Source organism: Simochromis diagramma, unplaced genomic scaffold, assembly GCF_900408965.1.
Source record: "Simochromis diagramma unplaced genomic scaffold, fSimDia1.1 OVJJ01000343.1, whole genome shotgun sequence".
NCBI lineage: Eukaryota > Metazoa > Chordata > Actinopteri > Cichliformes > Cichlidae > Simochromis > Simochromis diagramma.
In genome coordinates this window covers 6,535,419-6,605,427 of record NW_024386831.1, presented here as the reverse complement: position 1 = coordinate 6,605,427, position 70,009 = coordinate 6,535,419, and the positions used below count along the sequence as shown (strand labels likewise).

The following is a 70,009-nucleotide window of genomic DNA, read 5'->3' as shown; positions in this document are numbered from 1 at the left end:
CATTTGTCGGGCCATGGACGGGAAACCTCGGGGGGGGGGGTCTCTAGCAATTTTTTGAGTTTGAGGTACATCTATTGCTGAAATGAGCATTAAAAGTTAATGTCAGTGATATGTGAAAGTTTTCTCTTGTTATTTGTCTTTGATACAGATCACAAAAGCTTTCATTTTTTAACTTAGATATGTAACTGCAGGACAGTGAAACGTCACGAATGAAGTGCGAGTGGCTGACCTGCTGCAGGTGGAAGAGAAAGATCAGATTTGTGTAACCCTTTCAAGAAGACAGATCTAAGTCTGATTTCTTGCAAAAAACATTTTAATGCACGTAAATACTTAACAGGTGCAGGTTTTGAATGAAGACATGAATGCTTCCCGAATGCCCGATTCATTTCTGTCACCTGCAATTATTCACGATTGCAGATGAGCATGGAAATGTGAAAGAGAGCTACTGTGAAGAATTTCAAGTAAACACACTGAGAGCAAAGGTGCTTCCTATAACTGTGAATAGCTTTTCTCTGCATGATGTTTCTCATAACTGTAGTGAAGAGCTTCATTTATTCCTTTTAATTCTGTAATTAAAAATTACTCTGTAGCTTTCATTTACAGTACGAGACTAATTATACTAATGATCAAACTAACAGTTTTTCTGCCCTGCAAAATGAACTGTATGTGTAAAAAAGCCTGAATGGATGCTGGTATCACTATCTGACATCTAAAGTCCAACTTATTTCCTTGACTTTCTGTGAACCTTGTCATCAAACTGGGGAAAATATTAGACACCTCCTCTTGAGTGACTTCAGCAGCCCATTTCATTTCCTCACAGAAACCTTATTTCTACTTCAGGATGCTTGACGAGCTATAGGGGTACAATAGGAGGATGCTGTTAGGCGCCAAGTGGGACTTCTGCGCCTGCTGAAACTAATTAACAAGAAAACTATGCTTGAAACCTCATTGTCATCATCACAGAAGGTAACAAACAGGAAAATATCCATTGGTGTATTTATAAAAACATCCTGCCAAGTCAGACAGACGTGGCCTTTATAAAGACGTGTGAATTTGGTGAAAGCTCACCTTTTCGGGGTCCTGGAAAGCAATTGGTTCATTAATGCATGTCAAATGTGGGCGATCGTGGCTCAAAGAGTTGGCAGTTCGTCTTGTAATCGGAAGGTTACCAGTTCGAGCCCCGGCTCGGACAGTCTCGGTCGTTGTGTCCTTGGGCAAGACACTTCACCTACCGCCTACTGGTGATGACAAGAGGGGCCGATGGCGCGATATGGCAGCTTCGCTTCTGTCAGTCTGCCCCAGGGCAGCTGTGGCTACAACTGTAGCTGCCTCCACCAGTGTGTGAATGTGAGAGTGAATGAATAGTGGAATTGTAAAGCGCTTTGAGGGTCTCGAAAAGCGCTGTATAAATGCAATCCATTATTATTATTATTAAAAGAGATAAAAGTTTAAGTTTAGAGAGCTGCCTCAGCTAAATAAAAAAAGACGTTTCTCACCACATTTGTTTTTTTGTTCATGTTAGAGCTTTATCAGTTTTCACACCAAGCACAGAAGAGGACCCAAGTCAGGAGAAGTCAGGAGGTGGAACAGCTGGATCAATCCAGACTGCGATACAGCACAGCAGCTTTGGGATGTGGAGAAACAACATTCCCATCACGGATGAAAAATCTGCAGCAACTGCGTGAATCTGTCACGTCTGAGGATTACTGCAGTACTCAGTTAAGCGTAAGAAGCTCTAAGATTGTTGTGACAGTGCGTGAAGGCGGACCCAAATACAGTCACGAAAGAGGATACATTAAAAAAGGAGAAAGTAATTTATTACACTACTTATTACATCACACTCACACACACAAAGCCCTGTCCTAATGAGGACACACATACAAGCTTTCTTTTAGTACTTACGTATGAACAAAAGTTGACAGACGTTAAAACAATTGCCACGGCGATTCTACTCTTCGTGTTTCTACTAAGTTATGTTTCTGTCCTGGACACAGTTGACTTTACTGTTACGCTCTGGTAAAAATAAAAGTAGACGCCGGTCTCTCCGCTGGAGACCGCTCCACCATTTTTCTTCTAGCTGATTGTGGTGGAACTCCCTAAGAAAAAAAAACGTGTTTGTTTGATGCTTTTTTCCTTTTATCCATCTGGTGTTTGAAGAACTAAGGACAACTGAAGCTATTTAAGCTTCAGTTGTCAGAAACACCAAACACGAGGAACCGGCGACACAAACAAGGCAGAGAAAGTAAAACTACTGACTAGACTTGAGTATGAATGTAATCAAGTACACTTGAATTCAACTAAGCCAGTGCAATCACATCCAGTGTCTCACAGCTACTGTGGAGGCACAAACAAAACCATCCCCAAACTGGTACCAGTCTACCAAGTTACATGTGGCCATGCAGGTGACCACAGGCAGTGCTAGTTATGAAATACTGTGTCAACAGACATTAAACTTCTCTGTAATCGAACCTGAACTATGGTTTGTTGTGAACATCAGTCAAACAGAGCTTCGAACATTTAAATAATGACACCACAAAGAATCTCTCCATCTTACACAGTTTCATTAGAAACTTTCCTGCAGCCATTCCAGTAAATATCTGTGGGACAGGAAACGAGAAGAAAAAGAGAACCGTGGAGGGGAAATGATGGAAAGAAAAGTATATAAGTGCCTCATGTCAGGAAGTGCTCCAACTCGCCTCCTCCTGATGTCCCCGCATGTTGATAACAGACCACCTAATGTCATTCACAGATGTCTGCTGGAGATGTTAATGCATGTCATTTTCATGGCTCGGAGCTCAGCTCGTCTGTTCCCAAGTGGCTCTGGTGTATTTCCGTCTTGTTCGCAACCTCCCAGTGGAACCTCATACAACGTTTCAGTCTGCCAGCAGGCAGCTTGGGAGATTTGAACCTCACAAAGCACTGCCTAAAAGAAAGAAATTAACTTCTTGGGGTACTGTAGTATAAAATCCGTACATGATGCAATTACTCCATCTGGAATGTGCTGTGAAAAACGTGAAAAAACGAAACAGTAAATGCGCGTTCTCGGTGTAGGGGTCTTGATGTGTACATCTGCAAGTCGTGCGTTGCCAATTTGTCTTCTCATAAGATTAAGTAGTTTCATCAGACCAGTCTCACGCTCCGCTCTCTGAAGCCTTACACTGTTCTGTCTCTAGAGATGCAGGAGACAGCAAGGCGGATGTAGAGCACAGGAAAAATGGTGGGAGAGAGGAAGTGAAACAGGATGTATATGTATATATAAGTATTGAGCCACCCTTTATTTGGTATGACTACCTTTATTCTTCAGCCTTCTTAGAGTTAAAGGCTACAGAAAGCTGCCCAAGTATCTTCAGGAATAGTTCATGAAGTTAAAGTCAAAGTTTTCTTTGGATGTTTCTGCATTTTGCTTCAGTAATGCTGCTGCTCTGGGGAGGCCAGTCCATCACTGGTATTCTTCCACTGCGTGTTTTTCTATCCAGTTATGCTTTTAATGCATTAGCAGTGATTGGCATCATTGTCGTGCTGTAAAATGAAGCCGTTGCCAATCAGATGCTTTCCAGATGGTGTTGCATGGTAGATCGAAATCTGCTTTTTGTGTTTGTAATTCCATTAATTCTGATAAAATTCCCAAACCACCACAGAGCTTCCCAGTGTGTTTTACAGATGACGATAGACACTCACTGTTGTACCTCTCCGCCTCCAAATATTGACAATTTCAACCAGAAACCAGACATTTGTATTCATCACTGCATCAAATCTGTTGCCACTGACTTCCAGTCCAGTTCTTGTGTCATTTTTGTACACCAAGCCTTTTCTCCCTGTTTCCTTTCCTTAATAATGGCTTCTTGTGAGTCACTCCTCCGCACACCATTTCTGATCAGAATCAGTAAACAGCAGCATTTATCAACTGCTGCAGATCGTTTTTTAGGCCTGCTAGTTTTATTGTCCTCCAGGTTCCTCAAAACTTATTAATGACACGCTGTGCAAAGATACATCATGTTTCATACTCTTTTTTTCCTGTCAAACTGTTATTTTTGGCATTTCTTATGTAAATTCAAGACATGATTTCAAACTAGTTCTTGTCTAAGTTGTCTCTTATGTGTAGACATAACAGTGGTTCATCATTTAGGCTCCTTTTTTATGCTTCAGTGATTCAGACGTCAGTTAACATTCCTCTGTCAGGGGCAAGGACTGGACAGAAAATGAGGATAAAAAGGAAAACTTCAGCAAGCCTGGAGAACTATATCACTTAAAAAATGAATTTTAAATTAAGAAGAACACATTTATAACATTTCAGTCATTAGCACCAAATCTTTCTGTGGGTGAGGCAGTGCTAACACCAGGGATTGCTTGAGCGTCACTGTCCCCCTCACCACTCGTCTGCGCTCATGCTGCCCTTAACGATCTACGCTCCAACATCTCAGTTCCTCTCTCGTGTTTACCCTTTCTATGTTTTAAACACTGGTTTGAAAAGCGCTCTTGCAGAGCAAAGGTTTCACGATTTCATGCATTTTGTGGCTTATTTGGGGCAAACATCACACTAGTCACACAAACTGGGCTTTGGGGGTGAAAAGGGGGTGCAGACTGGCCAGTGTGAGTACACCTTAAGACACATTAATTTTTATCTGGCATCCTCTAAAGTTCCCCCCTAATTTCTATTTTAGGTTCATTCTCTATGATGAGGTTGAATTAACTGCAAAAACTGAAGCAGGGAAATAAAATGTAGTAGAGAACAGAATTAATAAGTCTAACGTCTTAGCATCCATTTATTTTCTCCAGTCTGCATGAACACCTGCATTTACAGAAACCTGCTGAGGCAACTTTGTGCCTTTTGAAACTAATTAGCAGCCAAACATTACAGGAAAATTCAGAAAATGCTTGAGGTCAGTGGTGTAGGATGCCACTTGCAAGAAAAGTCTTGGCAGAAATATTTCAGTCTTTGACAATTTGCATAACAGCGAAGAGTGGGAGGTTTTTCAGTTTATCCACATTATGTTTACTGAGGCAAAACACTGTTTTACAGAGAGTCCAGAAAATACAGGAGCAGTTTTTTATGCTTCCTTATATTAAAGCTGACAATATAATAACAGTTCACTGAGCCCTGCACAGTCAAATTAATGGTATAATTATATGTATATGTAAAGAAAGAAATGTGTTCTCACTTGAGACACCGTCATAACGCCATTTTCTGTCCTCACATTTACGTTGCTTGATAGGAACTGCTGTGCTCACGCAATTATGAGCACATGCTTGATTCCTGTAATTCCAGCACACGTCAGTGACAGACAGCCTTTAAAGTTTAGATTATACTCCCTCGATATCCCGGCATTAGAAAGACATTGCATTCAAGCTGCAGATACAGGCGATGTGGCATGATTCATTTTGTTTTTGTGACTGGAGCTTTTGTGTTTGGATTTATTTAAATGACAGCTGAAAGTCATTTTTCCTACAAGAGATAAGCTCAGTCGGTGCACATCACGCTGCAGCATGTGTGCAGTGTGGTTTGGCTCGATCCTAATGATGTTGTGGGTGATCATTATACTTTGTTAGAGATGTAAAATCCTGCACAGTGCTCACTGAAGTTAATGATTCAGTGTCGGAAAAAAACACACATATGGGTATAAACACACGTGCAGCTTGTGGGTGCTGTTGCACGGATTTGTTTTGTTGGCACATACTTTTTGATCTTCTCCCACTGCACAAAACACTTTGATGTGCATTTGTGTGACAGCATTTCATGAACCTGTACTAAGTGGATCAGTTTTGCAGGTTTTTATGACTTAAGCATCTGCATGATCAGGAAATCACTGTAAAGCTGCAGTTAAGCGCTAATGTGAAAAGTACATGCTCATCTGACATTAATGTTGTCCCGATTCAGCAAAGCAGCAGAGATATAGCGCTTTATTTAATTACAGTGATGTGTTCATTGTTTCTGTTTAAATTGGCATGGCTGTATGTATTACTCTTTGCAGTCTGCCAAGCTAATCTCACAGCACAATGAAATGCCTCCCACAGCTGGAGCAAGTGTGTGGGCAGCTTTTGAAACAGAACAAAAGGAAATAGAGAGGCACTTACTCTTAGACACACTGTGAAGCACACATAGACACGTGTGACTCCATATGCATCTGCTCATTCACACACACACACACACACCTGGACGTGCATAATTACATTCAAAATAGATGCAGTTCTTTCATGACGTTTCTCAGACACTGAAAACTGCTCTGTGTAACAAAGGTGTCTAAAATGTGTGCCATTCACACATTTTAGACACAAATGTGTGAATGTGCAGCAACAACAATTTGCCCTGTGACTGCAACTCTACAATCAAGAGAAGCTCAAGTTCCTTCATGTATAATCTGATCTATAATCAGAATCAGTCATGTTGATTGGACGCTTATTTAGGTTCAAGTTTATTCTGTGAAATGTTGTTTTCTGCTGATTTTTTGCCCGTCAGATTACATGCAGAAGCAAGATTAATGCATTAGTGGGTTATGCTGAGATTAAAATCAGAGTTGTCAGCAACACAAAGGGGAATCTCCAGGAAAAATCTGTGTACTCTGGCCAGTTGGCGAGTGGTTGCTGGAAGTTGCCGGCATTTTCCAGATGCAATCGACTGCACCAAAATCCTCTTTGTGATTGCTTTGGTTGCTAGCAGATTTCTGTAGCTGCCCACAGTTTGCATTAAAAACACTCGCTGTTTACTCTTTAAAGTATAGTGAAAGTTAAAAAAGTGTGACACAAACTTGAAATGGAGAACATCACTATCAAATCAAAGTTACCGCTGCAAACAGCACGTTTCCAAAGCTGCAACTTTTACATTGAAGGTTCTTTGTTTCCAGTTCACGTTGTATCTTTCAGAGTCCCAGTACTGCTTGATGAGTAGTTTGCATTTGCGGATAAGTTGATTTCTTCAATGCAACCTACTGGTGACCATGGCAACCTGCTAACAAAGCAAGCTGCCAGCAACCTCCAGAAACCCCTCCCCTGCTCTCCTGCCACTTGTGGAATAAAAACGCTTTTCCCTTGCAAACAGTGGTTACCGGGGTAACTGACCAGACTTTATGCTTCAGCAACTGATTTTACAGCAAACCACCAGCATCCACTTGCAAGTTGGTCACCGAATACGACAGTGGTTTCCAAATGGTTGCCAACCGGTTTTTAGACCTGTGTGTGACTGGGACCAAAATCACCATGGTAACAACTGCTGAGCACATAACCTACTCCAGAGCTCAGGTTTAGGTTTTAAATGGGCTGTTTTATTTACAATTAGCTTATATTAAATACATTTTCTGCTTAAGATGTTCTATGTCCTGTTCTGTTTGTATTTGTGTTTTTTTTTCTGCTGTTACAACCAAATTTCCCCCTGTTTGACAATTAAAGGATTATTCTATTCTATTCTATTCTATTATACATTCAACTTCACATCATACTAAAATCAGTGCATGAAAGGCAGCTGAAAAACTGTAGCAGCACAACCTGACTGCATTGTGTTATCACTGGAATTTAAATGTATGCAGGTAGAAATACAGAAAATGTTTTTCTCACTTGCTGGGACTGCCGCTGATAGATCGCAGATTGGAAAACCGATCAGTTACATTTGTAAGCTATATATCATTCATACACTCGAGCCATCAACAAACAAAAGTGTTTTCCACATCTCCTTCATCAGCCTGTTGGAGAGTGTAAGCAGTGAACACGCTGAAATGTGCCAAAGGTTTCAGAGCCCTGATGTTCAGCTGTCACGTTTGAATAAACAGCAGCGCAGAGCGGTAAAAGAAATATAGCATCCTTCTTTTCAGCTCATTTCACTTATAATGATTATGAATTCACAGGATTAACAGTTCTTTCATGCAACATCCCTGTTCTGTTTTACTGTTATATTTCTTTAATATTCTTTATCTAGGCCCCTCATCACCTGTTCATCTGATCGGTCTGTGATGGGAGTAGGCAGCTCTCCATTGATCCATTTTGCATGAAAGAAGAGCCAAAAAGTCCTTTTTATGAGAGCACGCTGCTCAGTTGCTGCTTGTTACAGCCTGGTCTAGGGGTACAGGAGCGCCTGGGTGAAACAATCCAAACAGCCACCTTGATCCAAATTATGGCCAGGGCCGTAACACTGCTAATGGTGGCCCAATCGGTTATTAGGTTTAGGGGGCAATCACCTTTTCAGGGCCATGTAGGTTTGGATTTTTTCCCCTTAATCATAAACACTTTCATTTAGAAACTGCATTTTGAGTTTACTTGTGTTATCTTTGTCTCATATTTAACTTTGTTTGATGATCTGAAACATGTAAGTGTGACAAACATACAAAAATATAGGAAATCAGAAAGGGGGCAAACACTTTCTCACACCATCTCTGATGGGTTTTAGGTTTTGTAAGACAGATCACACAAAAAGAGGCTGGCTATGTTGAACTTGATAACAAAATGTACTAGCGTGCCTAATAAAGCCATGCATTTTTTTGACAGTGACTCTATATCTACACTTTAATTAGATTTGCATGGTATGTTATTTGCTAGACTGAAAAACATACTAATGCAACATATATTAATATGCGGTATTATCTGCATGTCGTTTCGCAGAGAACATCATTCCTCCGACTTATAAAACCGAGCTCAGCTCAAACTGAGACAGGAGTTACAGAAACATGTGTGACTTAAGAAAAGCGGAAATTCCTGATCTAAAAAAGGAAAAGTAGGAAAGAAAATGCAGACAAAAAGACCTCAGCTCAAACACTACATGAGAGCCTAACTAATATTCAGACTGGGATTATGCATTTGCTCACACAGGACCTCCATCACAAACACAGTCTGTCATGTTAACTTCTCAACCCAAAGATGGAAGTCGAAAGTAAAACCTCTGCAACTTTCAGTTTTTCTCTCATTACCAGCTGTGATAAACAGTTGTTGTTTTCATGTGTGAAAAACTAAGCACACCCTTACTGTTTCTATATTAAGGAGGAGGGAAAGTAACAGCCAGATGACTGATTAACTGATCGTTGGTAAGTGTTAAAGTGACAGTTTGCTGATCTAAAGTTCATAACACGACTCACCTGAAATGCTGTGGTGGGACTTTAAGGAAGGGTTTCCATAAACAAGTCAACCAGAAAATCACTTCAGGTTATTATTACTAAAGCTATAATAATCGCTGGAATGTGAAATTCACAGAGAAACTCCCAGATCCTTCCACTGACCGCTGCGACACACCTGCACTAGGGCAAACCTCCGCCTGCCCCACTCCTGCTAAACAGGTGAAAACAGAGCAACAGGACCGCTGAGTCTTTGATTTTATTTATTTTCTGCTCTGTTTTACTTGCATCTATTTGAAAGAGTGAGTGTAAACACAAAAAACTATTTTTATTTTATGTGCTGGAATATGAAGAAAATAGGTTTAAATGTTAAACAAATTTCTTCCAGTCAGAGAATGTTGCATATAATTTAATTTTTGCTTCATGCATAAAGTTAAAAGATTAAAACTAATAAAACAAGTTTTAAAAAGAGACTTTTCCATTTGATTACATTTTATATGATGGATTATGCAGAAAAAGTAAAATTGGGCTGAAAGATTTATTGCTTTATCACCTATTCAGGTTGTAAATCATGTTTTAAAAAGTAACTAAGTAACGAATTACTTTTGAAAATAAGTTGTCAGTAAAGTAACGGGATTACTTTTCCGGGAAGTAATCAGTAATTAGCTACTGATTACTTTTTTCAAGTAACTTGACCAACACTGCTAATAAGTCACATAGGGTGTTAATAGGTGTGGAGGATCACGGCCGTGTCTGTGCCACAGAGACTTTTTACTTGAGTTTTCCTCACAGTGCTCCAGCCCAGCGCTGCAATTTTGTTCAGAACCAGTGAGCGGTAAATAGCTGAAGAAATGAGATACAGCTTGGAAACAGCTAGAAGCAGCGAGCGTGGCCGACGAGCGGAAGTTTGCACGCAGCTGAGTGATGGAAAGACAGAGAAGCAGCAGAGAAATAAGCAGCTGCCCACCAGGGCACCAACACAAACGCACAAATAGACAGATGGGCAGAGAAAACAAACACGCACAACACTCACATTTACAGAGAATTAAGAAACAAAGAAAATTGCACAACTCTCCGACATCGGTCTTAATCTCCAGCGTCGGTGCTGACTGACATTTCCAATAACCTGCAATTTTCTCCCCGCACTCTATACGAGTGTGTCCGCACTGACCTGCCTTCCATATTTAGACAAAACTTTTACTCTGCTGCACGTAATGTGCTGCAGATGCTGCAGACAGCCAGAAAAATGAGAAGGTAAAAAAAAACAAAAAGTAAAAAAAATAATGGTACTGCCACTGAAAGGGGAGAAACATGATATTTTGTTCTGTAACAGCCACCATAAGATAACCTGATGTGCATGTCAGCAGGAAGTGAGAGCGCGCATACTGTAGGTAGATAATGATCCTGTTCAGACTGTTCTTCAGTGAGTGCCTAAAAATAAAAACCACTGTTGCTCTGATGTAACCCCTGAACCTCCCGTGCCCTTCAGCGAATGCACACACAGGAAACTCACACTGGATGCTGATGGGCGCAAATACAATTTACATCCTCTGATTATCTTGTCTGCTACACTGGTTTCACTGCACATCTCGGGATCGGATCGCTGCATCTGTTGTTGTTGTTTGGAAGAGGGGGAAAAGAGGAGAGATGGGAAGTAATTGTGTGTGTGGGTGAGAGATGCCGGAAGATGAGGAGGAAAAGAGAGGGTATCAAACTGAAGCTCTGACAGGATTTTCAGTTTAGATAAACATGAGCACTCGTGGCTTTACGCGTGAATTACTTCAGACACACAAGGGTGAGGAACGCTTGGTTTAACTGCTGATCATCCGACAAAGTTTTTTTTTTTCTTTTTAATTCTTCAGTGCTGATTTTAACTATAAATGGAGCAGTTGTTAGGTAATATGTAATGCCCTTAAAACTACAGTTGCTGCTCAGGTAGTGAGGTTCAATTACATAACATGCAACAGCATCACTCAGCTGAAAAGCCACAGGGTAAAAAACAAATAATTTCAAAGGTATCTAAAATGATTTAACGCTCCAATGTACCACAGAGACATTGATGATAATTATAAATTATCTGGATCTGGAGTGAACGCATGCAGTTTAATCCTTTAAGTTATCTCTAATCTTTAAAAGTAGAGTAACTGCACAAATTATTTCTGATTTGGAATTTCATTTCACACGTAGTGTACATTTATATTAATATATATTTTCCTATACGCTGATCAACCGATTTGTTATTGTTTTACGACTCACTTCCTCATAAAACGTTAGGTATTTAAATTTAATTCAACATAATTTTATTTATATAGAACTTAATCACAATATCAGGTAATGTCATCAAGTAAAGACCCTGCAATAATAATAATAATACAGAAAACCGCAGCAATCAGACGACCTCCCTATGAGCAAATACTTGGTGAAAGTGGGAATGAAAAACTCCCATTTAACAGGAATCTCTGGGTTGAAGGGAGGAAGACAGGACAAAAGATACACTGTGGAAGAGATAATGATTGAAACTGAATTATAATTAGTACAGTTAAGTTGTATTACAGGATATTTTAGTCAGACAGTACTTAGTAATACTTTATTTTTGATTTGATGCACATGCTTTACTGCATTTTAGGTACAGTGAACTTATCATGTTAATTAAACCAGTTTGATATGAGTTCACTTTGTGGCTTTATCCTGCAATCAGACATTAGAAGACAGGCACACTGTGGTCATAGAAGGCACACATGATCAGCAGTGATGCTCAGTTGGTACTAAGGACCCCAAAGTGTGCAAATGAAACATTTCCCCATACCACCAGCCTGAACTGTCGACGTAAGACAGGATGGAGCTGTGCTTTTATGGTGTTCTGACCTAACTGTGATCCTGCCATCCGAATGTTGCAGCAAAAATTGGTGAGCCTGTACAAATTGTAGCCTCAGCTTCCTGTTCTTAGCTGACAGGAGCGGCACCCGGTGCGATCCTCTGCTGCTGTTGCCCATCTGTTGAAGGTTTGTTGCACCTTGGTGGTAATGAGCAGTTATTTGAGTTACTGTTGCATTCCTATCAGCTCGAAGCAGGCTGACCATCATCCTCTGACCTCTGGCATCAACAAGGCATTTTCTCCCAGAGAACTGCTGCTCGTGGACTTTACCACCACTGTTAAAGTGTTAAAGTGTCCAGTGAGTGTATTTTGAATAAGAATCAGACCGACCAATCACTGGAGCCCATTAATCTCTTCCCTAACGCAGCAGACAGGTGTGGAGTCCACATGGTTTCAAGTTCCCCATTATGTTTTTATTGCATTAGTATTTATTTATTTACAGCCTGCTTTTAAAGGATATGGAAACATCTGCTTAAAGATAATTGAGTGTGGGTGGAGAGGACTCGATTGGTTAGATTATATTCAGGCTGAACAGTCACTGTAGGTGAGCGGGGCCTGGAATACCCAGGGAACTGGAGAAAAATGATTTATAGCACTCAGCCTTCTCATTATTTGGTTGAGGCTGTCAGCTGTCACTGCACACACAGGAAATCCACGAGGCTGCATAGCCACAGGGCACGGGAACAGTGCGACTGCGCATCCTCCAAAACCCGCCGTAATGACAGGCTGTGGGGATGACTGACAGACGTCAGCACTGTCTGCGTCCCTTTTCCATTCAAGTCAAAGCTTTGAAAGGCTGACGGTTGTGTGCTGAATGTACACTTCGTGTGCACGTATGCACAAATGTGTGAGAAGCAGAAGCACAGAAGGAGAAAAGCAGCAAACACATTTAATATTTTTTGTAAACACTCAAAAAAAATTTGTTACTCCTTTTAATCATTTACTCCACATTTTTATTTAAAGTCATTTAAAGTACCTTTCAATGCTTTAAAAAAAATTGCATATTGGTAAAGTGAAGAATCACTTGTGATACCCGTGTCTCATAATTTCTACTCTCAGCCTGGTTTTAGCTCACCTCAGAGCTTCCTTTATTTCCAGACATGCTCAGTTTGGGTTATAACAGAACTACAACCACAGAATGGGCGCTACACAGAAGCTGTTATGTACATATATAATTACTTTGTTAATGGTCAGCCTCAAGCAGCCACTTAACTAGTGTCGCAGTCAATGGTTGGAGACAGCAGCGCGGCAGCAGACAGTTAAAATAATCATTCTTTGTGAAGCGACACAGACACAGCACACGTCACCGAACGCTCGATCAACACAAGAAACAAGACACGTTAGTTTCATTTATATACTCTTTAATATATCTTAAAAAATGGATATACAATCTGAGAAAGAAAATGTCGAGGATCTGAAGAAGAACAGATTGTTAATCTCGTTCCTCTGGCCCTGGAGTTTAACTGAAGCGAAGACATTTCCAGAGAAACATCCGAAGAAGAGGAGGAAACAAAACAAAATTACCTCCAACACCACAAACTGCCAAACTAAAGGACACCGATAACAAGATCTCCAATAGCAAGCAAAAGTATTATTAAGGCCAAGAAAAAGCACTGAGTGTTGGGCTGAGGTAAAAACTACCGAGACAATTTGTTGCCAATTAATGAAGCGGGTAGCCAGATCTGGGACTGCTGTCACTCTGTTTTTAAACTCCTGGGTCTTTTATTTTGGCAGAGTCGGGTGCTTTGTGTTGTTGTGTTTGCTAAGAAAATAAAAATGATCTGAGCTGATGAATCCAGATTTTAAAAAAGAAAGAGGAAACCAGAGCATGCTAACAAGTCACATCGTCTCCACAAGTCACACTGTAACTGCCCACACACACACACACACACAGACACACTCCAGGAGCACAAACTGTCATTTTTGTTAATCTTACACGCACACTTCCTACACAAAAATTCAATCTTCTGCCTCTGCATTTCCACATCCTCGGTAGACTGCAACACTCGCACACAGACGTTTTCCTCATGCAGACGTGAAAACAAAGCTGAACGGGTGAAAACAGGCGATGCTTACAGACTCAAACCGGAGGCACAGCAATAGCCAGGGCCGGGCAAACGACACACGCTCACACACACACATAAAAACACAATCACTAGCCAAAACCCACAGCAGCAGAGGTTCATGGAGACATTATCTAGTTAGTCCAGAATTCCTAGCGGCCATCCCACAAAGCATAATCTGCTCTAGTCAACCGAGAGGCGCCAATACAGTTTAACTAGTTAACTAGCACTCGAGGTAGCAATTTAATCCAGTGTCAAACATTTCAACTGCCTCAAGAGTGTTTCCCACCAAATCTGTGCAGTTTTTTTAACCTCCCCCTTTTCCCCAGTGTTTGACTGTGACCGAGCCTGCAGAGCTCCACACATTTATTAGACCCCCCCATCCCCCCACCCCCAGGGTAAGGTTTACCCCACTGCTGCCCTAAATTAAAAGTATTAGTAATGACCAAAATCATTGTTTATGTTTCTCTAATGCTTAATCCTGCAGTACACACAAGCTCTTAATCAAAATTGGATTTTTAAATGGTAAAATATAGTTATTGTTATGATCCCTGACATTTTAAATTTCCTGTTTCACAAAAACGCTGAAAAAGTAAATCACAATTATTAGCAATTATTATTATTATTTTTATTAAGATGCCAAATTACATGTTAACTTGCATTACTGAATAGAAAAATTAGTTTTAGCTGTTGAATGTGATGTCTCAGAGAAGTGCTGCGGATCAAATTCACCTATAAAAATGTAAAATCGGTTTGTTTTTGCATAAACAAAGAAAAAAAAACATTTTTGACAGAATTCTCAAATATTTGTGATTCCTGTTTTTATGACAGGCGTTCCAATAGCTTTGTTAAGTACTGCACTTTCATAGATTTCATAGATGTCCAGAATGACGCCTTCCTGCAGTCTCTAACAGATCTAAAGCCACTCACATTAGCTAGCTAGTAATCCTGCTAGCATGTCATCTTGCCATCTGTTTTCATGCAATCTGGAAACCTGCCTTTTAAAGTAGCTGCTTGAACCAGCATTCAAGGCTTCTGGGCTTCTGATGCACCCAGTGGAGATATATTTGGGCCAAGTTTTCATATTCTTTTGGCCAGTTATGACTTACACCTGCATGCAACTACAGCCTGCTCACCGATCAGTTGAACTCTGACTACAAACAATAACAGCAGACTCTGCACGTCTGTATGCAGATATCATTTACAGAGTGGTCTTTATGAACCTCTGCTATTGTTTTCTCCACACACATTCAGATAGTGAAATCATACAGTCTGCTTACAAAGGGGGAGAGACTGAAATAGCGCCATTTTTAGAAAGATACAGTCAGCTCGGAAATCTCCCTAAGGGAGCAGAACGAGGGGGTTTGTGCAGATCAGTCAAAAACCTCAATATCGGTTTGGCTCAGCACTGAACAGTGACTATAAAGTAAAAAAAAAAAAATGACTGAGTTTAAAAGTTGTAAGGCTTTCTTTGCACCTACTGATCTTCATTGGAGACATTTTCACACATGAACTCTGGAGAATGTCAGGACTGTCTGGTGGGATACGATACACTCTGCAGCTACCGGAGCAGGCAGGAGGGAGTGCATGCTGTGAATTCACCTGACAGTCACCTGTTTTTTTCGCAGCTCACTTTAAAGATCATTGAAAGGTGGCTGCACGTCTCTCAATAATCTTTGGAACAGTTCGGAGCTGCAGTGCACGTGGTTGATGACGAAGAACGATCTTGAGTCATTTTAAGTGTTGCCTACGTACATCCAGGAGGTCATTTGGAGTCGTGTTTAAGGTTTCCTCCAACTTTTCTTTCTTTGACAGATTCTTTACCGTGTTTAGCACTTTGTTGCTTAGTGCTGTTAACAGACTCTTATGTCATCACTTCTTTAAAACCAGTCGTTGTTTCGCTTACATGAAGAGCCAGCATGCCAGAAGTTTTGACTGTACCGTTTTAACCTCTCCATCTGCAACACAGAACTTCACATGCGCGCTCACCTGTGCTCTGTGTGTGTGTGTGTGTGCGTGTGTGTAACAGAGACAGATGCAGTAAAAAAGACAAAGAAGTGAAGAGGGCAGTGGTGCAGAGACAAGAGATGAAGCTGAAAAATGAACAGTGCATTTGGCTGTTTTTGTGGCAGTATTTTATGTCACTGGAACTGAAAACACACAGGTGTGTGTGTGTGTGTGTGTGTGTGTGTGTGTGTGTGTGTGTGTGTGTGTGTGTGTGTGTGTGTGTGTGTACACATGCAGAGAGAATGACATTAAAAATGGGTCAGTGTGGTCATTCACATGCTGTCTAATGGGGCTGGGGGCTGCAGGCTTTCCAACTTCCAACCAATGTGTGTTTTTCCATGTGCTCACCTTTTACTGCAGGCTGTGTGTGTGTGTGTGTGTGTGTGTGTGAACTCACATGCATTTTCACTTTAGTGACACAAACATGGCAGGCACTGGAACAGAGAACTGACAGTAACAGATAATCTTTCTCTTGAGTCATCAAATTTAAAAATAGCCAAGCGTGACTTGTTGTCTTCTTCAGTTAAACATCGCATCCAATTCCATCGCCACGTGGCTCGTGTCCGACGGGCTCGTCAGCGGGGTGGCGTCATTCGTGTGTCTTGCCACAACAGACAGACACTGTGGTCACTGTAACCCTCGGCCGATTAACTAAAGCGTTATTTTCTTGTGTATGCAAGTCCTCTCTTCAACGTGTGACTTTTTTTTTTTTTTTTTTATTTCATTCCTGCGATGTGAAGTTTATTGCAATTGGGTGAACAGAAGAGGCGGGGCGTCGCCAGAGCTGTGGTGTCGAGAGGGAGGGGAGTGGTACGAGTCAAAGAGTCAGCTGCTGATTCACACATGTGGGAGGGGAGTTGGCCAAGAGAAGCAGAGGCAAGGTAGAGCAGTTTGGTTAGTTGGTGCAGGCTGCAGCGGGTCACCAATGCTTTTATCATCTGGCGTAATGCTTGATGTAATCTTGAACCTTATTCCGAAAGTCCTCCTGAGGACAGAGAAGGTAAAGAGAAGAAAAGAGTTAGATGGGAAAACTAGAAGTAAAAATGTTGCTGTGTTGCTTTTTCCCCATTTAAAACCAAAAATGGCAAAAAAGCACAAACACAGATCTAACTGAAGATATTTTAACGTACTTTTTAGGTCGCTATGCTAGTTTTGGACATATTAGACGCTGTAAGGCACTTTTTCATTCCACATGTTAACTTCTTGCCAAATAATTGGAAGCAAAACAAACAAAACAAAAAGACAAACAAGTGTAAGAAGTATGCACGAGGACTCGGCTAATCTGAGGCGACACTGCACAAATGTAGATCCAGAAAAATCAAGTGTCATTTGAATTTTACTACACTGAAAATATGCAAATGACCTTCGGCAGATTTGTCAATTAATTTCTTGATGTACAGTGAAGGCACCCTGCTAAAAATGCAACATGTGTAGGGGTACAGTATGATGCATAAACACTGTTAAACAAGCAACAACAACAAGATAAATAACAGCCACTGTTGCAAAACTAGAATATTAATTTCACCAAATATTACATCTCTTTTAACTGTACTATGCACAGTATCAGTCCTATGCAGATGTTACACTGCAAGTAAATGTACGTAAAATCTACAAGCACAAAAACCCAAAACAAAAAGACAAACGTTAAAATTCTTACGTCTGATAGTTTAAAAATGAAATTCTTCAAGTTTTTCTCACTCGGGCCACATCTAGTGCCCCGAGTCCCCCCCCCCTACTTGATCATGCCCCTTCAGGTTATGCTTGACATCGTTCCACCCCCACCCACCATGCACGAGTCCTGTAAACGCCCCTCTGTCGTTACTTCGACTCATATCTCCTGGTGGCATCTGGTCCAACCAAGATGTGTGTGACCTCCACTCTCCATCCTCTTTTTTCCCCTCCTCCGCTACCCGCTAGTTTTAGTCACGGTTTAAGTTTTCCATCCTTTAAAACCATTTGGCTTTTCTTGCCAACATCCTTTTCATCTTAACTTCTTTTTAATCCCATTATTCCTTTAAACACTGTTTCAATTCAGTTTTATTCAGATAGCTTATACTTGCTTTACATTGTAGAGTAAAAACCTTATAATATTACAGAAAGATGTTTCAGCAAGCACTTTGTGACAGTCCAGAGACATTACAAGACTCACACACTCTCTCACACACTCTCTCACACACACACACACACACACACACACACACACACACACACACACACACACACACACACACACACACACACTTTGAGGCTACAGGCTATTAATTTGAGCTGCAGCAGCTTTACTCTGTTGTGAAAAGGTTTCCTTTATTTGGTCTACACTAGAAAATGCAAGGTCAGGCTGTTAGCTACACACATTATAAATCATAGAAAGTGCTGTAACTGAGGGTGCTGCTCACACATAACAACAACACAGGGGACATTTTTTACTAGTATTAATGATGATGCAGGTATGACTCTGCACAGATTGCTAGCATTTCCCAAGTATGCAGACATGGGGTAGAAGTTAGGCCCCCCAAAAAGAGTTGAATCTGACTTAGGCCCTAAATAGCAGGTTAATCCTACTCTGTTTATTTAAATTTCTAATGAGAAACTATGTGCTACAGGCTCACATGGTCTTCTGCTGAATGTATTTTGAGTAAATGATCTTTTCCCCAAAGAACAGCACAAAAATCATTCCAAACAGATGGATTTAATCCATCTGTGCTTTCAACTGGCCATTTTTTTTTTGCTATAAATATTTAGCTAGTTTATTTGTGACTAAATTAACATTTGTGCACCCTTGGTTCCTAAGCATCCTCGTCTGTCGACCCACTTCTTAAGTAATATACCTCTGCTTTTTTCTTTTTTTTTTTTTTAAACCCATCCGCCACCACAGGGTCCTGCCCTTGTCACAGAGCCCCCCCCCTCTTGTCCAACCTTTCACATAAATGTATAAATGTACCTTGCATTGACAACAACGCCCTTATTTATGCGTCAGGTCGAGCGGCCTGTTGGTTACGCACACATTTCTCTGAGGTCGCTGGAGTACGAACAAGAAATGGAGAGCATGAGAAAATAAGGAGTAAATGGGAAAGAGAGAGTCTGTGCACAAACAGGGGAGACGGCATTAATGCTGAAAAGTTGCCAGCAACCATAAAAGAATTGATGACAGCGGTCTGAGAATTGGTCCATGGAGGGATGATGGATCAGCTATTCTCTGTTGAGAGATTACTCCCTTAAGACTTTAATTAATGCTAGAAGAGGAATGAGCGCAGTGTGCTGGAGTCTGGGTACCCAAACTGCTTGTTTCTAAGTGAACCTACTATTTTGGTTTATTATTTATATATATATATATATATATATATATATATATATATATATATATATATATATATATATATATACATATATATACATATATATATATATATAGAGAGAGAGAGAGAGAGAGAGAGAGAGAGAGAGAGAGAGAGAGAGATCAGACCGTACTGACTAACATACTCAGCCAGTCACACTGCTTGGCTTGTGACCTCAGCTTAAAAAAAGCAAAGAGAGCTACTGAGAATGGACAAGACTACAGTAAAAATGGTGAAACTGAAGACATACACCTAGTGATGCACAAATCAATGAGTCAGGGATCAGAATCATCCTTGATTGGTGAACATCCGTTCAGCCTCACGTGTCTGTTTCGTATTTTGCATGAAACGTTGATGTTTTCTTGATTTTTTTGAGTCCTGGTTATTAGAAAAAAAAAACTGGCAAAACACACTGAGCCAAGAGGAAATTAAAATGGGCCAAATATATTTCGAAGCTGCTATTACAAAAGGTGTAACTTGAAGAATTACTGCACAATAATTATAAACAACTTTTTCTCTTCCATTAATTAAATTTGAACAGCTTGATCCAGGCTTCATCAAGTATACCTAATCAACTACTTGCTAAATGCAATTATTTAACCAGTCAGTCCCATTCAGCACATTGAGGCATGTAGACACGGTCAAGACAGCCTGGAGAAGTTAAAACCAAACAGCACCACAGACGTTGAAGGTGACATGGTTGTTGATGCCAAATGGGCTCATCTGAGTATTCCAGAAACTCCTGATCTGCTCGGACTTTCCCACACAGCCATCACTGGTGTTTACAGAGAATGGTCTGAAAAAGGGAAAATATCCAGTTTGCGGCCGTTCACTGGTAGAGATCAGAGGAGAAGCGCTGGACTGTTTCAGGCTAATATGAAGGCAAGAGTAACTCAAAGTAGTACTCATTATAACTAAGGTGTACAACCTGGTGAGTGGAGGTCACAATGAACTCACGATGAGCTGAAATATGGGTACACTGAGGCCATAAATGGGTGGACATGGTCAGTAACAGCACTCGGACGGGCTGTGGTGTTTAAATGTGGTGTTTAAGAGCAGCTCAGACTGCACAGGATGCCAAACCTCGAAGCAGATGGGCCACAACAGCAGAAGACCTCACTGGACAGCACTCTGGTCAGCTAAGAGCAGGAGCTTAGATGATGGGGCCAGAATTTGGTGTAAATAATATGAAAGCATTGATCTATTCTGTTTTACCGTATTTTTCGGACCATAAGGCGCATCGGATTATAAGGCGCATTAAGCAAAACAAAACAGTCAGAGAAGTCAAACTTTACTCAACTCATTCTTCTTGCTTCCTCCATTTACGTAACATTGATTCATTACTGTTGAATTCTCTCACAGCTGCTCTATTTCCATGTTGTTGCAGTATATTAATGACTAACCTCGTATTGTGGATGGATTATCTCAGTTGTTTTCCTGACTGAAGTTTGGTCCGTTTATATGCGATTGCATTTGTCCCTAACCATCGGGAACCCTCACGTTAACGAGTAGAAAAAAGTTAGCGTTCATCCTCCAGCTTCACTGTGTTTGTTATGCTAACATAGCTGCGTCGCTAGCCACCACGTAGCACATCATTATATACCAGCAAGTCCAACTTCAGTAACCCTACAAACGTCACTGCTGTTTAGTTTTCTGTCTTCATTTATGTTGGAAGTGACAGCAGAGCTGTACGTTTGAATTTTTTAACAAATCTCTCAGTCAGAACATGCTATATCATGTTTAGCTAACTAGCGAGCTAACTTCCTGCTAACTTCTAACTCTGTTAAATGTAATAACTTCTGTTTTCATGGATGCCTGGATGTTAAACTTGATTGTTACACCTGGTAAAGCAGCAACGCTGATCATCTTATTAAAGATGAAAGAATTTAGACAGTTTTTAACTCTCAGTGATGCTGCAGTGTTCGTTTGACTTTGGGACCTGAAGTAACCGAGTTTAGGACCCAGATTACTCCACGAGGCTCTTGACTACAGTAACCGTAATTCTCCGACAATCCATAAAGCGGTGCGGCTTCGTAGCTTACCAAAGTCGTACTAAAGCATTTTTTGACAGATTTTTGAGCGCCGTGTACCAAATAAAATCGGTTTGAGGTCTGTATCACAACCAGAATACATAAGGCGCACTGTCGATTTTTGAGAAAATTAAAGGATTTTCAGTGCGCCTCATAGTGCAGAAAATACTTAAACTGTTAGGGCTGGTAGTAGAGGTGAAATCCTGTGGGGGATATTTTATTTACACACGTTGGGCCCCTTAGTACCAGCTGGGCAGCGCCTAAACACCACAGCCTGTCCGAGTGTTGTTACTGACCATGTCCACCCCTTTATGACCTCAGTGTACCCATCTTTCAGGACAAAGCTCATCGTGAGTTCATTGTGACCCCCTCAGTCAACAGATCTAATAGTGCACCTTTGGGATGTGGTGGAATAGAAGGTTTGCATCACTGATGAGCAGCTGACAGCAACTGTGTGTCACCACTGTGTCAATATCATCTCAAAATCTCAGAGGGATGTTTCCAGCATCTTGCTGAATCTGTACCACAAAGAGTTCAGACAGTTCTGAAGGAAAAAGGATGGGGCAAACTCTGTACTGTAAGATATACTTAATGAAGTGGCCAGTGACGTGCGTATAGACATTAGTATGTCAATCTATCCAAGAACTGCTGAGAGAATTCACTAAAGGCTGAAAATTTTAAGCTCACAGTTCATCTTCTGACTACTGTTATAATAAAACCCTGCCTGTGACACTTAGTGGCTCTTCTTCCTCATTTGGTAGATGACGTGACATCACAGAGGGAATTTAAAAAAAAAATTAAAAAAAAAAAGGCAAATATGTGGTGACAAAATGACACATTAACTGTGGAAGTAAACACCAATAGAGTGCACACAGATTTTAAGATAGAAACTCTTTGTCAACTGGGTCCAATTAAGATGTCAACACAGATTAGGAAGTTTCTCAGTGGCAGAATAAGAAAACAAAAAAAACCTTAATTAAGCTATCACACAAATATGAGGAGAAACAGGATAAGAGCAACAACTCTATTAAAGACGACTCACAAAAAATAGTACGGGTACATTTACATACTTTGATCATATACGTTTCTCTTCCTTTGTTCTCGATTTTTCTCTTACAAAAGAAAATTGGCTGAACTGCAAATTACTCTGAGATTCATTAGATTTAATATTGCAAGTGAACTCTGCAGTCGATTAAAAAGTTTGTTGGACTGGAGCTTACTTTTCTTGGCTTCACCTAGAGAAAGCAATTAACTCTGTTCCTCCAGTGATCTGCACAGGTACTCAAAATATGCACCACCATCAGTGGGAGGGGAATGTAAATGAAACCCTGTGGGTTCAAATGGTTGGTTTAAAATCGGCTAAAATATAAAAACTGAGCAACTGAGGGCCTCGGGATATATCAGGTAAGCAGACTATGAAGGGAAAATATGTCGGAGTAAGGAGCGATGTGAACAGGAAAGTAAAGAAAGGACAGCAAACAGAGATGACATCCATCGAATGAGCCAACTGTTCCCAGTCGTCTTTTTAAACATACAAAAAAGACGAAAGAAAAGCAGAATGAAGAACCAGGCACGTGTTAAAATCATGCTCTAAGCTTCTGTAGTCAATCCACTTGTGTCCACTAATCAAGGATTTCAGTACCCTGGATCATTCTTTGCTGCATGTAAATGTGATTTGATATCTCGCTGGTAAAACCTGGAAGTGTGAAATAAACTCCCAGGTATCCCCCCCCCTCTCCTCTCTCTGCACCTACTCAGCTCAGCTGAAACTTAATTAGCACTGCTGCGGGTGAATAGCTCTGCATTAATTGAGTGCATGGAGTGGTATACTGAGGCCACAGCCTTTTGTTTGAAAAACCTATACTGGAGGTGTCACTATGCAAAAGCAACTCTGCTACAGTCTGAAAGGAGGAGGTGGAGGCTCTGGCCGCTCACGATGGATGACATCGTGGCTCATGCAGCACTGAACTCGTCACCACTCTGGATTCCCTCGGCTTTTTCACCTTAAGAAAGGCCAGGCTGCTCATTATACAACTGCTGCTTTGACTTTGAAATTTAGAGCCAAGTTGTGCCTCACTTTATCTTCCAGTGACTGTTTTCTGATTATTTGCACAAATCTTTGCTTCCACTTCAGCTACAGTTCATCAGTGTCTACAGGCAGGGCCTACGCTTTGTCTGGCCACTCGGACGCACCATCTTTTCAGATGACAACAAATGGAGTTAAAGACCTTTATAGACCACTTTACATCACATGCTTGTTAAGTCAGCACTTGGTCTGACTAAACACAGACAGCAGCAGAGAGCAGACATGTCCGATGCTGTTGTCGTTCACTGCCTGGCTGCCACTGCAGAGCTCTGACACTAAACTGATAGAACAGGTACACAACACAATAAGGTGACTGGAGCTGCTGAAGGCTCTGACAGTGTGCTTGTTAACCCGTGTAAGAGCCTGCAGTGTAAATCCAAAGGACAGTCTCCCCTGTAAGACTTTGGGAGTGGACATTAAACCCCCCCCAGTAAACCTCGTCTGTTGTGTACGTCGATGGCACAAAATGAGTGGACTGTTCACTGTTAGAGATTGTTGGGGTATTATTTTGGGATCCTGTTCTACACCACACACTCCCACATGCACTCATATCCCCAACTTCCTGTACTGTGGACTGAAAGACAGTGAGAAATCGTGTCTATGCATGGAACTCACTCCAAGCTAAATCCATCAGTCATTCAGTTCTTTATATGTTGAGACAGTTATTTTATCTTTTTCTGTTTGTGCCGCGGTTTGACAAATTTAGGGAATACCTTATTACATGTCAGATACAGGGGCAATAACATCTGCTGAAGCCTACTGGGATGGTACCGATAATTCAGGACATTTAGTGGGTTACAAAGTAGAAAAATATTAGTATTTTATAAACAAGAAGTGAACACTGCTTCTTTTAAGAGAGACTCAAGAATAAACAACCTTGATACGTGGTCTCCTTTTGTGCTTTAACGAGACCCTGTGGGTCATTCATGGACAGAAAGCTGATGAGGAGAAGAGAAGCCCAATTGAGATGCAGCAAAAGGTGAGAGAGTGTGTGTCTGTACTTGACACGTCTGACTATTGACTGAAGAAGCAAAGCCACTCGAGAGACCCGGGAGTGAGCATCTGGGAGAGTTAGAGAGAGTTAGTCCCTTTAATTGGTCAGTAACAATAAATGGAGGTGCAGAACATTTAGCATTGTATGAATGAACTTTGAACCCTCCAAGGGCTGACTGGTACAAGGTCACTGTGCGCTTTAGGACAGAGAGTCTACTATGTATCCCAAATACACAGGCTCCCGTTTGTATTTCATATCCACCGAAGTACACGTGCTGTAACACAGTCCTCTGAGCCTTCTGCTCGCTCACGGTTCAGCTTGTTGACGTGTTAACAACATTTGATATTTTATGATAGAAGCATGCTCGTGTTAATGGTAAGAGCCAGTGTACACTGTTCACACTGTCCAGAACATTTCCACCACTGCTGTTGAAAAAACTGAATAAGTAAGATGTAGGACAATTTTTAAACAATGTGATGTTTTTACATTTCTTCTATTGAATTAAAGCATTTCAGTAAAAAGAAATGAGATAGAATCCAACTTCTCTTTCTTGTAGGTGCAAACTTAAAGAAACGTCTTATCGCTGTGATCACCAACAAGGATTTCTCCAACAAGTACTAAGCCATGTTTTGCTTGGAAATCAAATACTTTATTAAAAGTTTAATTTATAATTTTTATGTAATGATTTTGATTCCTGGATCTTTGGTTGATACTCTGTAATTAAAAATGTAATTCCTAAAAACTTGTTAAAACCCTTGATTAAAAACTGAAGATTTGCATTTCATCACAAGGTGATGGCTTTATTTAAAATCCAGCGTGGTGGCACACAGAGCTAAAAAATTACAAATGTGTAATTGTGCAGATACTTGTGGACCTGTATGCTTTTCAGTTTGCTAACAGATTCAGAACTGTACTAAATATTCTTAAAGTAACTAATATAGTTGGTGCATCATCGAATGCAACCCAGCCCCATAGCCCTTCCTCAAGTCTTTCCACCATTAAAATTTACTTTTTTCTTCACATGCAAAACCTACTTCGCGTCAGCATGTATTATGTAACTAGGGCACAGAAAATGTTTACACATCAAGAAAAACAGGTAACTGACAACAAGCGCCCAAATCACCCTGTTCTTGGTTTGAAACACAGATCTCAGAAAGATGACAGTCAGTCAGTCTCATCTTTCACACACTTCTTTAAGCTGGAAGGAGCTAATTAGTATTTATAGATCAAGTCTTTGCTGAAGACTTCAAATGTCAGAGACTGTGTGCATTGCAGAGCTCATTATTAATCCACTTCCTTCATAAATCACAGAGAGATTCATACAGAGAAATACAGTTTCTTTTGTTCTGAACATCTGTCATAGGATGATCTCCTTTCTTCAGTGTCAGCTACTCTACCACGCTTTGATCACCTACTACAAATACAGCAGTTTATGTAAAAGAAAAGTTTCAACAATATATATAAATATAATTTTTAAAGAAGTGGACATGTTAACACAATCTCCCTGTCCTATTTAGAGTTATCTCTGAACTGTTTGTTGTACCGCTGTCTACACATGTACACAGACAAAAACCCACTCACAACTAATAATAGCACAATACCATTATAACCAACAACGCACACACACACAGATTTACACACACTCATACTGCATTGCTCATGAGGATGCTTCCTTTTAGCCACTTTAACCAGCTAATGTATTCAGAGAGCAGCCACAGGAGGAGCCCCACTTCAAATGCCTCAACACAAAGTAGCACACGCATCCACATTCACAAGCATATTTGTGTACTGACACTCGCACTCCCACATCTCTATCCACTCGCTGCTGAAGTTGATTACAGCAGGCTTTGACTCAGTGGGAGTGGGTCACGGTTGGATGACTTTTCAGATGTTGTGACTCTGAAAAGCCACAACAGGCGGTAAAGCACCACTAAAACTTACTGAAACACATTTCGAAATGAGAGATTTTTATCATTAATGTATCAAATTAGTAACTTTGTTAACTCAGAACTATAACTGAAAACACTAAATGGATACACTACAAAAACAAATTCTGCCTTTTGGTCAGTCTTATCAATTCAAACTGCTTTTAGTTTCACAACTGATCTGATTATATATCTGTGGTTCAACGACCAAAAGTCTGTTTCAGTATAAATGTGTGTAATCAGTCAAAGTTTAGAAAAAAAACACTGATTTGACTAAAGCCACATTATAAAGCTGAAACGGGTAAAGGTGCTAAATAACAGACTGGGGCAGTAGAATTTAAAATTTAATTTTAAATAAATTTTGTTTATTTGTTTAATTATAAAGCACCGAATCACAAGTCACCTCAAACTGCTTTATACTGTAAGGTCAAGTTTCTAAAGAACACAGAGAAAACCCCAACAGATGGACAACCCCTATCAGCAAGCACTTGGCGACAGTGGGAAGGAAAAACTCCCTTTTAACAGGAAAAATCCTCCAGCAGAAACAGGCTCAGTGAGGAACAGTTGGGGGTGAGCTCATAGGGTTTTCTGTCAGTGTAATTATCATATTCATTCATTGCTGTAAGTGAACAGCAATGAATGAAGTAGCCACAGCCACACGTAGGCGCTTCTGCTATTCTGTCTGTGCCCCACAGGATGCGGTTGTTGAGACAGCAGTACATCAACTACATTAACTACAAGAAACCTTCATATAGAGATTCTGCACCACATACACTGCAACTAGTGTGACTGTTAATTAGCAATTAAACTGACACCTAAATGTTTAAGTGTCACATGTGGTCAGCTGGTCTGGGAAAAATAAGAAGTGCATTTCCAGTAGTAGATTTTCTTACCCATCACAAGCTGGCTAGACTGTGTGGAAATGTGTTCTACATCCCAGCGGCATTAAAATGCATTAAATTACAATGCACAATATATGAGTAACATATGAGAATAGTGCAGAGTGATACAGGATGCAAGAAAATATCATTCTTATTAACCTTTACCTTTGTAACCAGAAATGAATTTTTAATAACTTATAGTTAAACATTTAAAAGGTCATTGCCCAGGTCACAAACACATATTCTGAAAAGAATGACATATAGTTAGTAAACATTTATACCTACAGGAGCTGCTCAGCCATGCAAGCCCATCCCATGAAGCTCCTGGTGCACAGATTTTGTGCTGCTGTTAATGCCAGAGGAGGTCTGGAACTCTGCAGCCATTAAGGCAGCAGAGCATATAATGTTTTTAGAGGGGTATATTGAACGAATTCATCAGCTACATCGTGTTAGATATTTGTCATAGAAAACCGGAAGTTAAGAGACAAAGAAAGAAGGCTTTCATGAACCAGTAAACCACACTCACATGACAGATTAAGTCTATACATGGTTTACAGGCGTTTGTTTCCACCTATTTAGTCAGTTAATAAAGGTCCAGTGGATGCTTGACAAAACACAGCAGTCAATAAATGAACTATTTGCATGCAAATTTACCTGCGACAGCCTAACAGCTGCAACTTCTGCCACAAACACTTTTTAAACCCTCAGCCTTTTAAAACCCCACGCACAGTCAAACCTGCATATCTAATGGGGGCTCACATGGCAACCATCATCACACACTGTTGGATACACTCCAGTGAACACGGGAAACTGTACGTACACAGGGCAGAAGGTCAGTGATGTACTTCAAAATGCTTTCAGCTTGCCCCTACTGAGCCTTATAATTATTTCAACAGTCAGCAGACTCCCTGCAGATGTTGGCCAGAAATCTATGAATTAAACTTATGTGACCAAAATACTCAAATGATCAGTTTTAACAGTTTTGACACTAAATCGCAGGTAACTGATGGCCAAGTTAAACATAGATGGAAGGGAAGTAAGGCGACGCAGCGGGAATAATAATTTAAAGATTAATCAGCCAGGATAAACATATTTTTTCAGGGATCTTGTGTGTGTATATTTATTTATTTATTCTCTACTGGGATTCCACTGTTCTCATGTTAGCTCAAAGCTTACCCAATATGCAAAAAGCCCAGTAAATCCCTGGCACTTACCAATATAAGCTTGACTAAATATATTAAAGTTATAGTCAGAATACATAATTAGCTTACAAACCATCAGGGTAGTGAAGCATATATAAACCCAGACATCCAGTTTGATGGTGTGTTATTTGACTTACAAATGGCAGAGCGTGCTTCAGAGGCAGCGTATTCAGTAGTCTTGCACAAAAACACCATATGCACCTGCTCTGTACAGACAGTTCTGGAGTCATAACGTCACTGTCTGCTCAAAAAGGTTGCCGTGTGCTCTTTGTCTTCAGCCCACCATACCAGATTAAAGCACACCGAGTTACCACATAATCCACCTACAAAAGCAAGCGGTGTGCACAGAGCACCTCTGAAACCTACAGCAGCAGAAATTTTGTTTCTAAATATAGCTTATATGCAGCAGGATATGCAGCAGTAAGAATCTCACTGTAATGATCGCAACGTGTGTATGTTTCTCCTCCAAGACACGTAGATCAATCTAGCGTACTGGGATTATCAACATCTACATATAACAATGCAACTATTATTTTTAGAACACACATCTACGAATTATATGTTATGTGTAGTAGCTGATCTCAAATGAATGGAGACATTGTTCACATTTTGTGTGCATTACGTGCACACTTACATACATTTTCGTTAAACTAAACTGGAATGTGTTGTCGTGCATATCAGTAAATAAGAGTAAATAAGCTTTTTTTTGCCGTCTCATATATACAGAGATATAATGAAGATTTTAAAAAGGCAATGTGATAAATTAAAGTACAAAGTCTGTGTTTTACATATGTGAGCGATAGCCACAGGCTAGTATTATGAGGACTACGAGCACATCTTGGATGCTGCAGATAATTAACAAGTGTGCCGAATTTATACCAGATGACCTGAACGACATGCCTCACCTTGTCTCTCAGATGATGTTCTGCTGCATCAATGTTCAGCGGGTCATCAAAGTTCAAAAGGTCCTGTGGAAGAGGCAAAGGAGGGGGTCATCATCGTTCGATGGATCAAACCACACACATCTTCAAAACTGGCATTTATTTCAGTATCAGCTACACGTGTTAATTCTGTAAACTTTGGTGTGGGAAATACAACCCACATTCACATTACTTCCTTTCTGTATTGACACCCTGAAAGCAGCAACTGTGATAAACAAAGAAAATTGAGCTAAAACAGACGCCTGAGAAGTGGTTTCCTTATAAAGTGGTAGGACTTAGGGCATGGCCGCCGATATTTAAAGATGTTAGATGCTGTTTAGACATGTTCGAAATGTGATGAGGTTATTCAAGCTCACATTAAATGACTGGACTAAATATTCAAAATGCTTTAAACTCCTTAATCTCTTCTTACTATGGCAGTAAATAACTTTTTAAAAGTTATTTTTATTTAATTAAAAAAAACATATCAGACATACTTTTAAAATTCACGTTTAGATTCACAAAATTAAACATTTAACATAATTCTGAAAGGACATTCAGATAACTGTATGTTTTTCCTCAATATAACCCTCAATTCGATTACTTATCAATTTCATTCATTTCCTAAAGAATTTATAATCAATTAGTCCTTATCTTTCCATATAAGACCTGGAACTAGGAGACATCCAGAGCCAGCTGGCCCAGGATCTCGATAAGTAATACGTAATCCAATTTTCTTGCTTTTATTCCCCATCAACTCAAAGCGTTCATCATGAGGAGAAAGATAATTTCTCTACGCTGCAGAAGCGGATAAAAAAACAAGGACCTTGTTTAATTTGATGTGAATTAAGAGTAATGTCATTAGCATAACCTACATACACCGAGCAGCTTCAATAGTGTGAATGTCTTTGTGAAGGTTTACTCTCCAGTTAAGGGATTTAATTCAGGGAGGGCTTTAGGAAGCTCTTTCGTTGGATTCCCCCGATTTAGATGACGAAATTCTCCAATGAAACTGTGCATGTGTTCACGCGTTAGGTCATAAACTAGCAAAAACTTACAGTAAACAAGGAGTTCAATCCCCAGACCACATCCTAGAAGACAAAAACAAATTAAAGAACATTAACAAAAACACTACACTTACTACATTATATGCATACTATGAACATATTTATACTATGTTTTTAAAAACATTCTGATTTTTGACTTCTGATAATGAAGAAAAACATTTTTGTTTATTTATTAAATTCTATAAAAGCGAATGAAAGATGACGTACAAAACGACAGCACAAAAGCATCTTATAAGTCTGGCAAACTTTTTGGCAAGCAGATGTCAGAGACTGATGAACAGCTCAACACAACATGTATAAGATCTATAACACAATGCAAAACTTTTATAAAAAGTCATTTTCTGCTGAAGTGCTCCAAACTAGCAGAGAACGTGAGAATTCCTCAATAGCTGACATCTAACAACACGTTTGTTGAATAAAACACTTAAAGGCCAGCCTTTCTTTGTTTTGGTGTAAGTGTATTTCCCCTATCTGAAAACACGTTATTAAAGATAAACTGTTTCCTTGACCAGAAGGTCAAAAACGGCAAACATTTTTATACATAACCTGTTACTTAAACACATTTTTACACGTCTAGTAATTTCCTCAAAAGCAAAAAGATGTTTTTCAGTGCAGTCTCATGTTGGGATTATGCACAATAAAAAGGTTGAAGGGTGATCTTCACCCACAATAGCTACAGTAAAGAAAAAAAAGACAGTTAGAAATGACAACAAGTACATCAGAAGAAATTGTGAGAGACCAAAAAGACTAAATAACCTTCATTTCATTCACTTGCTAAATACAACTTGCAATACTGATCATTTTAAAGGATTGCTTTGATTTAACTGAATGCTTTCAGAGGTTTCGTTAACCTTCATTCAGGCCATAAGAAAATATTTTGTTAATTTCCATAATTACATGAAGTTCTGAGTAATGATTATTTTAAAAGACAAACAACTAGCTTGTCTTTCAAAGTTCTGAAGGTGTGCGCTGGATGCTTTGTGAGAAAAGTAAACACAAAGCCTTCTCGTTGTACAATGTTCATGATATTAAAACCAAAAGTTTTCTCTTCCAAATCATGGTGAGCTAAAACTAAATCCCTTCCAGCTTTTATTAAAGCTAGTCTAAAGTAAGAGATTATTTTTACTTTGCTTTACTTTTTCTTAAAGCTGTAAGGCACTGCAGCCAGTGATATGCCCTTCTAAGCAGAAGAAAGTTTATGAGCAACAAGAAAAAGAAAGGGAAAAAGAAAAGTCAACACGAGCTCCGAGTGAACTAGAAGTTAGGTAGGTAAAAACCACTTTAGAGAAAACATCCGCAAAACACAGAAGGAAAAAATGTGAGGAAACTGGTTACCTGAAGAAAAACAAAAACAATGTTATTACCACTCCAATCAACCTAGAAGCAAAAATCTACACTCCACTGACTTACTTTACATACTTCACTGCAAGGACACCCCAGCAGCCCAGTGCTCAGAGCCACGAGTGTGAGCAGAAGTCAGCAAAAGTCAGTAAAAGAGAAAGGACGACTTTGAAAAGTGTCACGACGCCTATTTCCAGAATTTTCTAAAAGCTATGGTGCACCTTAAAAACAAACATCGGATTTAAACTGTGAAACAAACATTGTTTTTTTTCTAATCCTTTAACAAAAAGAACCTCTGGCAGCATTTCTGATTAGTCAGCAAATAGTTTTGTTTGAAGTGAATTCATAAAACCACAAAGATGATTCTCAGCACTGGAACTACTGATATAGGACCTGACTATAAAGCACCTATTAGAAACACTTACATAGAATAAGTTGAAAATAAACACATGTAGGCACAATATTTCTGCTGAAATAAACCTTAAAGCAATGAAATATTGAATATGGCATGACTATATACAAATACACACAGCAAAGATATTTCATGTAGCAGTGTGTGGGCTGAAGTACAGAAGAGCGGTGACCAACAATCCTTTTTTTGTGTTTTCTTTTCACTTTTGTGAACCTGATGACACTTGCTGACGCACATCAACCCAAAGTCAACCACTCTCACACATATGATCACACTCACACCTACCTTTAGGTAAACAAACACAGGCCACGTTTTAACTTGAGCTGGGGTCACACAGAGAGACAGGCCAGGAATAGAAAGGGACAGCCACAAAAAACCTTAAACAATATGACTGTGAGCATCACTCGAAGCCTTTTATGTCCTTCATAAATCGTTCCACCAGATAATCAGTGAAAGGCTGTTTAAATGTTGCCATTTTTAATTATAATAGCTGTTCTAGCAACCACTTAGCTTTGGATATGCAAAGTACAATCGTAATTTGGACAGATTTAGAGCCAGTTTAAGGCCAAAGCAGTGTTGGGGGTTATTCATTACAAAGTTATGCATTTTACTATAATCATTTGTACTTTGGTATGTACGCTCTCTCCTCCTTAGCAGCTGGGCCAATCTGAACGAAACTTTGCACAGACATCATCACACATACAGCAATCATTAACATCTATGCTTTTAAATTTATTTTAAATCAGAATTATCTTGATTTTTCTCTATTCTTATTAGTGCTGCCACGATTAGTCGACTAGTCACGATTACGTCGACTATCAAAATCGTCGACGACTGATTTAATAGTCGACGCGTCGTTTGAAGCTTTGTAAGATCACAAAAGACACAGGAATAAGTAGCAGGATTTAAGAGTGTAATAACGGACTGAAACAGAAGATGGCAGCACTGCATGTACAAGGATGCCAGCTGCCGTTAAACACCGAAGAAGAAGAAGCTCTGTCCCAGAATTTATAGCGCAGCCCTGCTCAGTTTCCAACAATGGCGGCAGCTAGTTAGTTTTAATATTACTCTTATTATTCTTTCTGGGTCACAAAATAAATGTTTAACATATTTTCAGGCGAGAATGTAGCTGTGTAAACCTCAAATATCTGCTCAGTTTATCAAGACACCACATACTTTCAAAAGCGCTCCGACATTTTCGGAGACGTCTGTTACCCACTAGCTCGATAGCTAGCCGGGGGCTAGGCTCACTAGAGCCCGTGAGAACACCGGACCCCCGGCAAATCGTTTTCAAACCCACCGCCGTCTTTCACTACTCAGGTTAAACATGATATACAAGTCGCTTAGATAACTTAAAATGTTATTGTTTGGCTTTTTTTTAGTATTTTATTTGTTCCTGAGTAAATCGGTTTGGCTGAGATTAAAGTTATAGTTTTTACACAGCTGAATAAACGTCAAGCAGACAGCTGATTATCAGAAGTGTGAGATGCTCGAGAATTTACTCCGGTGTCCTGTTATATTTTAGATAGCAAGGAGTTTAAACTTCACCGAAACAATCTGCAAATTTCATTAAAATTTAATAAACTATCATCTTGCCTTTATTTTTAGTTAGCACATACCCTAAACACTTAAAGCTGTAAGCTAATGATAGTTATATAAGAGCAGATGCTGCTGGTGCAATAAGCTGTACGTTTTACGTCCAATGGATGATGATCTGATTAGTCGACTAGTCGCAAAAATAATCGGTGACTAGTCGACTATCAAAATAATCGTTTGTGGCAGCCCTAATTCTTATATTATGTTTTTGTCAATAACAAGCACTACTACTTACTGTATAATAGGTCTGACAGCTAAAGCTTGGGCAAAATCAGGAAATTGATCTCGACAATGATCCCAAACACAGCAGCAAACCTCTAACAGAATGGCTGCAAAAGAAAAGAATCGAGGTGTTGCAACAGCCCAGTCAAAGATCAGACCTCAAGTCGAGAGAAACCCTGTGGACTCAAACAATCATCTCAAGTTATGACTCTTAAAGTTCTACAAGTAGTCGAATTGTGGGATGTACTCATTTTTTGCACACACACTTCTACTAAATTTTTGTGAAGCTTTGTGAAGTTTTTCACAGGACTGATTGTGTGAGATTAGCCTCTAATTGTTCTGAACGGAGCCACAGGGCTGTAATCTACCCATACGTATTATGGACTCATTCTAATAACATCTCCTGTCATTCAAAGTAAATTAACAGTCTGAGCAGCAACTATCAAAACCACCTTAGATGCAAATTAAAGTATAATAAATGCAAGTCTGCCACAAACTTTGGTAAATCCCATTTGTATGATTCATTCAAATACTCTTCTCAAAAAAAAGTTACATTGTGTAAGGAATACATATGCAAAAATGTATTTGTCCACGACTTGTTTCTTTTAACATTACGATAAAGAGAAAACCAATTATGTCCTCACACTGGATACAAAGTTGCTTTCTGTGCAGTGCCTTCTTATAATCAAAGTCATGGAAAAGAAAACGACAGAGGAACCGTGGCTGAAGTACTTTATCAAAGAGGTTTCAGAGTAAAGTGTTCTCCATTTCTCAGATTTTCAAGTTTCATTTTATAGAAATAAAAATGCTTTTTTAAAATCAGCACAGATTAGGATTTGTTTTATTTTTTATACATTTCCACTGTGTTCTGGAAACTAGTGCCAACAAGCAACATGAGATTAAAGTAGAATGTAACGTAATTGATTTGAGCTTCGGAGGAGGATTTGTGGGGTTCCATAGAAGTAATCAGAGGAAGGTAAATGAACATAAGACTATGTGTGCATGTCCACTACATCACCTGTGGTTGTACACCAAACCACAACAAGAAAAACTGCTTATAACCACAGCATATACAGGCTGAGCAACTCATGAGCTCTATAACCTTAACAAATTGTGACAACATCTAAAATGTAATCAAAAACTGACTTAGGGATTTGGAAATTATCTCAATTCTACATTTATTAGAAAATAATACAAAAACTACATGCAAATTTAACCTTTTTAGTTTAAGATTTTCTGTGTCTGTGAATTTACCATGGGTGTGTTATTCACCACCTTGTGTTGCTCACAGAGATTACTGTGAAAAAGAGTGTATACACCTGCGCAGCGCTAACATTTACATTTCTTTTTTACAGCAGATGGTTAATCAATTGATTTGATCATGTGATTTACAGCAGGACACAACTTAATGATGTTTTTCTACCACAGGATTACTGAGATATTGTGTGAAGAAAACTGTGGTTACAGGATATATGTTGATGTTGAAATTACACTGTGTTGTTGAGGTAATGTTGGAGAAAATGTGAATGTTACAGGGGAGAAATAAATACAGTTTGAGACATACTGTCCCTATCAGGTGCTGCTGACGACGCCCACAGCAGTGAAGATTGCTGAAAGAAACACTTGGATACATCAAGCGCACTAATAAAAGGTGACACACATCCAGGCCAGCTCGGAGTAAGTGGCAGGAAGACCGGGTACAAAGGGGGGGGGAAGCCTCCAGGGCCCCTCGTCTCAATCCGGTGAAGAAACCAACTGAGCCACAGGTACTCATCAGAATGGCTGGGAATGTGCTGTGCACCTTCTTGAGCCTGTGGACCCTGAGTGGGATGACAGGAGCGCACTGGGACAGAGCAAACCACACCCAGTACCTGCATGGGTTTTCAACCAACTACTGGTGGCAGTTAATGAACACAACCGCTCACATAAACAACGAGACCAATTGTTATGCTTGTGATGCCACTGGCTACACATTCTTCTGGACTGTGGCCATATAGCATCACTGAGAGCGAGACAGTTTGTTTGGTTGCCTTAGCAACACATCCAGGAGTAAACGTACTTGGAACACTGCCAACTTTTCAACTCCTCTGAACCTGAATGGACGGTTGATTCACCAGTAGCCGGGAAGGTGAACTGCTCTGGTGCGACAGACCTGCTGGCCGGACTCCAAGTATCTGACTCGCTGCAGGACATTGAACTGCTAAACAAACTGGAAACAGGCCAATTACTTATGTGTATGAAGGACAATGGATTAATCCAAGTTGGAGATTTATCATGGAATTTGTGCGACATCATCTATTCTTTTGTCTTCTTCAAGAAGGATGTAAACAGAGAAGCCTTTTGTCTACATTTACATCGTGAACACTTGAGGTTTTGAGCCAAGAAGATCAAAACAGCTTGATCCAATTTCCTTTACAAAGCTTTTTCTGCGGTGACAACAGGACAGGAGAAGAGTTGTAAATGCAGATAATTCACCAGTTGACTCTAACCCCCACAGGACGCCTACAGTGAGAAGATTTGGGGGGTTGATAGGAGTCATAAAGAAGGGTGTTGACCAGGCTACAGCTTTGAAGTTAGCTGAGAGCCACATGGACAGACAATAAAGTCAACTGATATGTTTGAATGCCTATGTCTGTATACAGTTGGATTGTAGTGACATATGATTTTTGAGAATGTTGATTCCTCTTGTTTGACTGTTGACATTCAGTTGTTTACTTGCAGAAATGCATGATGAATCGCACGAAAGGAGTAGATGCACCACAAGGCTGGATAGTTTGGTTACTGTCTAATCCTTGGTGGCATCTTCTTTTGAAAATATTAACTCCTGTTTTTGAACTGTTGACATTGATTTGCTTATGTATAGGATGCATTTTACCGTGTATAAGATCAATGCTAAACTAAAATGATTTCTAATACATTTGTTAATTATGTAATTTTACAAGAATATGAAATGACTGAAATGAATGACATGACAGAAGCCTGTGTATAAATGACACCTGCGCTGAAAATGTCAAGCAAGAGGTGCGTGGCTAAGAATATACTACACAGGAATAATTTGGAGCATAAAAATAACAAAACAGGAGGGAAATGTTAGAGTGAATTGTTAAATGTTGTCATTTTTATGCTTACCATTTCTACATTGTTTTAACTCTGTGATGAAAGGAATTCATTCTTTTGTCCCCCTCCCCAGCCTCTCGAGGTTCTGGGGGGGCTGTAGTGTTTTATTGCAGATACATCCTATCTGGAAGATCTGTTTCTTGTGATGTTGCTCCTGCTTTTATGACCCTTTGGTCAGCAGGAGGTCACACACATGCACACATACTCATATGCATACAGATGTTCACACTAGGGCTGCTCAATTAATCGAATTTTAATCTAAATTATGATCTGGGCTTTCAACGATCATTAAAAATGACTGAGCCGATTATTAGCACCTCCCTCGTGCTTTACTCTCGCGCTGCTCCGTGTGGCAAATCGAGCGCACCTCTCTGCATTTCAAACTCGCGTCACAACAATTAAGAGGACCCGATGGAAGCTCGGAAAGCTAAGCAGAAGTTATTTGGAGAGGAGAGTGACTGCCGTTGGTTGAAAAGAGAGGTAAAAAAACTTCAGTGGTGTGGAAACATTACGGGTTCAGTCAGACGTGGATCAAGTAGACACAGTGTGTAAACTTTGCTACGGTGTTGTAGCTGCTCCACAGAGCAACACTGCAAAGTTCACTAAACATAGATGTTTACATTTTTCATTTATTTTTTATATTGCAAACATTTGCACTGTTATCAGTATTTGCACACTATTTTATATTATTTTTTGACAATCTTTAAAGTTATTATTCAATACATTGTTATTGTTAAATAAATATCGTCAAATAATCGAGTGTATGATGTGTATTGTGTGAACTGCTTTCCCAATAAAAGGCAGTGAGAGGAGGCCGTCATTGGGGTCATTTTCGTGGTAGACACCGACGAGGCCTCCCTTGCAAGTAAATCGATCGATCGCTGACTGTCTTGTTTTCTTCATGATGAATAAGTCTCTAAACCAGCGGGGCTTTTGGAAACACAGACCCAACATTTATTTTGTATCAAATGTAGAAAAAAAATACCTGAAACATTTTTTAAAACCAACCACAGGTCATAAGTAACACGGCTGCATATGAAGAGGTAAAGAATGGAAAGTGTTCACTACTTTCTGGAATATTGAATTAGATATTCAAATTGTTAAGCAACATTAAAACTGCAAGTAATTCACTGACTGTGGTACCTAATCTAATCCAAGTTTTAGAAATTCAACAGAAATGCCTGGTTATAAGGGACAAAACCAATGTTGAATAGCCATGATCTCCTGGCCTTCAGGCAGCACGGCATTTACAATAAAGGGGAAAAAAAGAAAAGATCTGGTTGGTGAAATCACTCTGTGCGCTCAGAAACTCTTTTCAGGAATCTTGCTAACTCAACCATTCACGGATTCAAGGTAATAACTCTACAAAGAAACAATGACAAGGATTTATTGGACCCAGCTCATTTAAGATTGTGGGAGTTAAAGATGTCCTGCTGTCCGCAAATCAACATTGGACATTTTTGGATCACAGCAGCGGTGGCCACCAGACTTTTACTGCCATAAAAGCAGCTAAAAAAAAAAAAAAAAAATCAAAAACGCATGTTTTTTTCCAAAGTGTACATTGTTTCGTAGATGTTAAAAGTAGATTTGACACATTCTTTAATTCTTGTACAATCATGTTGTACACGGAAGAATAGTAGATAATTCAGTTCTTTTGTACAGTTATTTTTCTCCAAGTTATAAGCCTACATTTCTATAATTTCCCTTTATGAATCCTTAGTAGAAACCTGATTGCAGACACATAACAGTCATTGGATCCCGTTATACATTTCCCCCCCTAACCGACTGTGACTGAGAGCATGCTAAATAATGTAACATCATTTATTCAATGCTCTGGGGATACTAAACCTGTAATGATGATCACCCAATAAAAGAAAACATAACCAGCCTGAGAGTTTCAACTATGTGAGACATATTGTACAAGGACAAATAGTATGAACAAAGTGTTTGTACAAGAATAAAGGAATGTGTCTTCTTTGAAGGAAGGTAAAGAATAAAAGCAATGTCTGCAAAAAACAAAAACAAAAGGCAAAGGAAGGCAGCTAGTCTGGATTGACACACACACACAAAACCTAAAACAGGAATAAAGGGTAAGACAAATCCTGACAGTAACTTCCGACAAGCGCCTTTGCAGGAAACTCGAGGGTATTCAAAGAGGATTTAGTGAATGACCCTCTAAACTCGGAAATCCTGCACTGGAGGAAGAAAGCCCACCCAGTACTTCAAATGCATACATGCATACATTTGCATATTTCTAAAACTACAAGAGCATACCAGTGCAGTTTGTGACAGCAATTTTTATATACTCTTGAATCTCTGCAGAGAAATCTTATTTAACGTAGAAAGTACAACTACATTATGTTTCAGTCCATAGTTTCTATCAGACATTATTTCAGTCAACCTTGAATTGGGCTAGAGGAGGACGTCCTTGCTCGAGTCTTCAGTAACTCTTTCTTAAGAGCTAAAAAAAAAAAAAAAAAAAATCTAAATTGAGTGAAGGGTGAAGCATGAAAAGTCAAGGCTTTCTTTTACATGCCGCTGAAAAGCTTTTTTATTGTGGAGTTTATCTTCCACGGCCCTGCAACACTTTATTGCGTCCTGAGAGAATGCCAAAGCTCTGAGCTGTATTTTTTCTGCCTCTTTGTTAGTTTAAGAAAGTGAAAGACACCGTGTGTCAAGGAGTGTGATGCTCGTGTCTTTTGTGTTTGAAATCATATACAACCCCAACTCCTGTGTAAAGTAAATAAAAACAGAAAACAATCACTTGCAAAACTCATGAACCCATATTTTACTCCCAATAGAGCACAGAAAACATGTTTATGAAAAGATGGGCAGAGGTTCACCAGTCTGCAAGTCTGTAAAAACACAGCGTCTACAAATAGAAGAACAATTTCAGAATAACGATGCTCCACTTAAATTTGTGATGACTTTGAATATCTTATTATCTGCAGTACGTAACGCCTACAAAAGAAATATCTGCGTGCAAACACGTGGTCTTCAGGCCCTCAGGCAGCACTGCATTAAAAACAGGCTTGATTCTGTCATGGAAATTACTGCCTGGGCTCAGGAACACGTCCAGGACACAGTTTACCGTGCAATCCACAAATGCAGGTTAAAGCTCTATGATACAAAGAAGGAGCCATGTGTGAACGTGATCCAGAAACACTACCATGTTCTCTGGGACAAGGCTTTTTAAAATGAACTGAAGCAAAGTGGAAAACTGTTCTGTGGTCAAACGACTTGAAATTAATTGACGACATCTGGCTTGCAGTTGAAAACTCTTGATCTTTGATGATATAGGGTGACATGGGTTTTAGAGGAACATATGCTCCTATTTATCTAAGCAAAACCTTACATATTCATATTCAGGATAATCAGCAAGAGGAAGCAGAACTGCGCTTTACATCTATTACAACAACACGGCTTCACAGAAGAGTCTGGGCGATGAACTGGCCTGCTTACATTCCAGACATTTTACCTTTTAAAAACGTTTAGCTCGTCATGAAAAAAAAAAAATTGGACAAGGACGACCCGGGACTGCTGAGCAGCAAGAATCCTCGCTCAGACGAGACTGCGTCAACCTCCTTCTCCCCAAAGTCTAGCAGCGCCCCTCCTCAGTTCCCAGATGTTTACAGACTGTTAAATTAAAAAAAGACATGCTGGGTCCGTCCTAATGTTTGACGCACGATTCTCCCATAGAGTTCAAAATGACTTTATTTTTTTCTGAAAATGGGACATTATTTCAGTTTAAACATCTGATGTTTTCTACATTTCACTGCGAGTAAAATATGGGTTTTATGAGATTTGCAAATCACTGTATTTTGCTTTAATTTACATGTTACAGTGTCCACATTTCTTAAAAATTAGCATTGCATCAATATTTCCCTCCAAGGGTTCAGCACGATATAAGTTATATAGTTAGTTGAAATAGTCTTGAAAAAAAATAATAGCATTAAGTTTAATTTTGATTCACATATAAATGAAGATATCTGTGCGCTTCATAGCAGGAACAGAGCAAAACAAAAGCCTTGGGTTTCAAACAAGCTTGGCAGACTATGACCACCACATGTTGGTCTCTGACGGAGAAAATTGACCTGTTATCCAGATAGTTTGTTGAGTTTTGGGTACATTGCAATGGTATCAAAAGCTAAGGAGAGATTCATAAATATTATGACGTAGCAATTAGAAGGGTCCAAACTTTTTTTCATCATAGAGTCCAATTCTAGTAAGACAGGTACTGCCGACATCAGCAAACTGCACCTTTCATCACACCTTTGAGCCACATCTTTGTAACAGGACTTGAATTGAACCCCTAGCCCACAGATAAAACACTGATGATGACCCCAAAGTTCAATTACACAGCAAAAACAAAGAAAAGGAAATTCTACTGAAGAAAAAGTTACACTTTACCTTTAATGTTCTAGTGGGGGCCCAGCCTGTGCCATCAATAGAGTGCTCCCGCAATAAGCTGCAGAAGAAAAAAGAGATACACAGCTAGAGTATCTGCAATACTGTAAATGCTTGCGCTTTATGTAAGATGCTTTGTGTGAGCTTTTTAATGCACAATGGTTGTTTTTTTTTCACTGCAGACTACTAATTTGTTTTGCATTTGCATGCATTGTCAAGGATTCTCAAAGAATGAGGGCTCAGAGAAATTATTTTTCAGTTTTGGTTTTCTATCAATTTCTAGGCTAAATAGAAAATGACAACATGAGATAAAATGTCACGCGCTAGGAAGAAGTAATATTGGGGAAGGGTACACACAATTTACCTCAAACAGATTTCTCCATTCTCCGTGATATTGGGATGCCATATTCTGGTCAGACATCTCACTTTAGGAGGCTGGAAACCAACAAACCAACAATTTAGGAAGAGACACATTTAAGTTATCTGATTATTTTAACATTATGTGATGTTTTAAAAGCAGTCCATTTCTACTTCCTATTAGTCTCCCAAGTTACCTGAGCATCACTTCATACACGCGCTAAACCAACTTAATTAATCAGACTAAATTTCATTAGATGACAGACAAGACTCAGACACAGAGAAATGTCCAAGAAAGAAAACCCTCAACCAGAAAATAAAAACAGAGGAATCATGTTAAATGAGTATTGTTTCTTTATTGAATCGTGTTGTGCAAACAGCAGTTAAAAAGCAGAGCATACAAAACCCAGCAGAGTGTCCAAAAATGGTCTAGTCATCATTTCTGGGCAACGAGGATGCTTCTGAGCCTTTGGTGCACGTGCCTCGTGTCCCACTGTCTCTAGTAAAGCATTATTGACTTTTCTGACCTCTTTTCTTTGCTAGCAAATGTGACATAGGCCACTGTAAAAACAGTAAAATCATGTCATTAGAATTTTATTGTAGCTTTACAGGAATGGTTTCAAAGATGATGTTTGAATTAAGTAAGTAAAAACAAAGAAGACAGTAAGGAAGGTTTCTAGCTTAGAGCTCCCGTTACTGCAGCATGATGAGAAAAAACATAGATAAATCTAATTTCCTGTGACACTATCGTCTACTTTTCAACTTCAGATGCACGTACATATTCAACAAGACATTGTGGTGGTTTTTGTTTACCCTTATGAAAAACGTTAACTGGGCAAAATAGATTTAAATACAGAGGACCTTCATATGAGAACAAGCCACCACCAGCTCTTCAGTCCATAACTGCATTTTAATCTTTCAAAAAACAATAAAAACCAATGTTAATTTCTAATAGTATATGATGTGAATATTTATTATATTAGTAAATTATTGTATGTCACTTATCTGTTTCTCCTGCTAACCTGTTAATGTTATAGGGGAGGTGGCCTTATAAAACCTTATGGTCTTCCTAACCTCTCCTGCACAGTTGTTCTTATTTTTAAACTGTTGTTGGTTGTTGTTGTTAATAATAATAATAATAATTTGTTGCTGTTGATTCTATTTCTGTCCAAAACAAAAACAAACTTTTTGCTAATCAGATTTTTTTTAAACGTGTTTAAGCTTCCCCATTCTGGACTTGATGGCTACTTTCTTTTTCCTATAATGCTATTTGTCTGGAGCCGTTTTGTTATGAAAAAAAAAAGAGTAATATACAGTAGCCCCCAGCAAGTCACAACACCCTATTTTCAAGTACAGCCAAAAAAGAAATGTTTCTTATCGCACTTTTTATGACTAACACCTTATTACAAAGAGATCGCACTCATAAATAGTTGAAAATGAAGAAACGCTGTTGCATGACTCACACTGTTCACTTCACCCCGATAAGTCGGAGTGACTTGAGTGATAATTATAATTATGTCTGCAACAAACCGTGTGTTGTAATGAAAACATCAAACTGACAATAAGCAAGTACACTGATGAAATAAAGACTGTTTTTCTGCATCCTTGCACATATTTGTAGAATCATTCTGATGTCCTGATATCTACAAAACTTTATACCAGCAGCTACGTGATGTGGTTCTGATGAGAATTAAATTATATGGATTTAATTTCTCAAATTACTTGTTTCTATATCATGAAGTTAAGTCTTACACTGATGTCAATCCCATCTTGACATTTTGAGTACCTACATGTGACAACCAACTATTGCATTTGGAGATGACAAAGCTATTAAACATAAACAAGTATTGATACTTCACATCTAACAGGAACTGGATTACAGTAAAGTGAGGGGGTATTTCTGGAACAAATCTAACAGTTATTGAAAATGCTTCTCTTTGCTTGTGTTGTAATACTGTTTAACTGGTCAGTAAGACTAGAAAAGCACATGATTGTGTTTCAGTTAAAGTTTATCAATAGATCAACTAATGTAACATTTTAGGCCATTTGAAATTAGCAGATTATTTTTTACATTTAAAAACCTATAATCAAGAACTTCTTGTTCAACAGCAAGGTGAACATTTGTATCAGCTCAGATTAGAAAGAATTTGTTTTTAAAAAGACGTGAGTGTCAGTCTGATAATGAATAAACCCACTTATTATTCCCCTAACAGCTGACATTTTGAGTCGTAAGGTCGATCTGATTAACTGTTCATGGAAATTATTTTTCTTGGTGATTGTTCAGGAAGGATCTGTCCATGAGCAAGATTTTACAGCTACACAGCTCATAAGAAAGCCTCGCTTCAGGTCAGAGATACATGTCAAAATTAAAAGCAGGTTTTTTTTCATGATTAACAGGTGTTTAGCCCTCAGCCGTAAAAGGCTGACAGAGTATTATAGTCAGCTTGCCGAGCGGGCGATGCGGACATGCAAGTTTGTCAACATGATAACTCAAGAATGAGCAACGTAGAAGTTTTGAAATTTATACTACTGATGTATAAAGATTTTATTTGAGAATTGTAATTTGCTCCATAAACAGCATGTATGAGTGTATTTATGTGTTCATTAATTCCGTCTCTAACCCCCGACTTTATTCTGGCTCTACCATGAGGAGAAAGCCATATTTACAACCTGGAGAGCACAGACTCACAACTAACCTTGCTAAGATACAGCAATTATTAATTTAGTGCATCATATCATTTGTAAAGATAGTTCAGTTTAACTGCTGGAGTCAAGCCAGTAATAAATGTAGGCATTTTTAAAAAAAACAAAAAACAAAAAAAACAAAACAGTTTTGCATCTTAACAGTTGCCTAGTTTACCTCATATCTCTGTTTCCGTTCACAGTTTGTTCAATTACTCACTCACAGATCCCCATCTACTCCACTTAACTCTGGTGTACCCCAGGGCTCTGTCCTGGGTCCTTTACCCTTTATTATCCATCTCCTACCCTTAGGTAATATTTTCAAGAAATATAACATCCAATTTCACTGCTATGCAGACGACACCCAGCTCTAGGGCTGCCACGATTAGTCGACTAGTCATGATTACGTCAATTATTAAAATCGTCGACGACTAATTTAATAGTCGATGCATCGTTTGAAGCTTTGTAAGATCCCAGAAGACGCAGGAATAAGTAGTAGGATTTAAGAGTGTAATAACGGACTGAAACAGAAGATGGCAGCACTGCATGTACAAGGATGCCAGCTGCCGTTAAACCCCGAAGAAGCACGGCCCAGCGCAGTTATCAACAATGGCGGCAGCTAGTTAGTTTTAATATTACTCTTATTATTCTTTTTGGGACACAAAATAAAGTTTAACATATTTTCAGGCGAGAATGTAGCTGTGTAAACCTCAAATATCTGCTCAGTTTATCAAGACACCACATATATTTCAAAAGCGCTCCGACGTTTTCGGAGACGTCTGTTACCCACTAGCTCGATAGCTAGCCGGGGGCATGGCTCACTAGAGCCGTGAGAACACCGGACTCCCGGCATATCGTTTTCAAACTCACCGCCGTCTTTCGCTACTCAGGTTAAACATATATAAGTCACTTAGATAACTTAAAAATGTTATTGTTTGGCTTTTTTTAGTGTTTTATTTGTTCCTGAGTAAATTGGTTTGGCTGAGATTAAAGTTATAGTTTTTACACAGCTGAATAAACGTCAAGCAGACAGCTGATTATCAGAAATGTGAGATGCTCGAGAATATACTCCGGTGTCCTGTTATATTTTAGATAGCAAGGAGTTTATTAAACTTCACCGAAACAATCTGCAAATTTCATTAAAATTTAATAAACTATCATCTTGTCTTTATTTTTAGTTAGCACATACCTTAAACACTTAAAGCTGTAAGCTAATGATAGTTATATAAGAGCAGATGCATGCTGGTGCAATAAGCTGTACGTTGTATGTCCAATGAATGCATGATCTGATTAGTCGACTAATCGCAAAAATAATCGGTGACTAGTCGACTATCAAAATAATTGTTTGTGGCAGCCCTACCCAGCTCTACTTATCTTCCACACCCACAGCTACTCTCCCACCCACATCCATTTCTGATTGTTTAAGAGAAATCTCGATTTGGTTTACTCACAATTTTCTTAAACTTAATGGCAAAAAGCTCCCAGAATTTATTCTAACAGGAACCAAATCAAAACTTATTTTCATCTTCGTATTATTAACCGCCTTCGACCTTCACTCACTCCAAACAGTACTGCCATACTTGCCAATGCTCGTCACATTTTGTTTAGATTACTGTACTTCTCCTCTCTATGGTCTACCTCATAAATCTCTCCTTAAACTGCAGTTAGTTCAAAATACAGCTGCATGTATTATTTTCAGAATTAGACTTAAACAACTCCATTGGCTTCCAATTCACCTCCGTGTCGATTTCAAGATCCTGCTTCTTACTTTCAAAGCGCTTCATAACCTCGCTCCTCCATATCTATCTGATCTTCTCCATACGCACTCACCACTTCGTACACTCCGCTCTTCTTTAGCTTCCCTTCCATCTGTTCCACCTGTTCACCTGACTACCATGGGAGTCAGAGCCTTTAGTTATTCTGCCCTGAGACGTTGGAATGCACTTCCACCAGACCCCCAGACTACAAACTCTCTACTTTTAAATCACGTCTTAAAACCCATCCATTCAAAATTGCATACCCTTCATGATGATTCCGTCTTATTCTCTTTTTACCTTGTTGAGCTTTTATACTTTCATACATTTTTTATTTTTCATTTACCTCATGTTTTTATTTTGTTGCACTAATGTAAGGTGACCTTGAGGGTCTTTAAAGGCGCCTATAAATAAAATGCATTATTATTATTATTACTACTACATTCCTTACATTAAGATCTAAATGATCTAAAATGATTGCTTTTTTATGCAGAAGGATTTGTGAAGCTATTATGAAGTGCTGCATATACTTGTGTGGAGCAAATAATGATTGTGTGAAAAAATGTAGAGCAAAGGGAGAAAAACAACACAGAATAAATACACTTACACAGAAGAGTATCAGAATAAATGCTTGGTAGGAAAAGAATGAGTGAAAGAACAAACAAAAGGAAGAGGTGAGCAGGCTAACACAGAGACACCCACGGGCACAGAAATGTGCTTTTCAAACCAGCCCACAGGAGAGAAACTTGACTACTCACCACCATGTTATAGGCTTCAGGGACATCTATTTCAAATTGAAACCTTCCACTTTGGTAGTAACCCTCATCTGGAAAGAGGATGACAAGAAAGGAGATTTTCAGTCATCTACATGAATACTGATTCTTGGTAAGAGATCACATTCATTCAGTGTTGGTGATCAGGACTTAAAAATAAAACAACAATAGAAGTATTTGAATTCAGAAAGACTTCAGTAAAAATGACCTTGAAAACAAGAACTTTAGCAAACACGTGACAGGAGCTGTGCCACATCACACTGTCCACGATAATAAGAGTATCAGTTTTATGTGACATTTTGTGGCGTCAGTGAACCAGGTTATGAAGGAATGCGAGAACAAGATGCTAACAGCTGGCGATGCGCAACCCAAACATAAACAAAAGACCCCACCGAGCATCACTAGCAGCGCACCATATGCCAGGGAAAGCAGACAGACAGAGAATCCTGATAGAAAAACAAAAAGAAGAGGGCTTTCAGTACCTGTTTAAAAAGATTGACCCAAAATACAACAGCCCAGGTAGAAAATATTTTTCAATTTCCATTTCAATATGTGAGAATATTGTGCAGCAGCTCTTGCAGAGACTAAGATTAAGATACGTAAGGTATTGTTAAGCGATTATTTTATAATTTTACTTCAAATTCCCAGGGATAACACTACCCAGATTACCGTGCTTACACTTGACTGATGCTGTGTCAGTAGTATTGGACTTTAATGTTGCTCCACCTTGATAATGTCATTCTTCACATTAGACTCTGTCATCAGTGACAGGAGTGGAAAAGAAAGATGGAAATGCCCTTCATTCTATCTGCACTAATAAATGCGGCTAAATGCAAGCTGCCATCACTAATAAATCCCTCAGTATTTTTCTCCTAGACCATTAGAAATATTATTATCACAAGTTTCCTTGAAATGGTGAGATATAATTTTGATTCTCTCTCACAGGCCCACACTTAACATGACAATGTTTGCATTAAACAGTTGCATTAAATGGTTGGAGCTAACAGAAAACCATTCTTCCAAAAATACATCCTTTCTTTGGTGTTTTGATGATCTTAAGAATTCTGCCTGACACACCAGCCTAAAATCTCATTAACCTTTAACTGCCAGATTTGAAACATGAAGATATAGCAAACAATCCATGCCATTATCATCAAACCACTGCCTGACCCCTGATGCCCTAGAGATGGGAGAACCATCTTTGTGATAAAAAAAAAAAAGATTTAAAAAAAGGACAGTTATCATTGATGGAAATGTTTCATCATAGGATAAAGGTGATCACCCAGGGCAACTCTGTATCGATTTGCTGTGACCTCTTCTCTCTGAAGAGACAAGTGGAAACTAAAACATGGCAGCAAAATACCATCAGCAGATCCCTGTCACGTGTAGGGGCCAAACATGCTGGACCACAGTGAAGGATGACGTATCTGACCACATCTCCTTTCCCCACATCTCCACTGAGGAGTAAACTCTTACATGTGCATTTATGCATTGCAGCCTTATTAAATATCCTTCTCTATTTAACTTTTGATGGCTAGTTTTGCTGAAGCGTACTGCACTGACCTCAACACATCACACAGACGCAGTGTACATGTGATCACAGTGCCAAACCACAATTTCTGACATCAATTAGGTACGGTCATCAAAAAAAAATAGGAGTTGGTTCACATTTACTGACATCCTTCCTGTAAATCTAAATACAGAGGCCTCTGCGGTCACAGCTGCTAATGGAAAAACTATCCAGCTGAGTAGTTTTTATGACTGAAGCTCATTTAAACCATGCCCTTACAATGAACCCTCGTTCAAAGTCGCTTAGGTCATCCTCATACTGGGCATGCCAGCTTTAGCAGTGGAAACACATGAATGCCTCCACGCCCCCCTGGACTGCACTCACACTGCGTTTAACATTCTAGGTCCACTTTTGCTTTAGTTTGGCTCTTTCACCCCCAATGTTTCACTCCACTGCTCTTCTTCCCCACATGTCTTTATCTCACACCTAAAGGAGCAGCTGAACCCCATTCCCTTCTCTAACCACACAATGTGAGTTTCTTGTATTAATCCGTGAGTTTGATGTACTTTTTGGCTCATTTGTGTCTATTGCTGTCCACTCATACTTTTTTTTAGCCTTGTTACTATTTAACGCACTCTGTAGCGGTGTTACGTGGACTAATTATTGAATGTGATCTTTTTCATTGTGTTTTTTTGCAGATTATGTGACTAGCCCAATGAGGTACACTGCTAATGAGGTCACACTTCAAGAATAAGTTCAAATCTGCTCATATTTCTGGCTCGGTGCATCTTTTTTTTGGGGAGGGGGGGTCCAAGTTCTCTGTGAAAGGACCCCTGCAGTCTCAGTGCAAGTCGACGTGAGGGTTGTTTCGGCACAGAATCAGCAGCCATTGTACCCAAGATCAATCCATGTGTGACAGCGGCGTAAATGAGCGGCCCAGCTGCAGCATTTCAATCTTGGGGATAATCTCAGATCATTTGATTGCATTCTGCAGGTTAAACATTAATAATTTCACCTTTTTCTTCTTGGAATAACCAATTACTGTGAAATATAGTTGAGCTACATGCAGGGAGGTCTACGGTGGGGAAAGTTTTTGGTCCAGTTTTCCACACACTCTCACATCCTCATGCAGCCTTCAAAGCTCATTAAAGGCTTGTTCAGACATAGGGTCTGTTTAAAGGGTCTTTAATTAGCCGGATGACATTTACATTTCTGCTCTCACCTTATGGGGCCAGATGCTTTGAAAAGGATAGGCACTAAATATGGTACCATCACGGATCACAGGAGGAAAAAAAAAAAAAAAAAAAAAAAAAAGAAGAAGAAGAAGAAATGGCTTCTGAGCCTGTCACGAAGGTGGACTTGTCACTCCTGACAACCTGCTGAAATTAAGGTAAGAGAGACAAGGGATGGAAAAAACCCTTGGTAACTGACCATTAAATGATCCGTGTGTGTGCGTGTGCGTGTGTGTACTCAAGATTTTCTGATATTGTGGATCAGCTCCACTGTAATACAATTAGGGATGTTCCAGAAACGTAATCAGCAATAAGTTTCCTTCCCAATGCAATTCTAACAAAGAGAGATCTGAAATATACTTCCTAAAAATCAGTCTTGGCTCAGTATAGTCAACATGTCTGGCTTTATTTACAGAGTTTTTATCACTTGTTTCTATTCAAACATTATTACATTGTTAAATTCTATTCAATGCAACAATGAGGTGCGATTTAATTAGACGGCAAACAACCTCCTCTGTATTTTAAAAGGTAAAAGACACAAACAGAGAAACTGACATAGAGAAACGCAGCTTCAACATTAGCAAGAAGGAATAAAGAAAGAAAAAGCTAAGGAATCAAAAGCAACAAGGCAAAGTAACAAAAAGATTTTTTTACACAGCCTCCCATAAAAAGAGGAGTAAGAATATGACAGTCAGTATTTTTTTCCTAACAGCTGCAGTCAGAGGTCATAAATAATTCATGACTGTCTCCAGTACACAGGAACAATCAGTATTTGTTGTGACTAAACACTTCTCATGAACACTAAAACAAATAATCTCACAGCTGAACTCCAAATTTCTGTAAACCATGATTATCACATGATTTAACATAATTATGTATATTGCTTATTGCCTGTTTAGGGCACTGAGAAGATCGCTTTCTTCCTACATCAAGAAACAGCTTAACATTTAAATAAGGGATACAAAGCTCAGCCCTTCATCATGATCGGTCTGCTTTGCCCTTCACACCGAGTATCCTACTCAATACAAATATTCAACCCTTATTGGGATCAACAGCCTCTGACTCGCTGATTGCAGCATAAAATTTATTGCCCTACCCGGACGAATTATTGTATTTGTGATTTTCCCCTTAGGAAGGCGGCGTGTGGAAAAGTGATCTCTGCAGTGCATGTCTGTGTTTACAGATAATTACCGTTTTACTGAAGGCATTTTAAACATGACATAAACACGGATCATCTAAATGTTGAAAACCTGACGGTAAAAAAATATAAAATAAAATAAATATAGTAATGCGAAGAACGAGACTATGACTCAAAATATGCTGAAAAGCAGAGCGACACTTTGCGACACCAAACTATAGATGGTTCTGGCGCCACTTAAAGATGTGCATAAGCTGGACATCACTGAACTTCTGATGACTATGCAGCTGCTGTAGCTTCCTTACGGTCATGTCTCAGCAGGAAAAAAACAACAGTTGTTTACTCTACAGCACCTCTCGCTGTTCTCTTACCCGGGACTTTTGTTCTCCGTGTTTATCAGTCTAATAACTTCACAGCAGGAAAGAACAAACACTGGCAAGCATCTTAATAACCAAAAATCACAGAACAGAAAACACAAAAACCCAACTGTGGTGATTCTGAGGCTAAATCTGAAGACGTGGCTGCAACAAAAAGTGAGTGAAGTTAGCAACGAATTAGAAAAGCATAATAAATGTTTAAAATTGACTTTGTATCAAGATCGGGCCCTTTTACTTTATTCAAACTTTAGTCACACTTCCAGGCTTGCGCATACACTTTGTACGCAGCAACAATGGGCATTACAATACTGTAATTATGCTTCCATGCAGCACAAAGACAAGGCGATTGGTACATCAATTTTCTCTCATCATTGTAGTTCTAATAATAATAACAGTGACATGTGAGAATGCGTTCACCCCGTCGTGTTGCTGGTGTCCCCATTCCTCAGAGACTGAGGGGTCTAAGAGCACGGGGTCACAGCACAGAGTGTTTCATGGGAAAAGAAACAAAAGTACACAGACATTCCAACTAAATAACAACAGACCTAACTAATGTGTTGTCTACCACCTGCCTTGTTTCAATTAGATCTGGGAAGCCAATCCAGCACCAGCTATGTTTCCTTTGATGAGTATTCATGTGTTCTTAATTTGGTTTTGTGTCGTTTACTTTGTGTGATATGTATGAGATGATTTGAGCTGCTCAAAAAATGTTTTTACAAGTAATTGTTTACTAAAAATATGAGAAAGAACAGTGAAATTTATATAGTTGAATCAATATTTACTTTCAATAGTAATACAGCTTAATTCCCATAATGACCTACAGATCTATTATATGTGACTGTCAAGGACTTTATCTGAAAGGTGATTTTCTGATGTTTTGCCCTGCTGATTTAGATGATTTAAAACTAATTACAGATGAAGGTTAGATCTTTACAAATAATCTCCTTTTCAGAGGACTCACAAAGCTCTATTCATTAAAACATTCCCACTACAGGATTTTGCCTGATAAGTTATTAGTATCAGTGCAGCAGCATTTCCTCACCATGGGTGAGCAAAGTGAATCAGGCTTTTTGTGAATAAAACGCCAACAAGAGTTCCTTTTTTCCTTTTTTTCTTTGTTAAAATCACACCATTTAACACGTTTAAATATATAAAAGTAATATTTTCAAAAGCCCTCTGAGTCAAATCGCCAGCTTAGTTTGTGCCACCACTGCATGTCATCAACTTTCATCTCCTCTCTCACACACACACTTTTATCTTGTCCTTGGTCTCTATGCTTTTCCTTTCTTTTCTCTTTCCCCATCAGCCTCCAACCAGTCATGCCAGATGGCTTTTAAAACAAACAATCAAGATGTGATTGAAGTCAAACATCCAGGGGCTTAACAAAAGTATTGTATTAGCTGTTTAGAAATAAGAGCCATTTTTGTACATAGTTCCCTGTTGTCAGGGGCTCAAAAGTAATTGGACAAGTCTATGACGAGCAGTTTCACAATCAGGTGAGGGCAGCTACCTCGTTATTTTAGGACAAGTTAAGCCAGCTGTGGAGTTGTGGGTGTTGCATTTGGGATCTTTTCACTGCAACTCAATAAACAGTCGAAAGAGTTGTCAATAAAAAATAAAATATAATAAAATAAAAAGTAATTAACCTGTCAAGAAAATTGACAGAAAATATTTCATGAAACCTAGACAAGTCAATGAGGGCTTATCCAGATTGACAGGGAGATAAATGTAAGGAGAAGGAGAGCGCTCTGAAGCATATCACATCAAACATGGTGGAATCAATGTTATGGTATAGGCATGTATGGCTGCGATTAGAGTTTACTGATGATGTGAGCACTTTCAGAAACAGAAGGATGAATTCTGGAGTGCACGGGGCTCCACTTTCTGCTCATATTCAGATAAATGCTCCAATGATGTTTAACAGTGCAATTTGAACCAAATGACTAAGATTCAAAATCTACGAGGGACGGTACACAGAGTCAAACCTACAAATGTTGTGTCATTGCCTAAACACTTGACTGATATATATATATTTTTTACCTTCTTTACAGGTTGATCAAATCAGAGAGTTGACTTTAAAATGAAGACCACAGAGCCCAAGATGCACAACCTCTGAGTCCAACATTTAAATGAATACAGGATTCAGGAATATTTTTTCCACATTTGGTACAAAAGTGATTGAGCACACTCTGCTACCTTCAGAACAATGTATTCATGCATTTCTAACCAAAGCAGTGAGTTTTATAGAACAACATTTTAACCCTTGTAGCATGAAAACTGTTCCAGAGTAAACGGTGCCACGGTCTATGAGAAACATAGAGAACAAGAGAAGAAAATATGAAAGAACATGAGGAAAAAAGAAAAAAAGAAAAACAAAGGATCGCTTAGCCTAGAGCTAAAAATGCTCTACATAGCAAGTCAAGCTGATTTTACCTTACGCTGCTATGAGATATTAGACAGCCTGCATCCGGAGGCAAGTTCCTCTTGCATGTGATTTTTCATTTTCCTGCCCAACTACAATTACCTTCCCTGAAGCACAAATTAAAGATGCTTCATGGGTAACGTCAGCTTTTTACACTGCCATTCTTAAAGGAAAAAATCTAACAATGGAAATAAGACAAATATTCATACAGCTTTGCCAGAAACACACCTGTAACATGACACGTCTTTATGAATCCACCATTTATTCATTTATTAATTTGAAAAGCTTGATGCTACTTTTTTAGTAACCAAACTCACACAAATTATAGTATCATCCTTTAACATGCATTATAGAGAAATGTACTCCTGTAATCGTGCCTGTGCTTAAATGCTTTTAGATTTGGCTATTAGTATTTTGTGTTTTGACGAGAGGCAATATTTTGTTTGTTCTCACAGATGAAATACAAACGACCAACAAATGATCAGGGCTGTTGTCTAAAACACCACATTGGTTACAACTGAGGAAATGCAGGACGGCTGAGGGAGCCGCACAGGAGGAGGGAAAAGGAAGATTAAACAAAGACAGAAAACAGAAACGGCAAAAGGGAGCATGTGATAGCCGAGCGCGGTGCGGGTGGAGCCGAGGTGGTGCACGCCAGAAGAGACAAAGGTTTTGAATAATTGAGCAAGCCTTTTCTGAGAACTCAGTCTCCTTATCAACTCCTCTTAGAATAACACGAAACCAAAGCTTTACTCTAATTGCTGATCTTTGCTTTTCTCTGCAGATATTGCTTACAAAGGCCTCTGTGAACGTTAACCTGAACATTACAGTGCATACTGCAGTGGAGGAGAGGTGGATGAATCACCGAGACACAATTACACTTTCACACAATTACACAAGGCACACATTTATTACAGGATGAGACAGCTTAGAATTTTCAAATTAATTCATTTCTAAATGCCCGACCCGACAAAAACAAAAAAACCAAAAACCTAAACAATTAATTCCATTGTAAAAAAAAGAAAAAAAAGTTTAAATATTGATGAGTTCCTAAAGTTGAATAACAGTTCTCTAAAGTCATGTTTAAGCTGTTAAAGCTGTTAAAACTGCTACTAACAAACTCAATTCAAATGCTTTTGATTAGACCAAATCGCACCAATATATTTTTTTAAAACTTATACAAAATGTATTTGTCCCTCCAATTTATTCTATTAGTCTGTGATTGCTGCAATAAATGTATTTTATCTAAGGAATAATGTACGAATGGTGAATGAAAAAGACAAAAAGCCTTGTCATATGAAAAAACTAATTTAGCATAACACTTATCCTAAAACCTAAAACCAGACCAAACTTAACACTTAGGGTTAAACCCCCCATGTTACTAAAACTATACAGGTAGGAGTAAGACCTTTGATGCACAGATGCTTGGTGGACTCAGAACCCATTGTTGCCATGTTTTGATGCACTGAGGTGTCATTTTTAGGAATACAAGGAACAACGTGCAGTCTCGCGGTCATTAATGTTATAATCATCTGATTAATTTCTATAAAGAGTTCTTTGAGATGCTGCAGTGGAGTCACTCATGCAAAGACTTGTGTTACCATGTATTTGTAAAGTTGCAAATGTGGACGAAGCCTTGCTCACAAAAACCATCAGAAATGAACTCGAACTTTTCCAAAACAACTTCCAAACCGAGACCATCCTTCATGCACATGACCTCAGTCCACTCACTCCCGAGCCGTACACCCGCCAGCTTTGATGTGGACTGGATGAGTAGTTGTTGGGAAATGTGAAAACATAAGACGACATCTTCCTTAAATTATTAGCTAGATGAAATATTCTACAAATATTGAAATAATATATTTATTACCGCTCTGTTTCTTTGCTTCTCTCCTTCTATTGCTCCAACATGACTGAGATTTCTCTCAATCTATGGATTGGCATGTTTACTGATGAAAATGAAGACAGATTGCTACATGAGGAGAATGATAAGGAGAAACTGGGTTTGGGCTGGAAGAAAGTTTGTGTGTGATGGAGAGGAAGCAGGAAGTGGGACGCATGAGAGCCTCCGGAGACTTAGGTAACCCCACACCACTATGTTTGGTTTGTACAATATTCGACAGGTAGCCCGCTGAGCTTGAAACAATGCTGATTAAGCACAACTGCCTTGGGGAGTGAGGACAGTGCTGCGGTAATGTGAAAGTACAGAGAATGCTTAAGTGCCTTTCAAAGGGAATACTTTAGGACACACAGAGATTGAGAAACAAATTGCAAACACTTGCAGTCTCCTCTCCTTCACACTAAATCACCTGAACCCAACAACGTCCCCGTCAGAGCTTCTTTTACTACACCACTTCATCTTTAAATGTGCTGGTGAAGTAAATTTAAGTGAAACAGAGATTTAAAAACTTTTATAACTAGAATAAGAACCAACTTTTTTTTTTTTGAGGGTGTACCAAAGCAGTTTTTAGAGCGGGATATAAACAAACTTTCTTATTTTCTTACCAGGAGACACTGCCAGCTGAAAATGATGCAGCTTATCCTCATCTGGAAAACTGGCTTTGCATGTGCCTGGACACGAACGATGTGGGGAAAGAGGGAAAAAAAAGAGTCATTAGAGTCAGATAATAAAAACAGAAGCATATTTGCCTTACTGGCAAATAAACGCATTAAAATCTAAGACATACTGCAATCTGTTCTAACCATGGTATGTTGATACCGCCTTAATTTGGTGCAGGATTTTTGCCTTGCATTTCAAAGTCCCTGTGGCACCATATTCCCCCCTGGTGTTCAAGGACAGGTACTACACTTAAAACTATAAAAGAACTCCTTTTATTTGTTTTACTTACATAATTACCAGCTTTTTGATTAAATAATAATAATAGAAATAATTCCTTTATGTCTTAAAATGACTCCAGACTGCCATCTTCACATTCACATTATATATATGCAAATGAGCCCCAGCAGCTCTAGCATATATACTCAGTGCTCACTATTGGCTTTGGTCACACACCGTAACACTACTCTGTGCTGCACAATGGAAGTTATAATATCAGAGTAATGCAGACACACACACACACCAACTAGAAACTCATTCTGAAGAGGATGATCAAATTATACCGGGCTGGCTGCCAGTCAATGCATCAGAATGTTAATATAAAGTGTTTCACACATTGCTCCCTGATTAGAAAAGAATTAATGAAACCCTGGTTGTCTGAATCAGTGTCATTAAAGAGCCCTTGAGAAATAAAGTGCTCTGCTTGCTCTATGAGAAGATTGCATATTGCATTTAAATACAGCATCAATTTTTTTACAACCTTTCTTCACCTCAAAACATGAAAATGATGTCTTAAAAGCTGCAAATAAAAACTTACATAAATGGATCAATAACAACAATAATAATAATTATGTGATGAAGTAAACAGCTACAATTAAGACATGTTTATGAGCGTAAACCTATAGAGAATAAAAATGTCTTCACTGCACGGTGGATGAATCCCAGCTTTCACCTGGTCAACAAAACTTCCCTCAGTGAAGTCCATCAGCCACGAGTGCTCCTTGTTATTTTTACATCTGATTTGCTTCTTATTTCCCCATCCACCCTCTGTTTAACATACTGCCTTTAACAGGCAAAGCTCTCTGCTTTAAGTGATTCCAAGAAAGTCACAAATATAAAAGTGAAAGACTGTGCACACAAATCTGTCACTGTTCTTCACACGGGTGTTTCTCACTGTGTTCACAGCCGGGAGGTTTGTTTTTACGTATTTAATGAATTCGTACTCTTCAAGGTATCTTAGCGTTCATACTGGGACGTAAAGAAAGGATACGTAGTGGTCCATACATATTTAACAAATGAGGTTTGAGCACTCGGGAGTTCCTAAAACAAACAGCACTTTGCATCTAAAAAAAAAAAAAAAAAAAAAAAAAACAACCAAACAAACAAAAAAAAAAAAACATTGATATGTTTTGATAAAACATTTATCATCCAGACAACGATATAAATCACAAACATTTTAAATTTTCTGTAAATTCTGTGAATCTCGGGCAACTCGACTTGAAGTGTTTTCAGCTGAGCGCCGTGTACCTGAAGTCGAGTGTTTTGACCGATCCGTGAAACTACAGTTTTAGATACAAGTTGTAACGGCCGCCATTTTCTTTGTGAGTATTTATTACGCGGCGTGCTGCGGGGAAAAGCTTGTTTTAACGTTTAAGTCTAAGGTGCATTTTGAGCACCTGACGGCTCTATTTTGCTTTTCATCCGTAAACTCGCTCCGTACTCTTTTACGTGACTCTTGAGTATGTGGTAGAAGAGGTTTGTCGTGTTTGAGTCTGTGGTGGGGACTGGTTTTCTGCATAATTTGCATTGTACAGTTTTCTGGTCCGTGTCAGACTTTTCATAACCAAACCATGTCCATGCTACAGAGGTAGCCCCTCGTTTAGAAATATGGTCCTCGATTTGTTTTGACTGGTCCTTCCTTTTCTGTTATACTAACATAGAGCCTATAAAACAGGAAGCTCCGTTCTGCCGGAGGTTTCTTCCTGTTAAAAGGGAGTTTTTCCTTCCCACTGTCCCCAAAGGGTCACATGATTGTTGGGTTTTTCTCTGTATGCATTATTGTAGGGTCTACCTTACAATATAAAGCACCTTGAGGCGACTGTTGTTGTAATTTGGCACTGTATAAATAAATAAAATGTAATTACATTGAATTGAAGGTTGCTGATTGGAAATGTAATAATTAGATCTTTGTAATCAGCAGATTGGATAAAATCTTATTGGACAAAACAGATGCTGAAAAAGCTTAACTTGGGGAGATAATTTGCAGTATAAAAAAGTGAAATATATGTTATTCCAATAGTGAGATCACAATAAAATTGTATCTCGAGTGAAGTATTGAGGTAATATCGTATAGTGGGAAGTCTGGTGATTCCCACCTCTAACATATATTAAATCCTAATATGTTTTGACACATAAGCCCGGTTTCCATAAATAAAAACTACTTTAAAAAAGCACTTTGCACAGAACATTATTTTATCATTCTTTAATTGTACAGCACAGGTTGCAGAAACATAAACGCCTCCTGCTTCACACTGCTGTTCATCTAAGAGCCGCATGACCTCACAGCAACTGTAGTGACTGTTTGAAAAGCAATTTGAAGAACTCTCAGGTTGTCATATGAGGAAGAGATCAAATAAGCTGCGAACACCCGCTGCAGCAGCGCCTACCTCCAGCAACTACACACTAGTGCTTTTTTTGGACTCTTTGAATTGTGTCTTAAATTTGAATCTCACAAAAACATCTTCTAAGAAAGCCAATCAGCGGTGTTACTTTCCTGTTTCCGTGTGCATGACACATTGCTCATTGACCCTCAAGCTACACATCAGTTTCATCAGGCCACAAACAAAACCAAAAAAAGAAGCAACCTGGTCTGAGCCAGAGCAAGCATGATGAACTCTGCACTTGTGCATAGCAGTGACCAAAGAAGATCTGATATACTGAGGTGGAAGTGCTAAAATAGTAGCCAAGGGTAAAGTCTGTTTAAACAAATATCTCCCCTAAGGGCAGAAATACAGCGAGCAGCAAACGTCTTCAGGCCTGCATCACTTTTGTTTATATTTAAAGACATGAATCACTTGCAGCTTAACACAGATACATTTATGAGGTCGAACTCGACGAGCTGGCTGAAAATGCGCAGCTAAATAATGCTAAGCTGTCTCTTATCATTTAAAAATTCGAATTTCCGAATTTCCCAGAGGAACCCACCCGAGGGATTAATAAAGTTTTATCTCATCTTATCTTAAAACATCCACTACTCTGTCATTTGGACTAAGTAGTCTTCCATGAATCACTCATTTTACAAACATTTTAACCATGAAGTAAAATGATCGTGTTACTGGTTGTTGCTGAATAACTTTGTGGCAATGTAATAACGGCTTAAAGTATGGTTACAAATAGCTTTCACTTAACGTTAGCAAAGCAATTTGTCAAAAACAGAGAACGTGAAGCACATCAGAGGCTTGGTTTTCTTTCCTGCCTCCTTTATACCATAACTGAGGAAATTAAGAGCCAGAAGGAGACTATGAGGATTTATGGCAAATTAGGCCAATTACTCAGTTGTCAGAGTTTCAGCTGCTTTTGACTGGCGGAAAACGTGGAGCTGAAAAAAAAAATGCTGTGTGTATGAAAGTGGAAGTACTTACTAGGAAGATTGGCTTCAAGTTCGGCAACTTCTGTTGGCAGAAAATAAGAACGAGTGAGACAGCAGAAAAAACACAAAAAAAAAAAAGAGGCTGAAGAATGAGGCACAGTGTGATATCCTCATACACAAAGAACTCAAACTCCCACACTGGTGTTTTTATAATGAAGTAATATTTTAGTAGCTGCACCGTCAGGAAAGTTTCTCTGCATAAAACATAAAGTCTAATATGAAATTCATGCACGAAAAAATGTATTTTACATACGGCGCAGTGTAGCAGAGACACACAGCGAGTAACACGGTGGGCCAAAGTAGGAAAAAGGAGACGGGGAGAGAGAAGAGCAACGCAAGAAGGATAAAAGGTTGTTTTGTTCTCGCTGCCAGAGGGCGAGGTCGGGCTGAATTTTTAAAAGCGTTCAGGGTCTGTTGTGTTTTCTCACTACTGACACACTTTTCACTCCTAATTCGTGTCGGCTGGTTTAACACCTTTACCTCCCAGAAAAATACACAACAAAAATACCCGTTGTATTTTTCCTCTCTGGGCAGCTGGTGCTGTTGGTCGGACGTGGCCTGCTGAGAATTTTTACTTTGGTAAATATGCTCTTTGAGATGTGCATAGTCTAATAATTAGGTAATTCAAGGAAGTCGCTGGAGTTTCATCTGTTTCTCCACACAGAATGTGTGTACACAGTAATCTACTTAACAGCTCCCTCGGAGATAACGCCGGCTTACCGTTTTGCCTAAGGAGACCAACGATGGGCTTTTATCAGATTAAGAGTAGCTCACAGTAACAAACTTTGGCCAAAAGGCAAAGTCTTATTCAGATTTTGAAAAATCTTTAATCCACCACCTACAATTTAGGTCACCTGTCCCCAGCTAAGAAAAGCTAAAAGAGACTCCTTCCTTCTGGCTGAAGGTGGGTCTCTCTATAAAACGAATATGTGTAAAAACATTTGTGTGAAGTATGTTTTTGGGATGGTTGGCTCTAAATCACCAACTTATACGGTCATGCATTCAAAAGTTAAACATAAAATTTACCAACTTTATTTTGCGTCTGTAAACATGATATACTTGCACTATAAAATACCAAAATAACAATAATACAACAAGGACATGTGCAGCCTTTATGTTGGAGGGCTGGGAGATGTCTTACTACAACAGTTGGCCTGAAAAGCATTTTGTTAGTGGCGGTAAAGCTTCAGGAGTGTAAGACCAAGGAAATAAGAGTCTGACAGCAGACTGTAAGATTACATGTTTGATAATAACGTCAGACAACGTCAGAAATGTGAGTGTGAAAGTTATTTCGAGGCTATTTTCTGTGTTGAAACACAAAATTATTCATTGATCAAGAAACCAATTTGTTTACATCTCTTGGGTCTTATTGTGTTGTCATGAGCTGCAGCTGCTGCCATTATTCATGCATGTTTGACTGGCAAAGCTGTCACCTGCTGGGAGTCTCAAAGGGAATGGCATTTGGGTATTTCTCCACGTGATGCTCAAACAAAAATTCTGACTAATTAGATGTATTACCTACAACTAATATTTTAATAAAGTTAATTTCCATGATTCTATGCGTGTAACATAAAGAAATAAAGAAAGATCCCTTTGGAGAGATCATCTCTGTGCGCACCTCTGGGCGGCGTCCTGCTATTGCAGAGCCCTCACTGGAAGCCCCATTTTAACCACTTGCACTCTTGCATTACGATGTTCTGGATCTACTTTACTGTGTCTAAAACAAGCCTTCAACCAGAGTTTCAAGTTGAGGAGGAAGACGAAGTTGTAGAGCGCAGAGCAGGTGGCCAGTCTCACCTCAGGGCATGCCCACTTATAGGTTTAAACAAGAGGTTTAAAAATTGCTGCTATCGCTAGTCAACATTCTAATGCTAATCAGTTAATGTACCTCTCTCCTATTTTATTACTGAACACTTGTTGTTGCCCATTATTTCTGAGATGCTACAAGTTCAAGGGCTACAACCCAAAATGTAAAATGTGATTTGATTATTTAAGAACATGATTAAGTGTTTCTAACAACTCTTGAATACACACGTAATATCAGAGGAGACAGCATTTAACCTCGTCCATTACGCTCGACTCGGATTTCCGAGCGTGTACTACTATGACACGAGTCGGTCAGACTGTGTGCTGCCATTTAAAAACATTAGTAAATTAGCCTCAAGGAGCATCCCTAATATTCATGGCGCTCTGCACAGTGAATGTTTTGTCTCTGTGGTCAGAGCCAGAGAGAGAGAGCTAACATGCAAGTGACTCTCACCCTAACCAGTGAGCACAAATGCTGGGACAGACTCCAGCCACTCCGTCAAGCTAAGATGGAGAAACAGTTAAGAAGAAGGAAGGAAGGAAGGAAGGAAGGAAGGAAGGAAGGAAGGATGGATTATATTCACAAGAGGAAAACTGTTGCAACCTTGTTGAAATCTAGTTTTGTTCCTGTAATAAAAAAGGGAAACTGAAACTGAAAAATGGACCAAATTATAAAATACCCGGGTACCTTTGGTAAGGAGGCGGTCTCTGATTGAGACCCTGTGGGTGGAGTCTGAGGCTCCGGAGGCACGGCCTGTCTTTCCTCCGTCTTCTTTCTTCAGCTTACTGGCCAACGTGAGCATGGCTACGCTGATGTGATATGACTGTCAAAACCACGGTGCACCGTGCTGCAATGCACTGCTGCTCAAATGCCTGCAAACAACACAGAGCATACAGAATAAAATGCTCAGTTACACCATACTGCATAACGCACAGATGCAGAGGCATTATAAGGTAGTGATACAGCAGTCAAATAATCCTGAATTACACGAGGGAGTCTGTGTTTTCATTACAAATAGATATTTCTACCACTTCCTTTAACTGTTCTCATTAGGGGTCGCCACAGCAGATAATCTCCCTCCCCATATCCCAGCATCCTCCACTGTCACACCAACCCTCTGCATGTCTTCCTTCAATACATCCATAAACCACCTCACAGCTCCATATTTAACATCCATTGGACAATACACCATTGCCCCTCCTCTGTACATGTCCAAATCAGCTCATCAACTTTGACTCCAACCTGATGTGTGCCTCTCATGAACTCATTTCTAATCTTGTCCATTTTGGTCACCTGCAATAAAAATTTGCCACCTCCAGGCTGGCCTTCTGTCAAATTGTCAGTGCCACCTATGTCAAGCTACACATCCTAGCAGGTCTCACTACCATCTTGTAAGACTTCCCTTTTATTCCTGCAGCTCTCCTGTCACAAATTACCCCTGACATCCATCTCCACCCACTCCACTCCACCTGCACTCACTTCTTCATCTCTCTTGTGGACTGTCTGTTGCACTGAATGGCTGACCCCCCCGTTTAAACTCATCTACCTTCATCACCTCTGCTCATTCACCTCTCATTCACATGTATTCTGTCTTGTTTCTACTGACTTTCATTCCTCCTCTTGAGACCATAGCTTCACCTCTCCAGGCTCTCTTCCACTTGATCCCTACTCTCACTACAGACCACAGTCATCTGCAATCATCACAGTCCATCAGTGGATGGTCAGCCTGTCCATCACCACTGCAAACAAGAAGATCCCTGAAGTAAACTCACCCGACCTTGAACCCATCTGTCACTCCTACTGCACACCTCACCACCATCTCGCTGACCTCATACAGGTCCTGCACCACCCTTATATCCTTCTTTGCCAATCCTCACTTCCTCATGCAGCACCACAGTTCCTCTCTGGACACCCTATCATATGCTTCACGTAGAACATTAAAGACTTAGTGAAGCTCCTTCTGACCTTATCTATACTTCCCCATCAACACTCTCAAAACAAGCATCACATCTGTAGTAACGTCACTTGTTAATTGCAGTTATTCAAACATTCACACTGGTTTCCTCCCACAATCTAAAATTGAGGCCAAAAATTCAAAACTTCTCATGTAACTGTGGTTTAAAACATAATGCTGTTACAATTATGCACATACAGGTAACACAGAGAATAGAGAGGCGCAAACACACAGACCACAGCTCTTTCAAGGTAAATTGCATCAAAGGCAAACAGTAAGAAGTCTTCTCTATTTTTTCACAGAAAATTAGTACTACTACATATCACATACATTACTACAACTACTGTGAAAAAATGATTTTAAACTCGTTCATTTTTAATCCATCTTAATTGCAACTCATAAGCAACTCATCTGCAATTCCAAATGATGTGCAGAGACGTGCTGAAAAAGTTGTGAATTATAGATATGTTAAATATTATTTCCTGCACAATCATGCTTTTGATCTCGTAGCTATCATCTGGTTGCAGAGAAGGTGTGAATTTAGTGTGAATTTAATGCGGGGGGGATTCAAATGTAACTCAAAAACAGGATCTAGTATTGAGCACCGCAACACAACATTTCCATCAACAGAAGGAAATCTCACTGCACACATTCCTTCTGTGTGATAAGCAGGATGCTGAGTCAAGACATCACGGAGTGTTACATTTCTTGCAGGGTCACTACTCGTACAGTACAGTCCACAGTCAGTCATGGGCTGGAAGTTTTCATGACGAGAAAACAGATGGACCTTGAATCCAGGAACACAGATATACTGTAAACAAACAGTGTCTGAGGCAGAATGTGACCCTGACTGTTAAGGGTAAATCATCAGTGGGGCATACAGAGGACAGCACTGGCTTGCTGTCAGTTGGTCTATCTTACCTTTTTCCTGACAGGTTACATTTTTTATCTGGAACATCATGAGACATTGCACATGCAATATTTGTCCTTCGCTCTCATCTGACATCAGACTCAATCTTTATGGTCTTTTGAAAACATCATGTGCCACGGCGCTCTTACTGTGATACTGCTTCACAGACAGCGCAGGCTGCAGCTCTCGGTCAGTGTGAATCCAGTCTGAGCGATGTGGGAAGCAGAGACTAAAGGTATCAACTATCAGCGGACCGTGAAATGTGTGTCACTGCGCCTGAGTCAAGGCCCACCTGCCTCAGCTGTCACTCACTGCTGCACCTCCTTGACACATAGCACCTGGATGCCGGTCAAACAGTAAGCAGGCAACATATGACACATCTGTCAGGCCTACCGCAGTTCCAGCGATCAGCGCAACTGAAAATGTTCCCTAAATCCCAAAATTCCCCAAAACCCAAACCCAACGTGACCCAAACTAGAAGGAGTCGGCTCCCTTCCTTATAACACCCAAACCAAACAGAGGTGTAGTACACGAGTTAAACCTTTGTGCAGAGCTGAAAGTGCTTCAAACACATTCAGGACTCGTACTAAAACTTTTCAGAGTGAAGTCACTGCCTCGTCTCCGAGCTGTGGGCTGCTGTGTTACCGTAAAATAACAACAACAAATGGCTCACACCGCTCAGCACGGCTAGCTGGACACTATGTCCAAGCTCATACGCAGCCTCGGCTCGGGGTTATTCCTCTCTAAACGCAGATGGGAGCAGCTGTACAGCTGAAAGTTGCCCGCAAAGTCTGTGTGCTAACTGCTGTTAGCCTGTGTGTGATCTGTGTTACCTGCTGTCTCAGAGCTAGCGCTCCGCGCTACACCATAATCAGCCGCCCCTCCTCTGCTCGGGCCGCAGTCTGCAACTCCAGCCGAGAGTCGTAGCAGCTCCGTGCGCCTGTAAATAACCTCAAAAATGACGCCCTAGAGGCACGAAATGGATATGAACTGATTTAGGAATCAGCTGTCAGAACTTCGCTCCGGTGTCATGGGCAACGGAAGTGCAGTGGGTAGTTTACCTTACTGCTGTCCGTGTAGACACTGCAGCTGATAAATAGTTCCGCAGGGCGCAGCCGTCTTCTCGTCCATTCTAGTAAGTTCCAGTTTAAAATGGGTAGTAGATGATATGATTATTTAAAAAATTAATTACAGAAATAATTTAACATTACATTGGTATATTATTTGTACATTTGTACGTGCATTTCATTTATGTCATTAACTACAGCAGCATTTCTTTGTCATGTTGAAAAACTGAGACGTACATTTTAAAAGTGTATGTCTTTTTTCTTATATTGAGATCGTCCAGGGATTCATTGTGCAGTTAAACTAAAGATCAGAGTGGGCTGTAGTTTGAGTTTGATACTGTTTCTCTAAAAGGACTTGGACATGAGTAAAATGTTTCCACTTATATATAAACACACAAATAATGTGTGTTTATATATAATTATGAGCTGCATGTAACCAGATATACTGTTTTCAATGGAGTCAAAAATGGGAAACATTTAATGGTTTTTATTTGATGAAAAGCAGGGATACATTTTTGTTCTGTACGCACACTATAATTGCTACTTGTTGCATAAATTCAGTGATTCTTTATCAAAGCACAGACCTGCCACAGCTTAATTCCTCTGCATTTTTTCAGATTTAAGGTATATATTTGACCTTTTTCTTCCTCCTCCCCCTCTTCCTCAGTAGCACAATCCTTACTCACTGCCTTGAAATGACTTCATTGTAACTGGAGACTGAGTCTGAAGGGCTTTCAGGGAAAAATCTCAGTCAGCCTGAGTCCTGCACTCACCTTTCTTTTGATATGAAAAAAGATAGCTTTGCCACCCTGACAGTATACATGTTTCAATATAGCTATAATGCACTTATATACTTGTGCTAATAACATCTTTGTAATGAGCAGTGAATATTAACATGTCAACTATGAACATTTGAAACTACATTTTAAATAAAGCATATCAGCCATCTTATTCTGGCAAAGCATCACCTGTTTTCAAAATTAATCAATAACTCAATATTTACAATTATACTTCATCAACACTCTAAAACAAGAGTGTTTCTGAGGAACCAAGTTGTGTGATCCATAATGCATGTACAAGATACATTTAAAGGGTTTGAAAAATGTAAATTCAAGAGAAGAAAGAAAAGGAGAAATGTTGTATAGACAAAGAGGAGTAAATGCAGTCATGTGACCAATGGGAAACTAGGACACGGTGCAGTTCTGTGGATTGAGTGAAACAGTGGAGCATTTTTGATCAACATATGTAAAATATCAGTAAGTAAAAGAAAACACTGAACAAAAGTGCAGAAACACACGAGTGCAAGTGAATAGTTTCAATATGTGTTTGTTGATACAAACAGCTGCAGTCTTTTTATGAGGAGGCTGGAATCACTTACACTCGGGCCATGTGGATAATTAAATACACCTACAGGTCCTTCTGCAGTATTAATCTGGTTGAAGTCTGGACTTTGCAGCACTGGATGCCTCGCTTTTCACTCTAGAATACTTTAGCATACGGAGGAGCTCGTGGTCGAATCAGTTGCTGCAAGGTTCCCAGGGACTGTCCCTGCAAAGCAAGCCCAAATCATCACCCTCTCAGCACTGGGCTTGACACTTGGTATGAGGTGTTTGTGCTGATGAGTTGTGTTTGTTTTTCCACATGTGCTGTTATGTTATAGGCAAACATCTCCATTTTGGTCTCACCTGTCTAAAGCAAATTTTTCCAGAAGTTTGGGTTTGTTCAGAAGCAACTGAAAGATGAGGCTTTCTCCTCGTAACCCTTTCAAATATTATTTGGTCTTTTTCTAATTTTAATGTAATGAACTTTAATGTTTAAGAACCGTGCAAACAATGTACAAAGCAGCAAGTAAATCTTTGCCCCACAACATTCAGAACTTGTTCCAAATAAGACAAAATACTCATGACCTGAGAGGAATCCTTAGCACTTAATGAAATAAATTCAGTCATTTTCCTTCTGCAGTTTGTTCCAAGCCGAGGGTGCTAAATGGACAAACGCTCTTTTACCAAGTTCAGTTCAGGCAAATGGAACAGAAAGCAACAAGTAACCATGCGGACGAAGAGAATACCGACCAGCATGTTTCATTACAAGCAGGGAACATATATAAGAAGGCAGCAACCCAAGTATCGCCTTATATATAAAACTGTATAAATGAGAGTTCCTCCGACTTACCAAAGCAGGCCGTCTTACCTGAGAGTATAACTCACAGTGGTGACTCTGAAATTTACGGTTAGTGATGAACCTCAGAGAAGCACGATACACAGAATCAACCATTCGAAGACATTGAGCAGAAGCATTCATATATAGAATATCACCATTTGTTTGTTATTGTTTTGATTTAACTGCTAAAATTGTTTTATGTGTGTATGTTTATGTGTTGTATATGAGTGCAGACTTGTATATAGTTAAACATGTATGGATCATATAATGTCGAATTCTGAATATGAATTCCTACTCTGAGCATGCTCATTCTGTAGACATAGATATATACATGATATATACATGAAACGTGATGGTTTTTAAGTTTTTTTCTCTTGTTATTTCAGTTATATCTTCATGTTTGAATTAAAATTCTATCTATCTATCTATCTATCTATCTATCTATCTATCTATCTATCTATCTATCTATCTATCTATCTATCTATCTGTGAAGGTGTTCTCTTGCATTGCTGTGCAGGGCAAAGGCTCATAAATTCAAACGTTAGGATGAAGAAGCATCTATGTATGAAATGAAAACCTCCTGTTTACCATGTCTGCACAAAGACACACAAACACACTCAGAAATATAAACCGGAGTATTTGCTGTTTGACAGAACAGCACACTTTTCTTGGAGCAAACCCAGTTCGCCCTAAAGTATTTGGACGAAACTGTTCATTCACTCGGCCAGTTGAACAAGGAAGGAGGGTGGTGCTGTCACTGTAAACAAGCACATGCTCTTGACTGACCCGTCTGATTAGATAAGGGTCTTAAAACAGGAGGGGCGTATTAATCTTGCAGCGGGTGCGCATTCTGTTTTTCATCTACATGTGTTTAGACAGGTGTTGGCCATCAGGCTTTCTGACCAAAGGACTAACCCCGTGACTGTGTTACGTTCACTTCCTCGCTTCACACAATGCGTTTGTTATTCGGAGGATGTCCAGTAACAACAAAGCGTACATCTGTATTTATTTGTGGGAGTGTTGGTGCTTCATTGTAGAGATCGAGAACCAAAGTAAATAAGTAAATATTTATAATTAATAGTGCAAAAATTACACTCGAACCCCAAGCAAATAAATACTCTCATAAATCAATGAGAGTTTTAGCCTAAAAAGAGAGCGAGAGATCAAGAACACAGACTAAAGAAATAGACAAATTAGACTTTCTGTCCTTAAATGACCCCAATCCAGTATGAAAATCAAGACATTTACTAAAATTATGTATGCTGTCACGTCAGGGCCTCAGAGATCAAAACAGACTAAAGAGGGGGATTTAAAACAAAGTTTGTTACTTTTATACCCAAAGGAGGCAATTAACTGACAGAAGTGCCCCTTAAGGAATTTCTGAGTTCTGTTTATCTTTTCAGAAACATCTTGAAATTGAAATGTTTAATTAGCTTCTGTCAGCTTTGATGTCTGAAGCCCATCGGTGCCTTGGAAAGTATTCAGCCCAAGTGAAAAAAACAGTCCCATAGAAACGTATTAGGATTTATCTTCTGCTGCTATGTTGTCTACACGCCGGTGGCTCTGGATTGTCCTTGAAGGCAGATCTTTAATCTTCGTTTCCCTTCCGTGACTCAGATTCAGTCACGCTGCTTGGAAAATATTACACAAGTTATTATTTTATAACTCTAACCGACTGAAGCTGTGTGCGCTCCTCACAGTGCATGTGCTATTTTGAGGTACTCACTTGATTTAATGTCACAGTGATTTGACATTTTAAGTCGAGCTGTGGAGACTGCTAACCGCTTTTGGTGACTTTATTATCAAGTTACAGCAAAACTAATGAGTTCCAGCTTTAAACCACAGGATTGCATTTGCATGTAATTATTCACTTCCGAGCCAGCTTCATTACACAGCTGCCTTGAAAGTAAACAAAAACAATCTGCTATATTTATTTATTTATTCCTAAAATTTACAAGCAAGTTCATACAGTACAAAATCAGCTGAATGGAATTTCAGTGTATTTTATTTGAAATTACAACGTGATTATATTTACCTACCAGTACGTACAGATAGTACCCTACAATAAGTAACAAGTCAAGTTTTTACAGAACACAAAGAAATTATTATATTATCGGCCAATTTCAGCAGCTTCTAAGTACAGATTAAGCA

The 70,009-nt window shown here is 39.3% G+C and overlaps 1 protein-coding gene and 1 long non-coding RNA gene across 4 annotated transcripts; both read right to left on the bottom strand.

The window, feature by feature from the left end:
- Nucleotides 1-13,248: 13,248 nt before the first annotated feature.
- Nucleotides 13,249-65,705, bottom strand: ube2f (ubiquitin-conjugating enzyme E2F (putative)). Of its 3 annotated transcripts, XM_040027721.1 has the most exons (10): nucleotides 65,465-65,702; nucleotides 62,455-62,639; nucleotides 59,953-59,982; nucleotides 56,260-56,325; nucleotides 47,061-47,128; nucleotides 41,874-41,944; nucleotides 41,513-41,570; nucleotides 30,406-30,438; nucleotides 29,333-29,395; nucleotides 13,249-16,959 (listed from the first exon to the last, which is right to left on the bottom strand). In XM_040027721.1, the coding sequence occupies exons 2-10, from the start codon at nucleotides 62,567-62,569 to the stop codon at nucleotides 16,909-16,911; spliced, it is 555 nt and encodes a 184-aa protein (XP_039883655.1). In that variant the 5' UTR covers nucleotides 62,570-62,639; nucleotides 65,465-65,702; the 3' UTR covers nucleotides 13,249-16,908. The 3 variants fall into 3 exon arrangements, with proteins under 3 accessions (XP_039883655.1, XP_039883654.1, XP_039883656.1); XM_040027720.1 differs by lacking the exon at nucleotides 13,249-16,959 and having other exon boundaries at nucleotides 21,188-29,395; nucleotides 65,465-65,705; XM_040027722.1 differs by lacking the exons at nucleotides 13,249-16,959; nucleotides 29,333-29,395; nucleotides 30,406-30,438 and adding an exon at nucleotides 37,769-40,738 and having other exon boundaries at nucleotides 65,465-65,703.
- LOC120731009 lies at nucleotides 50,523-56,253 on the bottom strand. The gene is made up of 2 exons (XR_005695258.1): nucleotides 55,625-56,253; nucleotides 50,523-55,519 (listed from the first exon to the last, which is right to left on the bottom strand). It is a non-coding gene; the product is annotated as an uncharacterized LOC120731009 (long non-coding RNA).
- Nucleotides 65,706-70,009: the final 4,304 nt, after the last annotated feature.

Excerpts from the sequence above, each read along its gene's own strand:
- ube2f (XM_040027720.1), bottom strand. The coding sequence starts at position 62,569 with ATGCTCACGTTGGCCAGTAAGCTGAAGAAAGAAGACGGAGGAAAGACA. Across the intron at positions 41,945-47,060 it reads CTGAAGCCTATAACATGGTG|CCTCCTAAAGTGAGATGTCT; the intron begins GTGAGTAGTCAA and ends GTTGGTTTCCAG. Across the intron at positions 30,439-41,512 it reads CCCCCACTAGAACATTAAAG|GATGTGGTCTGGGGATTGAA; the intron begins GTAAAGTGTAAC and ends TTTGTCTTCTAG.